Source organism: Atractosteus spatula, chromosome 11 (assembly GCF_055471065.1).
Source record: "Atractosteus spatula isolate fAtrSpa1 chromosome 11, fAtrSpa1.hap1, whole genome shotgun sequence".
Classification (NCBI taxonomy): domain Eukaryota; kingdom Metazoa; phylum Chordata; class Actinopteri; order Semionotiformes; family Lepisosteidae; genus Atractosteus; species Atractosteus spatula.
Genome location: NC_142716.1, coordinates 27684554 through 27756642, shown reverse-complemented (window position 1 = coordinate 27756642; position 72089 = coordinate 27684554). Strand labels below are relative to the sequence as shown.

The following is a 72089-nucleotide window of genomic DNA, read 5'->3' as shown; positions in this document are numbered from 1 at the left end:
AAATTAAATTGTTGAGATTAAGAAATAAATCTACATACTTCATGGCCAATTGTCAGTTCAAGAGAACTGAAAATAATTAATAGGATTAAGAATAGTCCTATTTTGGACTATGGTTTTCAATTCTCTTAATCTGACTTTTGATCTGAATTGATTAATTGACTTCGTCAGCTGGGAGCAGGCTTGATAATGGACTCTGTTCAAAAAGAGCAGACTTGTCCTTTAAAAACATTGAAACTGAAAAACCAGACGGATCAAAAACGATCAAATTTTGAGATTTGAATGTATCTTGTGTGACCTTTTTCAGGGATTGTGATGTTAGACAGACAGACAGGAGTGTGGCTGGTTCACAGCACCCCGGAGCTTCCAGATGTGAAAAATCATTCTACATCATTCTGGCCCTCCAGTGGGCATGAAAATGCACAGACCTTCTTCTGCGGGACTTACACATACAGCACCTTCAAGGACATAGGTAGGTGTTCACATGTACATACAGCTGTGTGAAGCTTTTCTTGAACAACTTTGATTGCTGAGCTTTAGTATGTCCATGGCATTGACATCGCAGCTGTCTATCACTTTCTGAAAGCCTTTGGTACAATTTTTCCAGATTTTAAGATTCAAGTATTGGTTATTTGCAGTTTTTGTTCTGGTTTGGTGCACCTTTTCTTTTCCTATTCTAAATTTACCTGTGGGGCAAAAACCAGTCTATTCTGTTATTTTCTGTTGGTGGTTCAATTACATATGAACGCTTAATATAACCCTGAGAATAGGTGGACACTAATAGACTTACACCTCATTGTGTATACAGATGAAAATAAATATCGAAATAGCCTTAGACTTTCTAATTGAATCTAAATGATGTGTATTGTGGCTGCTGAAAATGTATGTCAACATTTTAGAACTTGGAGGATAGTTTAACAAATGAAAATAAATAAAGGTAACTCTCCAAACTAATGGAAAAAGAAAGGGGGCATTTGACCTGGATGTATGAAAATGCCATACTTACTCTTGGTTATTTTTCATTCTTGTCTCTACAGCTGTGCAACTCCAGTATATCCATGTATACTCTTTTGACTATCACATCCCCCAAACCTTCCACAGAGACCTTCAGTGTGTGGCTCAGAGAACATGCTATCCCAGGAAAGAGCCTTGGTTTAAGCAGCTGCCCCTGACATCTTTAGCAGGGGAAACTTTCACCAGCTTTGCAAAATACTCTAGATTTAACGACGGTGAGCACCACTTCTTCCCTCTCGAATCTCAATTCCTTTTCATGAAGTTTCTGATAAATGCAAGTCGATCTGAAATTTCCCTTATGCAAATGGCACTACCACCCATACCAATGCCAGATATTGGTTTTAAGATTAAACAAAACGTATTTTTCTGTTCTACAACTTACTTCAGACATCCCCCTTCATTCGCATTTCTTTTCAAAAGCTGCTCAAACAATGTGTGAGATGGGGGGAAAACAACATTGCGAAGGCACAAAACCTGTCAGTGTTCAGAAAAAGAAAGCCAAGGCAGAGCTAGAGTCTGCAAAACAAAAAAATCAGTAAAGTCTATGGATCACGGTTTTTTCCCAACTGATCGCTTCTTTAGAAACTATTCTCCAATTCAAAATACAGAAACAGTAGTGAACAACACAGTTGCCATGATCCATATACAATCTCTGTGCTTCATTATTGCAGTTTGTTCCTGGAGAAGTGAAAATGTCACATCAGTTATTTTTCTCATTTTAGATATTTGGAATCAATAGTTTGCTGGTTAACTAATTTTTTGCATGCCTCTACATTTTAAAATCACAAATGAATTATCACAGTTCCAGACCAGTACCAGCTTGGAATAGATGACGAAATGTACTTATTCCTTCAAAATATGTGCTATAACAGCCCCACAGTGATGCTAAGTGTCGGAGTTGGCATAAGTTGTACCAATGATGTTTCTTTCACTGACAACACTACAAGGTCATAGAGGTTGCAGTTATTGGACGCGTTTGAGATCGCTTGGATATCCCAAAGTGCCCAATCTTGTTGTGTTGGTGTTGGTATTCAGTGAATTATGTATCACTGCTGAAACTCGGTCAACAGTGTCTGATTTACTCTGAACAAGCACTTATTGAGCCTCTCAGAATCTGAATTTATTTAATTTTTACAAAGTCTAACTCTATGGTATGTTGGCCGTTTCTAGCCAGCAAGACCCACTTTCTCACAAAGATTTTGTTGGAACAATATCCAGTTTATTTTTAGTCAAAGCCTTTCCCAATTGAAGATGTATTTATATAAAAAAGCAGACTTCGTTTTGGTGAAACTTTCTCAATCTGCCACCTGGCAACTGAACTTTCCTACATGGTTCTGCGGTTACACTTTAGATTTAAGGTTTCATAGCATCGCTTTCTTTCAACAGAGATTTTATGGGATGTTAGTAAAGCATTCATTTATATTCAGTAGTAATTTAGGTTTAGGATTTGTGTCTGAGGTAGTTTGTAGGTGCTTTATTAACATTCTGTAAAGCCCAATTCTTGAGCAAATTGATTAATAGAATATTTCAATCTTTTATTCATACAACAATCTAAAACAAATGTTTTTCTCTTGGTATGTTGATTTAAACACAAGAAAGGATAAAAATATAACTTGTGTAGCTTCTTTAGATACCATTTAATACCTAAGAACACGAGAGGTTACATTTGGCCCATTTAGCTAATTTCTTAGTAGTTGATTCAAGGATCTCATCCTGCTGTTTCTTGAAAGGAACCAGGACTTAAATAACATGTGCAGTTTGTTCCATTAATCTCAACTAGTTTTGAAAAGAAATTGATTAATTGATCCAAGGATCTCATTCTGCTGTTACTTTAAAGGTTATTGGAAACGGTTGTCATATTTTATTTAAATACATTTAAAAAAATGTTATGTAGAAAAGGAACAATCCAGTAAGTTTTAAACACCGCCCTTCAAAAGCAATATGTCACACTTCACACTTGATCTACTGTATATTGGTGGTGTTGATTTAAAAAAGAACGTTCTGGGTAGCAGCCAGTACAGTACAGCATTCAGAGAGGGGGGGGAGAAATACACATTCACTTGTTCTTGGGTAGAAAGTGTGCCTGGGACAGATTCTAACATGGAACCTGTGACTCTGTTCCGTTTCAGATCTCTACTCGGGTTTGCTGGTTAACTATTTAGGAGACGACTTCTTTGCCAAAAGTTGGGGGAAGCTTCATCGGCCTCTGCTGCCGAATTGCTCCGTGGTGCACAAGGTGTACAACGTGACGACGATGCAGCTGCCAGAGGCCAGGCCTTTCGGCATCATGGTGGACCACTCCAAGTGGTGTGTGACGAAGGGCGGGGGTCCGCACTGGACCTGCATCGCGGACACGAACCGAGAGATCAGTCAAACGAGAAGAGGAGGCGGGGCTGTGTGCACAAGCAGGCCTGGAGTGTGGAAGGCCTTCCTCACAGTAGTTGACACATTTGAGGACTGCCAGTAACACGTGGCTGGCAGAAATAGACGAACAAGAAAGGGCTGCTTTTCAAAAGATACTGCATAGTTTTTCCAAGTCAAAGCAAATGGTGGTAAGTAATATGTAAGAAAACTCTGCAGTAGCTCAAGTAGGTAGTGCGTCAACACGCGTAGGCTGCAAAAGAGAAGAAAAGAAACGGGAACTGACACCTGAAGAAGACTCTACAGCTGAAATATTGTTTCTTTTCTTCTCTTTTCAGCATGGAATAAACCTTTACATGTTCCTAAACTATTCAGTACTGACCTTAATAGCAAAAGTAAAATGTATTTAGAAAGGATATGTATCATGAGGAAGTCATGCATCTAAAAAAACATTTTTTGAATGAAGTACTGAATATATCGGGGGGGAATATACGTGTGTATTAGCTTTCAACACTACACTTTTCTCAAAATATTGCAAATGCAAGTGATCTCCAGTGTCTTTTAAACATAATCAATAAGTTTGTTTTCACAGCAGTATTGTAATACATTAATAGTGTAATGCTGACAACACTTTACACAGAAACCACACAATGGATGAGTAATATATATATTTTTACTAGCTAAATCAATAACACCACAGACTACGTATTGCAAAACACAAGACAACCTATGCTTTTCAGAACAGGTGGATAAGGTTAAATAAAAACAATCACCACATCTTCATATACAGTACAGTTACTACATTATTGATCAACTTGAAGCATTGGATTATATGACTGTTTACTCTGTGGAGCTGTCCACTTCGACTGGCTTTGTAATAGGCCTGTACAGTTTAAAAGAGAGAGTTTATGTTCACATTTTTATAAAGAATAAGGTTACAGTGCCGTGCTGGTGTTTCGATCTGGTAAGAATATCTTAAGTCTATTAAACCTTACAGCATTCTTTAATGATTTACTGATTTTTAAGTCAAAGGCCATACACCTACCTGAAGTTAAAAAATATCTGAGGAACTTAAACCATTATCAAGCTAGCACTTGCAAAAGCAGGCATGTCTCTAATGTTGGGTAGGATTGAGTCTCCCCTTGCAGTCTTGATTTTCTGACCTGCTCAATGCCTATGACCTCACAGTGATGTCACTCACAGTCGTGTTCTTCTCCAGTGGGTGATCTCTCTTTTATAAGCTCAAAGCATGTCAAGCGGGGAAAGACTCTCTCTCATGAGTATGTCAGAGGAGTGTGTGCACATTTCCTCATCCTGTTTCAATTGTGTTATTTTAATCCGATAGGTAAATATTAACCCACATATAAGCCGTGCCCGGGAATGTAGACAGTGGAAACCGAAAAATGAACTTCACATGGCACAATTTACCATTCTTACCACTTAAAAAGAAGCTCTTAGTTTTTAAATAAATAAAGTAAAATGTAAAGGTGCTTTTTTTTCTGCACAAAACTGTCTTTCATAATGTAATATTATGCTGTGGATTAAAAACAAAAGATTCTTTAAAAAATCCCAAGTATAAGTTGTTATAATTAGATGCCATTGTATGCTATATTCGTTTATAGTAGTGCAGGTGGGTAGCTGCGTCAGCATGCGTAGTCTGTAAAGGAACAATGGGTTTATTCCATGCTGAAAAGAGAAGAGAGAAAACACAACGTTTCGGCTGTGAAGCCTTCTTCAGATGTGTCTCCACACACCTTAAGAAGACTTCACAGCCAAAACGTCATATTAGTTTATAGCCGTATCTTTAATTTGTAAAAAGCAGTTTTTGAGCAAAAAAAGATGTATTTCTAATATCACACTTAAAGAGGGAGTAGACACTCCACTGAAACAGATGCCCACAGCCACAATTTAACGGCAGCTGATTGTCGGAGCCACCTGAGAAGTGACAGAGAAAAGCCTAATTTTGCAGGGAAATGGTTGTTCTCTTTGAAAGATTCAATTGAATATATGGAATTAATATTCTGTTTGAATGTATCTCATGAATGCTGTTAAATGATAGTACCTATACAGTACTAACTACATGCTTCAAGACTAACATTGAGCAAATTAAATTCTAGAGGCTAAATACTGTATGCAGTACAGTGGTAAATATTGAATTGTTTTGGGAAATAAAAGACAAATTATATTTACAGTGACTACTGTTCAGGGGATAAAGTGAGTTCCTGAAGTGATTATCCAGAAATAACTAATTTATATACCATAAATATACAGTGTTGCCAAAGCAGGACAGTTTAGTCCAAAAACCTACTGTTCCCCCTAGTGGAAATATAGTGTTTGTACCGCTTTCCTTGTGCTACAAGAATATTTGCCAGTATCAAATGATCATAATGTATCTCTTCCAGGCTAAAATAAGCAACAGTAAACACTGGTATTTAACTGGAATATAGTAGCATAAAAAAGTGGTGCAGTGGTGCTGTCTCAGAGCACTGGGGCCATGAGTTCATCCTCATACCTGGGGTTTGTATGTTCTACATGTGTTTGCTTGGGTTGTCTTCAGGTAATTGGCTTTTGTGAAAATTGTCCCTGGTGTGAGTGTGCGCTGTGATGGACAGGTGTCCAGTTCAGGGTAAATCATGCCTCTGGCTCCCCTGCAACCCTGTAGTGGATAATGCAGTTAGAAAATGGATGGATTAAAACCTTCATTACCTTTATAGAATTCTTTCCTTTTAACATTATTTTACTACTGGAAACCACTGTAATTTTAAATCATATCCATTCAGCTATCAACTATTTTACCACAATATTACAGTACATTTTACCTTTTGTATATCCTTCTGAAACAGTGCTGCTGTGCATTCCATTGCAAAAAACGCTACACACATTCTGCTACCAGAAAGTTTCATTAAAACACTAAAGAAAACATACTCATTAAGTGCAATTTGAGACTTTACATCTCATTTAATATGGAGACCGTAAACTGACACTGACTCAATACATACAGTGAAAGTGGTTCAAGCTTTTAGAGACAACCTGTAAAATCTCACTGTCAGCCTCTGAGTCTGCAGATTGATTAAGACGCAGTCTTTGGGGTGGGAATTCTTTCTTATTGGCTTATTTGCTGACAAGGGAGAGTTGACACATTCAAGAACACCATCCACAATTCAGAGGCAAGGTTATTAGATCTGCAGCAGGTGATTAAGAGACTCTTCTCCGGCTCCTCTTTTCATTGTACAGGGAGATGGCTGGGAGCAGCACTCTGATAATGGACACTGCCACCCACGCCACTATATTCTCCGCCATGTCATTCAGTTCTTCCGTTGTTATCTGTTTTAAAGCAACAGCATAAATGTAGGTTAACCACGGAGGACTAACATTGTCTTTTATTGCTATTAACAGAGTGTAAGCTGAGCATTAGACAGGATTCATCCATTCTCCCAGCAAACAGTGATAGGTTGATTTCTTTTTAAGGTCTTATTTTTGTTTTGACTTCACCTTGGAATATGTCATATTCTATTCTCATTTTTTCTACAGCCTATTCTGGACTTTTCTTTCGTTTGCTTTCCCTTCTTACCTCTCTCCCTCCTATTCCTTCTCTCTCCCAAAACCAAACCATTGTGCATTTTACTACACTGTATTACAATTAAAACACGAGATGAAAGGTTCTTATAAAATAGCTACAAATTATTTGTTTCTGGTACTAAATCTGGGTTTTGAAAATCATACTGCTTGGGGCACATTGCATTCTCTTCTTCTGACAAGATACCAAGGGTTTTGAGTCCCAGCTGGGTTTCTTCACAAGTCTTTTTCATAGGAACCCAATTCAAACAGATTACATACAGTAATTTCTAATTTTCTCGGGCAATGCAATAGATGCTGTTAATGGAATACAAGTACATTTTAAAAGACAACCTTAGATAATGTGACAATCAGTGCACTTCTTTTCAGTCCTTCAGATATCCCTTGTGGTGCCTCCGGGGGAAAGTTTATGTAAATGAGAGAAGTACTCACACCACACTTTTCTTTCCTGAGTTTCGTGGCGTTTCTTCCTCCAATTATCTTCCAAATCCAGTCCGTAATCCGCTCTCTTAATCCTGTTCCGATCCGAGTTACTAAAATCCGTAATAAAGCCAATCCGCGATGTATCCTTATCCACTATCCGCAATCCAAAAACCATAAACCTTTTCTCCTTTCAGTAGTCCGTTATTCATTAGTCCGATCTTTATCATAAACCTCTTTCCTCTCTCTTCCTCCAAACCGCATTCACCTGATCGGCTTCCGCCCTGTTCTTATATTCACTTATATTTCACTTCAATTTCGGTTCCTGATGCGGCTCAGCTGTGTCTCATTGTTTCTCAGGGTAGACCCTTTCCATATACCGGTCAGCTGATTCTTTTTGGCAGCCATTTTACTGAGGTCCATATCTAGTATTTTAAGTAGGTCATTCCGAAAATACCTGTTATGAATGACCCTTCCCCTGGTCATCTTACACCCTTTACTTGGCTGGCCTGTTGTGTGGGTGTTATATTCTATGATTTTCTCCTTGTTTTATTTATTACCTTGTCCAGTAGGTGGCAGAATTAGCACAGTAAGGAACTAGGCTTAAGGAGCAATATTTGTTTAATCAAGCTGACATCTTCCTCTAAAATATGTTTTTTTTTTTCGGTAGTGGTATGAAAAACACAACGTGAAAATATAGTAATGAAAATGAAAAGTCAAAGCTTGTGCAACCAGGTGATGAGCAGCTGGGCCCGGGAATCGGGAACAGCGCCTCGTGCAGGCTGGTAGACCCTCGCTACCAGCCTGCTGTACGCCTGACTTGTACGTATCTCTGGAAACTCTCCCATGGCTCTTTCTAATTTTTTAGGTAAGATCTGAAGTAATAAGGCTTTTTTAAAAGGTCTGTAAATTTATGTTTACTGATGTCATAGTTTCGGTTTAAGGTTTACGCGTTTATATTTGTTTTAAGAGTATCAAAAGTGTATTCGGGCTCTGCGGGTTATCAGAGACGAAATTGAACTTCGTTAGCTAACTGTGTGAAGTCGCTAGATGAAAACTGTCTGTGTGTTGTGAGTTAAGTTCTTAGTGAGTTGAGTTGTTATGTTGTGTCGCGTTTAAATGGTGTTATAGTAAACGTCTTAAACAGGGGAAAACAACATGTACGAGGGTAGGAGTCAGACTCTCGCTACCAGCCTGCTGTAAACCTGACTTGTACATATCTCTGGAAACCCTCCCATGTTTTTTTCTATTTTTGTAGAAAATAAACTTTAAAAAAGGAAACTGTGTGTGAGTTCCTCTTGCGCGCGCCGGTGAGTGCACACGATCAACGGTAAAGCTGCCAGAACTGAGAGGGCCCCGCTAGAGGTCACCACAGCCAGGCAGAATAGGGACTGTGACGTAAACTTGAGTATTGCATTATGGGAGTTGTAGTTCATAAAGCCAACGCTATGTCCGTGAGCAACTATAGCCAGTTCTAAAACCCGGCTCCCCTTAAGTGAGGATTACAATTGCATTCCAGGCTTTTCTATGGAAGCCTGTTTCCGCCAGGGAGTAAAAAAAACGCGCTATGGTATCTCAGAATTCCGACTTAGTAACTCAGAATTCCGACTTAGCAACTCAGAATTGCGACTTAGCAACTCAGAATTGCGACTTAGCAACTCAGAAAGTACCTCAGTTGGCAGGACCTGGGTTCGAGCCAATGCAGTGAGGCACAAACTAGGGTGGGAGCGGCGAGGGCACAAGCCCTAGAACCCGAATCCGTTACAATAACAAAAGGACAGACAATGAAATATGGGCTGTTTCGAAGTCGCAAATGTGAGATATAAAGTCAGAATTCTGAGTTACTTAGTCGGAGTTCTGAGTTACTAAGTCGGAATTCTGAGTTGCTAAGTCGCAATTCTGAGATACTAAGTCGGAATTCTGAGTTACTAAGTCGCAATTCTGAGATACTGTCGGAATTCTGAGATACTAAGTCGCAATTCTGAGTTGCTAAGTCACAATTCTGAAATACTAAGTCGGAATTCTGAGTTACTAAGTCGCAATTCTTAGATACTGTCGGAATTCTGAGATACTAAGTCGCAATTCTGATTTGCCAAGTCGCAATTCTGAGATACTGTCGGAATTCTGAGTTACTAAGTCGCAATTCTGAGATACTAAATCGGAATTCTGAGATACCATAGCGCGTTTTTTTGACTCCCTGGCGGAAACGGGCTTCCATACTTTTCAACCATCTTTTCCTTTTCCAACATTTCCTAAAATATTGATTTTTTTAGTGCGTTTGATTGAAACAGTTCTTACATAAAAATAACACCATTTTTAAAAATCATTTAGAATAATATTTTAATAAACACGAAGGTGCATTCATCATTTATCATAATGCAGAAAGTTATCTTTTTAGAAATAAAATTGGTGAACGTGTTTGGGGGTCATTGAATTTGATTCCAGACGTGTGCACCTTATGTAGGGGGTTTGCGTCTTCTCCCTGCTTTCACATAATCTTCCTTTGGGTGATTCCCTCCATCTTCCATCTTCAACACATGCTTGTTCGGTTCACTGGAATGTCTACATCGCCCTGTGTGTTTGTGTATGTACCCTACAAGGGGACAAGTATACTACTAATGCCGAGTTACACCTCTGGTATTCTGGGATAGACTCCTGGTCAGCAAACCCTTAAACAGGAATAAGCAGCCTTCTGATAAAGGGTGGATAAAAGACAATTAATCAAATAGATCTTAATTTCACGACCTGTTGTTCACCAGACTGCAGAATAAACACAAGCAGGACTAACAGTTCCCAACAGACAGTCAAGTAATGAGAGAGACTACTGGAAATGAATCAGATGCCAGTTCTTCAAAGACAAAATATTATAGAAACGGAGTTCTCGTATCCTGCAGGTGATCAGACCAGCAATGTGATTGTCAGCAAGACTAGGCTAAAAACAAGCATGTGCTTATTTCATACATTCAGGGTATTAAAATAATAATAATAATAATAATTGCTTACACTTATATAGCGCTTTTCTGGACACTCCATTCAAAGCGCTTTACAGGTAATGGGGACTCCCCTCCACCACCACCAATGTGCAGCATCCACCTGGATGATGCGACGGCAGCCAAAGTGCACCAGAACACTCACCACACATCAGCTATCAGTGGGGAGGAGAGCAGAGTAATGAAGCCAATTCATAGATGGGGATTACTAGGAGGTCATGACTGGTAAGGGCCAATGGGAGATCCTACACCCCTACTCTTTTCAAGAAACGCCCTGGGATTTTTAATGACCACAGAGAGTCAGGACCTCGGTTTTATGTCTCATCCGAAGGACGGCGCCTGTTTACAGTATAGTGTCCCCGTCACTATACTGGGGCATTAGGACCCACATAGACTGCAGGGTGAGCGCCCCCTGCTGGCCCCACTAACACCTCTTCCAGCAGCAACCTTAGTTTTTGCCAGGAGGTCTCACAACCAGGTACTGACCAGGCTCACACCTGCTGAGCTTCAGTGGGTTGCCAGTTGTGAGTTGCAGAGTGATATGGCTGCTGGATAAAATGGATTGTATTCTCTTTTTTTACTAGGGATTTGAATTTGAAGGACTGTATCCACATCTTATTGCACCCAGCCTGACCGTGTGGCTCTGCAGATCAATCAGTGAACACACATTTAGTTAGCAAATTTGATCCCTCTGTCATCCACTGAGTCTTTTTCAGACGTTCCAAGCTTTGGCATTTGTATTATGTAATCTTGGTCACAAATCCGAATGCAGATTCTGTCCAAAAGAAAGGATAATCCTCTTGCAACTAAACAGATAAGCAGTATAATTGTTGATGACTGTAATTTTCTTTGCTCTCACACTGCAACAGAAATGAAGAAACTGACCTCTGGTAATTGCAGAGCCCTTCTCCACAGCATTGAATTGGATCAAGTGATTAGACAATGGATGGATAATATTCCATGTGTCATGCTGCTGTGACTGAAAATATTGAGGACAAGACCTGTATAACTATAAATGGCTGCAATACCATAATTGACCATAATTAAAATTGCATTTCTACACTTCTTTTCCATCCCAAAGGATCCCAAAGTCCATCACGCATTGTCCACCACTATACCAGCAGTTCCTTGGAGCTACAGATGAAAAGTGGTTGAAAAGTGAGAAATGTCTTCACCAATTGTTTTAAGGAAAAACTTTAGGAAGGCCAGATTAAGAATTCCAGAGTGAAATCTAGCTAGAATACAGAGGGGTTAACACACCTATTCTTATAAACAGGGATCTTAAATAACCAAGTATGAAATTTAAAGCACGGCATTGCTACGGTACAAATACCTTCAGCCAAACCGAAAACAACCAGAACACATCTCGAGGCTGAGGAGTTAGGAACCTCGTGAAATGGCCGTTCCGTTGTGACGTCATCCTACCGTCGCGCCCAGATTTGTTTTTAAAAAGTTTCTGTCGGTGCGTTTTCAATCCCTTTCTGCAGCTACACAGCTACAGATACCAGTTTACCAATTTAACAGCTTCTTCCTGCAGATTAGGTGCCGTTTTAGACATATCTAGAACAGACACATCAACCGCCAAAAAGCAAGACTGGGCAGAGAGAGGATGTTTTCATCCTTATTTCACCAGTGAAGCCCAACTGAAAGGAACTAGGACACAGCAGAGTGCAAGATTAGCATTATAAAACGCTTAGAAAAAAAGTGTTTTATAAGACTATAAAACCTACTGTATTTACAATATACTGTAGCGTTTACAGGTTCTTTTCAGAACAAAGGACCAGTGGAGACGTGATTAACAAACCAAGCGATAGCTTTATTCATTAACAACCACAAAACCAAACACAGGATATACATGCACATGAGGAGACTGACGGAACACGTACACATCTTTAGGGTGGTAATTACTTAACAACACGCTATACACTTATAAGTGTGGAGCCTCCCCCACGGCTCCTCCTCCCGGGCCCGGTAGGGGGCCAGGCGGCCTCGGTGCAGGACCACCACTCTCCCACCACTCTTCGCAACCGGACACGGTAGCAGACCTCGCCCACCACCCCGAGTACCTCAGCGGGCCCCTCCCACGACAGCGCCAGCTTAGGGCTGAGTCCCTGGGCTGGAAGGCAGGCCCCCTGCAGCGCAGGTCGTAGTGCCGCTTCTGCCGGACCCCCATCTGAGTCAGGTGGGTCCGTGCAAAGCTGTGCACCCGCCGCATCCGCTGCCGCAGGTCCCACTCGTAGTCCGGTCCAGCCGGCGGTGCCGACCCGTCTCCGGGCGGCGGGCCAAAGACCAGGTCCACCGGGGTTCGCATTTCCCGGCCCAGCATGAGCGAGGCCGGGGTGCACCCGGTGTATTCCTGGACCGCGGTCCGATACGCCCAGACCGCAAGGGGGAGGTGGCGGTCCCAGTCCCGTTGGTGCTGGGACACCAGGGTGGCCAGCTGGGTGGCGAGCGTCCGATTAAACCGCTCCACCAAACCGTCGCTCTGGGGATGCAGCGGGGTGGTCCGCGTCTTAGTGATCCCCAGGCGCTGGCACACTCTGGCGAAGACCTGGGACTCGAACTTACACCCCTGGTCACTGTGTAACTCCTCCGGCACCCCCAGCCTGGCAAACATCCCCTCCAGTAGTGCATCGGCCACCGTGGGGGCACTCTGGTCCGGGAGGGCGTAGGCCTCCGGCCACTTCGTAAAATAGTCCATGGCCACCAAGACGAGTACACTAAAGAGTACACTAAAAGTAACCGCAGAGAATATTCTGTTAAACGTTTCCCACCCATAAATGTGCCTGGGATGGTGATTGATTCTTATACAGATGACACAGAAGTCATGAATCGGGACACTCCCTATAGAGCCCTGACTGATGCTTCATCAAAACTTAAGGATCAACCCACTCCTACAGCAGAACAAGAAAATGAATTGACATGTAAAAGCAATCGAGTTCCCCGGTCCTGGGTTTGGAAGAAACCCTCTACTTCAAATGACATGGGACTGGGTGAACAAGTTCATGGAACTTCCTTGCAAAAGCAATGTGATAGAAGATTCATTTACAGATCAAAACAGCTTAAATGCTGCAGAACAAAAGAGAGGCTCAGAGAAAACAACACTTGACAATGTTGAGGAAGGAGACCAGCCAAGCCCTCTCATTTCACCAAAGCTTGACTTCTCAGCAGAACACATAGCATGTGCAGAGTCTGCAGTGTCTGACACTGAAATTGTTGCCATGGGTATTGTTGACATTATTATGGGCGAACTTGATGTAATGGAGGCCTCAGATACAAAAAGCAAGTCTAGAGTAAGCCAAAAGAAATCAGAGTGTGCAGCTGGTCTCGTCACTGAGAATATAGCATTTCAAACCCACTCCAATAATGTTAACTTGAACATTGAAAAGCTTTCAGCTGAAGAGGTGTCCTGTGCATCTCAAGTACCAGGAGCCACAGCAAAGCACAATCTCCCCCCACTGCAGACAAGGGTTTCAGAATAGCCTAAGGACCAAGTCAGGACCTCCACAGAGAGTTCTACAATGAGTCCTATTGAAAGGAAAGTGGAACAACTTGTCTCGAATGGATCTCTGCGTGTATTTTCAGAAGAACTTGTCAAAAATGTTTTCCATTTAATTTTGAAATCGGGAATTGCAGTACAATTCGGCACAGCTCACAAATCTAATTCAGATCCAACTTTAAAGAGCCATCTAGTTGTTCAGGATTTATCCCATCCAAAGTCCTCAGAGCTTTCTATGCAGTTGTTGTATTCATTTACTGAGAAATCAGTGAAAAAGCTGTTGAAGCAGTGCCTCAGTTTTCCCGATTCTCCAACTTTTGACGAAAATGAGAAAGATGTTTCACTTTTTCAAGATTGTGATACAAATCCGGAATTTAAGTCTTCCCAAAGGATTTCAGAGAAAGTGTCTCTGACTGCCAAGGATCACAGACCACAGAAAAGTACTGAACCATCAGTGCCCAGTTCACAGATGTACCATGATGCAATTAATCAGCTTTCCAGCTTGCTTGTAAAGTCTGTCATGGATGTTTTGTCTGCTGTGTGTGATTTATCAATGAAGCCTGAAGACAGTGAAAATCAAGGTAAGAAGGAAATCAAATCAAATCATTTAATAGTGTATTAACCTTTTAGTTGCTATGAAGTACAAGTTAAAAAATGTAGTGACTGCACTTTAACTTGTTTCTTGAATATACTGCGTTTCTATACTGTAAATTGGAACAATTACAGAAATGGACACTTAAAAATTGTGTTTATACACATAAGATTATTAAAATATAGCTCCCAATATATGTGTTATTTCAAAGATATGTGTAATATTGAGCAATTTCTCATAGAAAGATGTGAAAACAGAACTGAAACTATGAACGATAGAAAAAAATACAAATGTATTGATTGCTACAGTATATTGTAAGATGTTAACACAATATAAGTTGGGGGTAATTCTTGTGTTGTATTGTAAATATACAGTACCTTGATTTTCTATCTCTTGTATCTTTTAAAAGTTTTTGATGTATTTAGACTAAGATAGTGTAGGCCATGACTATGAATGAGAGAATGAGTGAATATAGCCATATATTCAGTAGCCATATATACAGTATCTGTGAATATGGCTGCTTGTTTGTATGTAGTTACCTGAGCTCCAAGATGTAATAGTTTTACAGGAACATGAAGCTTTATACTCAAATATTTTGTGATGCCTGTCATTCGTTACTTCTCAATATAATTTAGTTTTTGTTTCAATTGTACATACTTTCTGATATTTTGTTTTACTATCATTAAATGAAAAGCTCTTTGTTACCATAGGTAATATACCAGCAGCCAGGGTGACATCAGAAATTGAGAAGAGTTCTTCTGAGGAACTGAAAAGAGACTCCCACCTTGAAAACAGTTCTGAAATCAAACCACTCAGTGTCCCTGTAGAACCGTTGAATATTGAACCGGTTTCCTCAGTTGGGCTCCAGGAAAGTTCTATGGCTAAATCAACAGAATCACTTAATATGACTTTAGTGTGTACTGAGACTGTGGAAAACATCATAACACAGCTGCTATTACAGATATACCCTACTTTGATAAAAGAGGAAACTTCTACAGAAATCCCAGGGAAGATGTCTGTGTCTTTGCTGAGTCAGATAGCTGTGGACCTCTTTGACAGTGTGTTGCAGGACTTGTCCGAAAACCAGGAGATAACAGTTGTGAAACAGGATAATGATGTGTTTCATGAACCACACAAGATTCAGCAGGTTGCCAGCTCTGTTCACAATGAATTGCTGTGTCAAACTGGATCCCAACAAGTTCTACAGAAAGCTGTAGCCTCCAGAAATGAGACAGTGGTCAAAACCATAATCAGCTCTATGGTGACCAACATTTCCAAGCTGACACATTCAGCTTCCCGATGTTCATCCCTTTCACCAGAAACCAGTATTAGCAGAGAAGCAAGTGAGATCGTTGATGAGGTGATGGGTGATATTAGAATCACTAGTGAGCACAACAAAGAGGCAACACCCAGTGCTCAGTCTTCTGAAGTTTCTCTTGTTTCTTCTGAAATAGTACATGGAGTCACAAATAATCTGCTAAAGGAAATTCAGCTAAACTGTTCCAGCCCTGAGTCCAGTACTCCTCAAGCTGCCATTGATATGGAAACCCGGAGCACTGAGCAGCTCATGTACACCAAAACGGACCAGTTAGAACCTTCACCTGTTATTGGTCGAACAGTCAGAAGTAAAAAACTGCAGTCTTCTATGACAAAGTCTCCAAAAGGCTTTTCTCCAACAGTCCCAAGTGGTTTTGAAAACAGTTTCCAGCCAGAAGACACTATGGATAAGCCCTGCTCATCACGTTCCCTAGGAGAAGCTGTTGGTGTGACACCTTGTTCTAATAAGAAAAAAGATTGCTTAGCTTCTGAGACCCCAGACAAGCCTGGAGATTATCTGGTTCAAAGAGTCCAGGATGTAGAAGGAGTACAGCAGTGTAAGGCATCAGGGAAGACAGTTAAGAAGACTAAGAAGAGCTCCTCGAGGCCAGACTGTATGAAAACACAACCTCTGGAGTCCTCTTCGCATGATGTGAAGGTTGATGAGGTGATGAGTGATATTAGAATCACTAGTGAGCACAACAAAGAGGCAACACCCAGTGCTCAGTCTTCTGAAATTTCTCTTGTTTCTTCTGAGATAGTACATGGAGTCACAGATAATCTGCTAAAGGAAATTCAGCTAAACTGTTCCAGCCCTGAGTCCAGTACTCCTCAAGCTGCCATTGATATGGAAACCCGGAGCACTGAGCAGCTCATGTGCGCCAAAACGAACCAGTTAGAACCTTCACCTGTTATTGGTCGAATAGATGTATTGAAAGATATCATTGCAAAACTGCTTTTGAAAATTCGCCCTGGATTCCCCAAACCAGAAGATTATTCTGGGGAATTGGAAGAGCTGTCTGAGTCTCAGGTCAGGGACCTGGCACTGAAACTCACCAAAGATGCGCTGAAGGAATTGTCAAAGGTTTCCACTCTAACCATCAGTGAACCAAAGGCTGAAGGACATTTTCCATCACAGCAAGCCATCAAGAAAACTGTTAGCTCTGTTTACAGCAAACTGATGGAATCCAATGGCAACAAGAAAGTGTTACAAGTAGGAATTGCCTCAGAGAATCCAGAAATGATCAAGGAAATGGCCTGTTGTGTGGCTAAAGAAACTATTGCAATTCATGGTTTACGAAGCGGGTGTTCAATTCCATCTTCACAATCTCTCATTTCTCAGAAAACCAGTGAGTCCACACAGGACAAAATTGTGGACACAAATGTAACTACAGTCAGAAGTAAAAAACTACAGTCTTCTATGAAAAAGTCTCCAAAGGGCTTTTCTCCAACAGTCCAAAGTGTTTTTGAAAACAGTTTCCAGCCAGAAGACACTATGGATAAGCCCTGCTCATCGCGTTCCCTAGGAGAAGCTGTTGGTGTGACACCTTGTTCTAATAAGAAAAAAGGTTGCTCTGCTTCTGAGACCCCAGAGAAGCCTGGAGATTATTTGGCTCAAAGAGTCCAGGATCAAGAAGTAGTACAGCAGTGTAAGGTTTCAGGGAACAAAGTTAAGAAGACTAGGAAGAGCTCCTCGAGGCCAGACAGTATGAAAACACGACTTCTGGAGTCCTCTTCGCATGATGTGGTTGATGAGGTATGACCAACAGTTCCAAACCTGTAAAAATTTCTCTTACCAAAGTAGGATGGACCTGTTCTGTACCTAATTAACAGACATTTGTGTAGAAAGTACTGGAAGATGGAACTCATTTTGTAAATATGATTATAGTTATGTTGTGCATTTTCCTTTACAATGCAATAAAACTACAAATCCAGATTTGTTTTCCCTAATATTGTATAACATCTCAGAAATATCCCTATTGTCAGTTCATAGCGTACGTACAGTACCAAACTCACCTGTCTGTGGATTTCAGCTTTATCACTTTCTTATTAAATTAGTACAAAAGCAATCAGGTGAGTTATTGCTGTTATAGAGAGACTTGCTCACAGTATTGTCTACATTTCCAAACTGATGTCTGATTATTTTAAACTGATTATTTTATATTTCATTGTTTGCCTTTATTCTAGTGTTAACGTCAGTGCTAAAATCATATACACACCCCATAATCCTTATCTTTTTTTCCGTAAGAGAAGTGTTACTTGTTTTGATTTACTTCTAAAACTGAAACAACAATCACTGAACTGTAACTTTTTGTTTTTTTGTGACAGGAGTTGCCTGGACACTCATCTTGGTATGTGTACAATCCCAGCCTTAATAAGGACAAAAATGTCAGTCCAGCCCAAAGCAAGAGTGGTCTGCGCATTGACATAGCAAAACATTACATGACCCCAATGCAACTGACCAAAACGTCTGAGAGCGAAGGGCTTCTCTCGCTCAGCAACATCCCCTTTGCAGTTAATACGCCGGATGAAGATGTGAATGTGAGCCAGAAAGTCAAGAAACATCCTTTGAAAAAGTTTGGCTCCATGATAAAGCATAAGATCATGGGTAATAGGTCAAAAGACTTCAGAATTCAGAATGAAACAAATCCATCTTTGGAAAACTTAAGAGCCCAGGGAACATCCAGTGGACGTGGGAGCTGTGAAAGCTTTGGACCTTTTAAAGTGCCTGATGAGTACAACAAGCCTCAAAAACACAAGGTATGGATTAGTTACCCAAACTTTAATTATTAATTAATTTGGGCATTATTGTATTTTTAATATTAGCACTACAGAAATTATTGGAATAGAATGACATTTCTATTAATTGCAATCAACAAGAATAGCAACTGCTATGGTGGCCAATGCTGAATATTCTGTATGAATAATGACTACAAATTTATCAAGATCAATACAGTACGTAACAGTTCAATTATAATACCTGTGGAAGAAATATTCCTTAATTGTTTTCTTTGTGTGCTCATAGTTCTTCAAAAAAGAAGTTTTTAGTTTGGACAGATTCAGTAGGAACAAGCCTCAGAACACTCCAGATGGTGAGTATTTAGTTTGTGACTGTGATTTTATTTTGTGTAGCACATTAGTGACCAGTGTGGTTCAGAATTAGACATTGGATGGAATTTATGTAGAATGGGGGAATTCATCCTAAATTTAGAATCCTTTAATAACAAACTGATTTTTACACAAATTGGCCTTAGTCTTCTGCAAATGTCACTTTTTATTGACACTGCTACCTCCATGGGAATGGTGAGGCAGAACTCTAAACTCCACTCTGATCTAGTGGTTAACTGTGCAGCTCTACTCTTACCTGATCTCTCTTCTTCTAAATAGTCCATTGTCCAGTGCATCAATCTTTGGCAGTCCTCTTCAACAGTACTCTGTTTTCTCCATTTTCAGTGCCCTACCTCATTCCCTTCTACAGTATCTCTCGGTATAGTAAATATGACTAAATGTGACTTATATGACAAGATATAAGCTAATACGTCTTACTTCTTTTACAAGTAAAGTTATGAAAACCACTTTAGAACTAAACAACAGGATCGCTCATATGAAGACCCTAGCAGTAGTCAATATGGTTTTAGAAAAGGTCATTCTTCCTTTACCAACTTGTTAAAATTCTTCAAACAAGTCACAGCAGTAAACACGCAGAACGTACAAAATGATATGATTAGATTTTAAAGATGCTTTTGATAGTGTTCTTCTTAAATTAAAGGCAATAGGCATTTAGGGAAATTCATGTATTGAACTGGTTAAGGGACAGGTAATAGTACAGATCAGGGGTGAATAGTCCAATAGAAGATAAGAGGAATTATAGTTATGAATGTGATTGAAATGACTGAAAAACAGTTGTCTAATAGCCAAATTACCACACACCTTTAATCAAATAGCTTCTTATTGAATAAACCTGACATTAAGATTCCGCTGGGAAGAACTGTATCCAAAGTCTATCTGACCTGCTGCCATGGAATAAAGAAACTCGAACAGTGACACGTCAAACCACTCTGTGTTTCCAGGGATCCCTGTAATTCCAAACTCCAGGAAGATGCCAAAAAAACCATCTTTGCTGTCGAAGATGTCGACCGCTTTATCCAGAGCCTTCCTGTAAGAATCAAAAAAGGAGTTCTATTGATGGGAACCTCATTTGCCTAGCTGATCTACTGTTTCTGAAATAAAAATAATTGCATTCATGTTTTTGTATAATGTTGTGTTATTCAAATAGGTGAGCACACTGCCACATCCATGACCAGACACTTTTCAACTAAATCACAAAATGGTTTGTTAGTTTTAATGTTGTCTGTAAATATCTTATTGGTGTACTACACCATTAAAAAAATAAAACAGTCTTAGCCTTCATAATTCTATTCATAGTTATAGCAAGTAACTATTCAAACTATTCAAAATCCTCAAAGCTACTGACCTACAGTAGTGCACTTCATAAGATTGAGTAGTGAAACACGAACTAGGGGAAACTATTTGAATTTTTTTTAAATATAAGAGGTTTAAATAATCTACCAAACAGGGAAATGCATATTTTTATTCAAAGGGTTTGGGGCCTGGAACAAACTACCCAACTATGATGTGGACGCCGATATCCTGATGTCCTTGAAGAAAGGGTTAGACGAGTTACGTGAATGACTTAGCCACTGAATTAGCTACTGAAAAACCAAGCAAGCCAGATGAACTATCAACGTTCTACTGTGCAACAACAAGTGCACCTAATGAACTTTTGTGTGATTGGCAAGTTGCAATGCCTCACTGCACGAGCTGTATTGCTGGTCAGAGGGCTTAAAACAAATTGACAACTTTTTGTGAAAGTACATAAGCTATAACTATAGTATTCTCATTCCAGAAAATGTTGCGTTTCTTTTTTCCATCTATACTGTATATATAGAACTAGGAACTTATGTACTCTGCGTCTTTGGTTTCCCTTCGGACCGCTTAGGGGAGCGAACGGTAAACGGACCGCGGTGAGCAACAAGTTTTTTTTTTTTGCTTTTCTTTTAAATTTTTTTAAATTTTTATTTATGCTTAACAAAAGAACAAACATTACAATACAAACAAGAGTACATATAACAATTCAAAACAAAAATAGCATCAGGGGTACATACTACTACATCAATTCAAGTTATGAAAAAAGATTAAACAAATTAAATAAAAATAATGTCCGCACCGCTTTCATATTTTTGCATTTCGAAATAGTCTGCAAATACCCCTTTACTTCCATTTTAAAATACTCAAACACAGGGTACCTCCCAGACCACTTCATTTTATGTATGTGATAACGTGCCAGTATAATAATTAAATTTATTACAAATGAAATTTTTCTATTGTTTTCACTGGGGCTGAAACTTAACATAATATCTTTTTCAACAAAACAAATATCAATATTAGTCTCTTTTTTAATATAATTCTGCAACTTAGTCCAGAACATTTTTACCCTGGGACATAACCAAAACAAATGCTGAATAGTTTCAGGGCTATTGTCACAAAAAACACATTTGTCATCTATATTAATTTTAAATCGTTGGGTAAGAAGAGTTTTAACTGGGTAAATTTGATGAATTATTTTGTATGAAACCTCCTTAATTTTACTGGTTATACAATATTTATTGGGCATCATCCAAATTTTTCTCCAATCAATGCGTTTTCCAAATGCAGAATTCCAATATATTGTAGTCGCAAGTAAATTATCATTTTTTAACAGGGATCTCAAAAATTGGTTATTACATCCACAATTCACAATATCCTTTCCTTGTAGTCTAACATGAGCTGTAAATTCTTCCAATGTTTCTAAAGGACTACTATTACAACTCCTTAAAAGAGTTCATATTTCCCCAGAAATCGCATTAATTACAGTAAAATACTGATCCAAAGTAATAGAAATATTGTATCTATTAACAAACTCGGTGTAACTATATATTTTACCATTAGCCTTGATTAATTGTTTAATCCAAATTATATCATTCTTGACCCAGTTTTCAAAAAATAAGGTTTTATTTCTAATTTTTATATATTTGTTGTTCCAGATAGTAAATCTATGTGGGGAAAAGTTATGTTTATACATAAGTGACCACGTCAGAAGTACTTGTTTATGAAAACTGGCAAGTTTCAAGGGGATTTTTCCAATGTCAAAGTTACACTTTAGTAAAAACTCTAGACCCCCTACTTCTTGAAATATCAGATTGGGGATTATATGCCATATACTTTGCTTATTTTCTAAATAGTTTTGTATCCATTTAATCTTAAAAATAGCATTAGATGTCCTAAAGTCTAAAGCATTTAAGCCCCCTTCTGCCTGTGGACGACAAATCATTTCTCTTTTAAGATAATGGGGTTTATTCCTCCAGATAAATTTGAAAAGTTTGGAGTCAATTTTCCTAATAGTTGCAGGTGGTACGTCCAGAACCAGTGAAGCATAAACTAATCTAGATAAACCCTCAGATTTAGACAAAAGTATTCGACCATTTAAAGAAAGGTCTCTTAACAACCATAAGTCAAGTTTTTTTTCAAATGAATGCATAATTGGAGAAAAGTTTAGATCATTTCTAATTTTTGGATTTTTGGAAATCTTCATACCTAGATATTTAACTACATCTTTTACAGGAATATTACATATAGATGAAACATCACAGTTCCCAAGAGCCATCAGTTCACATTTTTTTAAATTAAGAGAAAGACCAGAAACAGAGGAAAAAACATTTATACACTTAATTGCCTTCTCAATCTCTGCATGGTTTCTTAAAAATAGCGTTGTGTCATCAGCTAATTGGGAACACTTAATCTCTCTATCCTGTATTTGAATACCCTGAAACACATCTTGTTTTATATGAATAGCCATAACTTGTGTGACCAGCAGGAATAAGAATGGGCTTATGGGACATCCTTGTCGAATTCCCCTACCAATTCTAAATCTATGAGAAGTTCCATGAGCCAATTTAACAGAGCTGTTACCTTGATTGTACAAAGTTCTAATTACCTTTTGAAAATACTCACCAAAGCCAAAAAAATTGAGAGTTTCAAAAATAAAAGAATGTTCAATTGTGTCAAAAGCCTTATAAAAGTCCACAAATAGAACAAAGCTATCCTGACTAATAAGTTCACCATAGTCTACAAGGTCCAACACCAAACGAATATTATTACATATATGTCTTCCTTTCATGAAACCCGACTGTGACTCATCAATAATTGAGTCAAGGCCTGTTTTCAGTCTCTCTGCAAAAACAGAAGCAGGAATCTTTCCATCATTATTAATCAAAGTGATAGGCCGCCAATTATCTATCAACAAATGATCTTTATCTGGTTTTGGAGTTATGGTTATTAAGCCCTGAGTCATCGAGGTTGGTAAGACTCCCTTGTCAATTGACTCCTTAAACACCAGAAGAAGAAATTCAGCCAAATCATCTCGAAAGGTCTTATAAAATCCAGTGGTAAGGCCATCATTACCAGGAGATTTGTTAACCTTGAGCTTATTAATAACTTTCTTAATTTCAAAGATGGATATCTCTTTATCACAGATGGCTTTAAACCCTTCGTCTATAGTTTTAAAGTCTTCTTTTAATGAGTTCAGAAAATCACACATTTTTTCTGTAGAACATGCCTTACTAGTATATAACTTACCATACAAATCTGATACATATCTTGAAATTTCTACAGGATTTTGAGTTTCACAGCCATCTATGTTAAGTTTACTAAGAGATGTATAATCTCCATTCTTTTTTTCCAAATTATAGAAGTATTTTGAGTTTTTTTCGCCTTCCTCCAACCATCGTCTCCTGGATCTAACAAAAGCTCCTTTTGCTTTTTCTATGTATAGTTCATCCAGTTCAGCTTGCAGTCCAATTAATTTACAAACATCTGTTTGATCAGTATTGCTGTCATCAGTAAGATCACAAATTGCCTTAATAACTTCCTCTTCCTTTATTTTATTAGAGCGGACAGCTTCTTTACTTCTTTTTATAGCAATCAATCTTATCTTATACTTCATAAATTCCCAGTTTTGGCTATATGAATTTGTTAATTGAGCTCGCCTCCAATATGTTTGTATAATTTCCTTCATTTCCATTTTAAAGCTGTCATTTTCCAAAATCATATTATTGAGTTTCCAATAAGTCTTAGGGACTTTAGAATCCTCATTGTTACTCAAGTTAACAGAAAGATAAATTGCTTTATGGTCAGATAGTACTGATGGTTCAATAGAAACCTTGTTAATCTGTCCTTCTAATGCATTTGAACTTAACCAAAAATCTATTCTTGATTGTTTAGATCTGTCCTTGTTACACCACGTGAACTCCTTTAGTCCTGGATGTTTACATCTCCATATATCACTAATTCCTAAGCCTTGACATAACCTGTGCAACTCCATATCAGGAGGGGGAGATCTAGCAGGTACAGGGTATCTATCCAACTTAACATCAAAGACTGTGTTAAAATCACCCCCTAAAATAATTTCAATATCCTGGAACTTGTCCTTCACCTTATTCACTTCTTCTTCAACTTCAAGAAACAAGTCTCTGCTATATTGTTCATTATTAAAAGCATATATATTCCCCAGCAAAAACATTTTCCCATTAAGAGCCACTACAAGAATTATCCATCTGCCCAAATGATGAACTCTACCACTAATAATTTTACCTTTAAATTTACCCTTTAATATTGCAACCCCCGCAGAATGATTACTACCAAATGATAACCAGACATCACTCCCCCATTGACTCTTCCAAAAATTCAAATCCGAAGAACAAGCGTGCGTCTCTTGTAAAAAATAAAAATCTGCATTAAACCTCTTGCAGTACAAAAAAAATAGCCTTTCGTTTTGTCAAATCACGAAAACCCCTGACGCCCTGCCCCCTGGTACAATGACCATCTGCGATCCATGAAGGCAGCCTCTCGCAAACTTGAGCGTAGGTGGCGTCTTTCCGGCCTACATGTACATTATCAGGTTTGGAGAGGTTACTTATCTGAATATAAGGTTACTATAGAGTCTGCTAGATCCACCTACTTCTCTCACATCATTGAAAATCACCAAAACAATCCCAGACATCTTTTCTCCACCATCAACACACTGCTCAAGCCAAACTGCCCCACCACATTACCTGCCTCATCACAACTTTGCAACACATTCTTACATTTCTTTAGTTCTAAGATTGACAACAGTATGTGTGCATTTGTTTTAACCACTTCCTTCACTGCTTTCATATCTGATCTTAAGTCTCTCACCTCCTCCAACGCGAAGTCCACTGACTTTTGTAAGGCAGCAACTGTCATCGTGTTCTTTCGAATCAATGCCTCCAGATGATCTGTTCTCTCATTAATCTTCCTGGAGAGAAGCACCACGATGTTATTCTGCATTTCCAGCAGAGACGGCTCGTCTTTCATCCTCTTCATGAGGGGCTTTTCCGGAGTGTCGGGCTCAATGTCTCAGTCGGAGTCGAGCAGCTGTTCCAGCTGCGGCTCTCCGGAGCTCCTCTCGCTGTCAAGGGCGGACGAGTGCTCGGCCTCGGGGGCGCCCCGGCTCCGCCGCTCGCCCCTGCTGCAGGGTGCACCTGCCCTCCTGAAGGCCGCGGCATTTTCGAAACGTCCTTCTCTTTTCGCTTCTTTCCACCAGTGCTTTTTTCAGAGATCGAATCCATCCTAAAATAACGGGGTTTTTTTTTCCAGTAGTGCAATTCAGAGGAAAGAAAAAAAATCGTATCCAAGTTTTAACTTTTTTTGGGTTAGAAATAAAATTAAAACTCTCCAAAAATTGACATAAAGTTAGTCAAAAATCATAGACATCCAAATCAAAGCAAATTTTCTCCTTTCACCAACAGTTTAAGGGAAAAAGACTCCAAATTTTTCAGCGCTTAACAAAACACGTGCGAACCGGTCGCCATCTTGCCGACCTCCCCGCGGTGAGCAACAAGTCCTGAAACGATTAGCCAGCATCTTGGTACTGTCTGCATGAGAGAGTAATTTTAATATAATTTGTGTTCCTGGAGATCGATTTAGATTATTCGAGAAATACAAACTACGATCATAACATTTATATTTATAGCACATACTCCAAATATGGCGTCTCGCTCTCCATCGTCTTCCCCCGACTCTGCTACGGGTTCAGGTACCGACCCGGCTCGGCCAGACACAGGAGAGCCGCTCGGTGGTTCAGATTCGGACTCAGACGGGTCTCGGGGAGGAAGGTTGCGGTGCTGGTGACCTGGGGTATCGCCTGGAAGAGACAGAGCTCGAAGCCGAGTTTGAAACGGCAGCTGAGCGGCTCCGTGGACTGGTGCAGACAGCGAGCAGAGAACAGCTGCTTTACCTGTACGCCAGGTATAAACAGGTAAAGCAACCCCAAACCTTTGGCAACTCTTTAATAAACTGCAGCAAAGGCGTGTTTGATGTGTTTTCGGGCTCAGGATCAATTAGTTTGAAACCTTCCAAATGTGCACTCAGCATGTGCATAATCAGTTTCTGTCATGTAGTTGGTGACAATGGGGGATAACCTTCGTGTTTATAAAGTACTGAGTACGTTTGGATGTAGAAACCACTAGCAATATTTTCTAGTTTCCCAAGGGATCGTTTTAATTGACGAACGTTGAATAGAAGTGTACAAAACGACTTTTCTGAAGTCGCGATTTGTGCGCAACAACGGGTTGGCTTGTTGCTTTTCTTGAAGTCTGTGACGGGGGAAAGTTCCCACTTTACATCTTCAAGACAACAACTGGCAAGAAGCAATTTCCTCATGACATCTTGAAGTCGTCAGTCAAAGACTTATTAGGACCAAGATTTGATCGGCAGAAGACTCGGATGATACCTGTTTAAATTCGCAATTTTAATGTGAGGAATATGAAAGTACTTTAAAAATCGTTAACAAGCTCTCGCGTGACATCAGATATATAAAAGTGCAGAAATAAATACTTTACACAGCCATTTTAAAAGATATTTGGGTGGACACCAAAAATATAGTTTTCACTGGCATGATAAAAACATGCGACACAGGGATACGTACTATGATTGTAAGCTTCTAAATGTGTATGAATCAGATGGGAAAGCAGCTCTGGTCTGGAGAATTTGGAAGTAGCAGTAACAAGATGTGAATCCAGTCTGTGAATGCAAATTCATATTTGAACGTTAATCCTTATTTGAGCCAAATACGCCTATCTGAGACATGCTGACCTATTTAAATGGAATAAAATGAGCAACTATAAAGGCAATGACATCACACACTGTGTTTCCAAGGACACATTCTCATTTTGAGCATAATCTCAAAATGTTCTATTTCCGTGCTGCTGATGGCAGCAAGCTCTTGTGACGTACAGAATAGAAGTTCAGGACTTGCTCTGCTTCATGAGATCGACATCGCTTAATAAATTCTTTAACCAGTTTTGTCTTGAATAATTATTGTTATATTTTATCACTTCAGTGCTTATTTTTTGTTTCTCTTAATTCCTGAAATTTGTAGAAAGTGCTTAAAATAAGATTTTTTAAAAAAAGTTTTCACCTTCTTACTGCCATTTTTAAATTCAGTCCTGTATTTCCTGCAGAATGACCTCAAACATTGTTTTCATAATCTTGATACAGTACAATGTTTGCCGCTTGGACTAAAATTTGTTAAGCACTTTATGATGATGCTTTCTAGCAATAGAAACTGTAAATTAATTGTATGTGATAAAACTTTTTTTCAGATTTCAAATTCTGTCTGGTTTGACTTTTCAGGTCAAAGTTGGAACATGTAACACAGCAAAACCAGGCTTCTTTGACTTTGAAGGACAAAGGAAATGGTAAGTTTGAATGAACTACAGTTAAACTGGTTTAATTGGAAACTGTCTTCTTAGATAATTGTTTGTAGAACTACGTTGTGATTATAAGCATAATCCATCTACAGTACCTCCTTGTAGTACTACATTGCACCTGTGACATTATTTCTCCTGGTAGTCCCCAAACATTTTGTATTACTGACAAACCTACTGGCCACGTATACTGAGTTATATACATTATTTATATGCAAAATTTAGAAATAAGCAGTTGGCATAAATGAACAGGGTAATACAATATATATCTATATATATCATATCAAGCACATTTAAAAAATAAATTGAATCATTTTCCACACAGTGAGCATATGCCACTGTGAATTTAAAATAGGAATACAGTTAAATTCCAGTGTATTTGCTGTTTGAAACAGCCATTGTTATCCTCTGTTCACATGATGACTAGCTAATCATATTCTTAAAGTTTGCTTCTTCTCATTGATACCTTTTCAGTTGTTGAATATGTATTCCTTTTAGTAAGTGATAGCTAAAGTATTGTGCACAAACTCATTTTAAGTTACACGAGGCAAGAGACAAATCCGTGCGAGTCCACAAAACCCACACTAAATATAGGTTTCAGTGTTGTCCAGAAAAAAAAAAAGTAAATGTGCGAACTTTTACAGTGATTGTAAGAAACCCAACAGACCAGGGACTGTAAGTAGGATTTCAGTTGTTAAAGGCTAAGTAACATCCTAGACAAGTAACATCTGTCAGTCAATTTATGGGATAGACTGTGACTAGATTACGTACCCGAGAAGATGAGTTCTAGCATTGACAGTCTCCTTGCCGAACTGTATTAAAAATAGAAAACAAAACATTTGTCCTACTGAAAAGCTGTTAAGAGTGTGGTTTCTACCAGCTGGGCTCTGTAAGGCTGCTGATGGGTTACACATTGTGCTGTGATGTTGCAGGCAGGCCTGGAAGCAGCTCGGGGACATGAGCAAAGAACAGGCCATGCAGGAGTATGTAGCGTGTGTGCATTCTCTGGACCCAGAGGAGGCCAGAAGGTACTGTAGGAACTTCTGACTCAATATTGCTTAAACCTGCTATTTGTTTGGTGTCAGCTTTTGGGCGCCAGGATGACGTCATGCATTGAGAGGGTGAACTGTCTCTGGGACAAGCTATCAGATTTGTTCTAGAGATAAACCTGTTCCTGGGATTCCTACAGTACAAGAGACAGTTTCACATGATTCATCAGTAAACTACTAGCTACTAGCAACCTAATGAATACGGTCACTTGAGCAGCCCACTTGTGTCTGTAACCTCTCTTGTGTTTTTCTGTTCTTGGTAGTTTGTATACTGAAGTAATTCTGGCAGTAATTTGTAACATTAACCTCTCTCAACACAGCAACAACGATAGTGACAATCATCTTACCTAAAACAAACGTGAATATTAATGATCAGAAACTAAGGCCCACTTTAAAAATCACAAATATGCTCCTTAAAAAAAATCACAGAATCGGGTTCCAGATAGCAGCATGTTTTGCTTACTCAAAGAGCAAGAGGTCTGTTTTCTACCAAATGTTACCAAAAACATCCCTGCCCATTTGCAGCTGACAGGACTTGGCTGTTTCCCCATATATACTGTATGCCATATATATCCAGTGAGTATAATATGAAGAGGGGTGGATCAGGGATTTAGTGTTCACTGTTGTCCCTTTTGTGCTACATTTAAGAAAATAAAATAATTTTTCAGTATGCATTGTCTTACCTTTATGACTACTGAGAATAAGTACTCTGGAACACAATGAAAAGAAAATTAAAATCTATATAAAGGGCCAGCATGGCTGTGGAGTGGATAGCGCTTCTGCCATGTAGCACTGGGGCCCTGGGTTCAATTCCAGACCTGGGGTGCTGTCTGCGTGGAGTTTGTATGTTCTCCCCATGTTTGCGTGGGTTTCCCCCCACAGTCCAAAGACACGCTGGTAGTTTAATTGGTTTCTGGGACAGTTGGCCTTGGTGTGAGGTTGTGTGTGTCTATCTGTGTGTGTCCTGTGATAGACTGCTGTCCCCTCCAGCGTGTATACTGTACCACCTTGCGCTCACTGCATGCCAGGATAAGCTGCAGCTCCCTGCAACCCTGTATTGGAAAAAGCAGTTAGAAAATGGTGGGATTTATAGTTTAAACTGTGAAGAGTATGTAGATAGAACAGTTATATTTCAGAATAAACAAGTATTCCATGTCTATGTGGAACAATTATTTGTTTATATTTTGGGTATCAATTTTGAGGTGACTAAAGGATTTACAAAACAGTAGTGCCTGGATTTTAATGAAGAGGATATGGCATTAAGGAATTAGAATTGTTTGAATTCAGCATTAGCTCTTGTGTAGATTTAACAGCCCAGTTCATAGAGGCCACGCAGAGTGGCCTCGATGTGTCAGCGTCTCTCACGATCATTGGTGCTATTAGTTGCAGTTCATGCTTGGCAAATTTGACATCTTGCCCAGAGTGGTGAGTGTAGTATTGCAAGATTTTCTCTCTTCACAATTCTCATGACTATGCATTGAAGGACAATAATAATAGTATAATGTTAATTTATGAGTGTTTTTAAATAACCCTCAAAGCTCCTTACAGTAGTACACATAATACACAAAAAAATAATGGCACATATCAATATTATAGCATTAATTTTTCAGCCGTTGAGCTAATATCAGTCTTGTCACGGTTTGCTTTCAGAAATGTTTCTTTTGTATCTATATCTTAATTTCAGACAGACACCTGTAAAGTACAGAAACCAGAATAGTAGTAATCCAATTTGATTTTCAAATTAATCTGTCAGCAGGATAGCAGTGAAACCCAAGCCCATAATGGTAAAAACTTTGCCCAAGAGCCAGTGTATAAATATTAAATAGTTAAGTTTCCAGTACAAATCTCTATGTAATACCTCGGGTTAGTGCACTTTTAACTAGGATTGATGAATTTGTTTCTGGTTGTGGTATTGATAAATAAGAGCTAAACCAAGGAAGGGATGTGCCAGATATCCCAAGATAAGTTTCCATGTGATCCAGTGTGGGACTGTGATTGACACCAGCAGCATTTTAGTTGAATAAAAAGCACATTAAGTGATCCAGAAGCCACTGGAAAATCATTAACTGACTTAACAATGGTAGTTTCTGTACTGTGGATCCAAACTCCAACTGAAGAGGTTCAAAGAGCTCATTAGATACAAGATGCAATTAGAATTGAGTCGCATTGTCCATTTCAGAGTTTTTGTGAGAAAAGGCAACTTGAGCACATAGTGGTAGTTAAGTGCTTGAGGTCCTAGGTCAGTTTTTTTGCAACAGGTGTCTGTTTCAGTCTATGAATTGAAGACCCAAATGTCTTAATTTCACAGTAACATTCTAGAGCTTAAGGATAGAGACAAAAATGTACAGACAAACCTCGAGTTACATAATAGTTCAGTTCCAGAAACCCTTACGTAACTAGAAATTTACATAAGTCGAAATGCCCGTTAATCACACCCCACGGGCTATGCATACATGTGTACAGTACATCAATATGTCAGTGAACATATGATGTTATTTCGGTCAGTTTCTTTCATATGAAGCACACATAGAAAATTAAGTTCAATAATTATTAATGCAGTGTTCTATAAATAGAAAAAATATCTAAACAAAAAAATAAATTCCAGTACTGAATAGTACATCGTTATGTCAGTGAACATGTTGTAGAGGTTTTCTGTCATTTTTTTTCATATGATGCATACAGAAAGTTAAGCTCTATAATTTATAACGTAATGTGATATCAATAAAAAAATTGAAAAAACCTGTTTGCCCGGATCGTGGTCACTGGTGACCACGCCTGTCCCCCCAGATGACACTTTTTATTTTTAAGATAAACGCAAGATAAACAACATTTTTTTTAACTGCTCCACAAATTTTCTCACATGCACGTATTCTCCAATATCATCACAACAAAACCATAAAGTTTGTTTCCACAGATATGACACTGTTATGCAATAAACCAATAAATTAATGAACTAGCAGAATCCCAATAAAAACACCCGGCTAGCACAGCATGTCAATATCATACATTTTTACCAACAAAACCGCAAAAGCAAAAACCAGCGTATATATACAGTATATATATTCCATGTTTTTACCTTATTCTGAAGCATGATATATATCCAAAATAACCCAGACTAGTTTATCTCCAGTTTAACTCTTGAAGGTTATTGACTTCATAGTAAATGTTTGAAGAACGACCGCTAGAACTAAGGCGATCTGATTGGTAAAAACCACTGTCATTCATTGTATTTTCAGCCATTCAGAGCCCTTAGGGGGTAAGGCTTCCTCTAGAAGCCTCCAGCTGCATTCCGCCTGCCTTTTAGCTGTCAATCATTGACTCAGAAGGGGTAATCAATCAGTTTCTTATCAGTGCTCCTTTTTTTCACACCAGAAGGCAACTCTGAGTTTTTTTTCCATTGCATAACAGCAGATAAAGGCTCTCTAGCAGTGTCTAATGGTTTTTATAGCAATTGCAATGGTTATTATTCTTATTTTCAATATTTTTATGATTTTTTATTATAGGCGTGAAATTTCATTCCAGGTTCAGTCTTCACAAAACATGATGTAGAATTTTTTCTAATTGATCAATTTTTCCCAGATTTGTATCCAAGCTAGTAGTCACCTAGAACAAGGTTTTCAAATCATTCCCAGGCCCTTGACATGCATATAGTTGAAAAATCTGACCTCTGAAGACCAAAAAAACATTTTCGCCTGCTGTTTTTTGGGGGTTTTTTTCATATGTTTGTCTGCTGAGTGGACACATTAAGAAATATAAGAAATTTGACTGTTCACACTCAAAGCCAAGGGGGTTACCTTCAATTTAAGACCTGAACCAGGCTCCTGCTATGTTCTGCTGCAGAGATATAACAAATGTTTAAGGAGGAGGAAATTGGCTAAATGTGTCAATGTTAATAACAGGTTAATCAAAAATTGGAAGTGTCAAACATTTTTCTCCTACATTTTTATGTGAGAAAAACAAAACAAAGAGTTTGTTACCTGTCAAGGTAGGTGGGGTGTTCACTACCTCATTATTTTTAAAGCAACTTAAAACGTAAGTGTACAAATGCATAAATTAAGATTCAAACAATCAAAAGACAGTACAACAATCAAACAGGAAACTGGAACTATTTCTGATCAAATAATCTGTTCTCTGATAATAAAATTGTTGTGAAAAAGTAATGTTACATTGATAGTTCAGGTGGGTAGCTGCGTCAGCATGAGTAGGCTGCAAAGGAACAAGTAATAGGTTTATTCCATGCTGAAAAAAAGAAGAAAGAGAACACAACGTGGAGCCTTCTTCAGGTGTGACTCCAGTATTTAATTATTCACCAGTTAAATGAATCTTCAATTCCAACTCGGCTCTTACCTCCCAATAATCTAATTATTTGCTTAGCCACAACGGTTTAATGTCCTTCCCCAAATCTCTGGGTGCTTCAGAGATAAAAGCCATGTCCCAGTTCTCGACCTGCGCCCTAAGCCATTTCTACAAGTCCGCACTTCTGTGATGTAGCGCAAGTGTGGACTTCAAGTGCGCCAGTATTAAAGGGCGCACTAGTACAAAAAGGTAAAAAGCACCCTCGCGTGATGTCACTGTTTTGTCACACGGTTCAGGAGGGTCGAAATCCAAGTCGGCTGTTAATTTTTTCGTTGTCCGCTTGCAGTTTGATTAAATTGAATTTTATCTCGTCAATTCCTGTACAAATGTAGTGACACTGTGTTCATTTATGTTGAAAACTTAACCTCGATTCATAACAGGCGAAGTAAACTAAGGAATCACTGGCAATATCGCTGCTTATTCCAAGCTGTGTACCATTAAATACATTTCATATCGTCTGTCCCAGTACAAAAATGACAGTACGAGGAACATAACGCTTTCATTCAACTAAATAAGGTAAACTTGGCTATACCTCAAAGCTTGTACTATTAAATACGAAATAAATACTCTGTGTACAAAATACAAAGCAGGTAAATGAATAAATATACATCAGTCGAAATGGGGGTGATGAAATAAAAGCTTTATGTCAAAACTTTGTACGTAGAATACATACAGTTTGAATCTAAAGTAGCCTAATGAAGTTTGTTTTTTCAAAAAAATTGTAGCGCTCCGGTGTTCACGTGGGTATGCGCCCTCTCCTCTGCCGCCTCAGGTCGAACCCCCACCATCGGGGACTGGAACCCGGGCCTCCGGCGTCACTCAACAGGGACCCAGCCAGCTGAACTAAAGGGAAATCTCCCATCAGCCCGGCGGCTGCGGTCCCTGCTATTCACAGGGAAGGGCGGTGACGTCACCGCGCTGGTAAGCCGGCTCTCACAACCAATGGTGGCCGTATGCGTTACAATATTATGAGTTCTAAAACTTAAAAAAAGTTCCATTTTGCTAATACGTGAATATTGTATTCTCCATGGCAACTTCTCTCCGCCTTGATACGTTAGAATGTGGAACGTCACCATTCCGCGAGCAATTGGGGGTAATTCCCTTCAGCGGAGTCCACTCCAATGCGGACTTCAGAGAAGTCTGCATTGGCGGTGCTGGTGAGCACCCTTGTGACAAATTTAGAAATGAAACACCCTAAGCCCTTGCATATTGGGATACGGCCAAAGCAACCTGAGATCTGCTGGATCATGGCATCCAGAACTATAGCTGGACACACATGCTTTAAGCTGATTCTCTTTTTTCAGCTTTTATTTATTCTAAATTGTAATGTTTAATACACGCAATGAAAGAATGTGTCCATCTACTGTTTATTACAATTTACACCTCTTTGCTGTTGCATGTATACTGGGGAATTAGTAAAGGCAGAAAAACCACTCACCAGTCCACAGACTCCCCCTGCTCGTTCCTGCAGGACACGGCTGCACCAGCAGTGAGCCCACTGTGTACAAATATCATCAGCGGCCAGATCAGCAGCATCCAAACGGCATCCTAATGGAAACAAGGGCTCAAGAAATCTGGTTTGTCCTTCTCAATTGCCTACAATCAAACCATCGAATTTTACAGAAAAATGCAATAATAAATCAGTACCAAACTGTTTTCCTTCATTATAAAGTGCCCATCATTTTTTCAAACCTAGAAGCTTAACTTTCAAGACAAATTTGCATGTAGTAACAAATGTATTCATGTTGAGTCAAACCTTTCCAGCTTGTATTGTATCTCATGCTTAAGGCTGGCACACAAGACAAAGTAATATTTGGTGAAGAAAGACATTTCAGTTCACACTTCACTTCATTCACAGCATTTATGGTCTATTTAAGTCTATTTATGGTCTATAAGTTACAGTGCAGTTCTTTCTTGGATTAATGTGTAATTTATTGTAGTGCAATATGGATGTAGTGCTATGCGATCAGTCATTAAATGGACATTCAGCATTTTCTATTATGCTTTCATTCCCAACAAACAAAGGTAAAAGTGTATGTGAATTCTTGAGAGATTTCCAATAAAGCCATCCCATAGTCATTTTCTAATTTTTAAGTCCAGAACTACCGGTATATCCAGTATTAGATACGTGAAAGGACACTGTAAATCAGACTATGACCTAGAGCAGAATTTCTCAGTTAGGTACTTTGATTATTTTGACATCATTAAAGCAGTTTAAAATAATATCATCACAAAGTGCTATTGTTACATTTGTGAAACGCAATAACATATCAATGAGTGTTCATTTTATAACAGTCTTGATGTTCTTTCACCACAACAGGGTTTTAATTCAATAAAAATAAAAATTCTGTGTCCTAACTCCCGACATACGAGGACATATGAGCATGGACAGTGATTTTGCCCGATCAGTGCAACTCACATAGGCTTAAAAAGACCTGCTGAGCGATTGCTGTATCCAGTTGTTCTTTCTTTACATCTGTGCTACTATTCATTTCAGGAACCAAAGAATTTGAATAGGACAGTGAGAGCACATTTCACCTCTATTTAAGGAAGCTCTCAAATACAACAGTGTGGTGGGTCAGCAGTGTTGATGCACTAGTTTCAGCTGAGGGGGTTCAGGCCTCAATCATGTGTACATAGACCCACGTGGGGGTGAATTAGCAAATTAGTTAAGGGTGAGAGGCACATTCTCACATGGTGTCAATTAGCCTAGGTCTGGTACAGTTTATAAATAGTTCTATGGGAGGATTTTGTTGTTGTTGGTGGTGGTGGGGCAGCTTGTGACTTAACTTTTTTCTGCAGTATTTCCTTTCTGTTGTGGCTTGTCCATATGCTGGGGCCTAATGAGGTCTGAAGAGGCTGGCTTGTCTCAAACCGCTATTTCAGTCTTCCTTTATTAGCTTGTATTCATATTGTTTTTTAATACAGAGAACAATGACTTCATTGTATATTAGAAATGGGCATATTGGAAAGCTAAAGATAAAATGTAGGAGTCCTTATATTAAAAGAGCATTACAATAATTGACATTGGAAACAGTCTAAGGAAGAGAAACCAGAATAACTCCCACATTGAAAGGTACAGTATTGTGTTGTAAACTGAGAGGTTAAAACAACTTTATCACTTTTGGCTGGAGGATTGAAGATGTGGAGACTTGAGTATTCAAAATCCTGAAAAGAACTGAGAATGTGGACTCGTTGCTACAAAGAATCTTTTATCAATAGTTACTATCAACCAAACAGAAAAGATGGGCAGAATATCTTTCTCTCGCTTGTAACCTTTTAACATTCCTGGGCTAGAACTTTATCAAAATTGGAAGTTTAAAACCGCACATTGAGGAAGCAGCTGTGATCAAGGTATAAGTCCCTTCACCCAGTTTTGCATAAGGGGAGTTTTTTCTGGGTTTACACTTTGTCAGAGCAATATTTGAAATCTGATCCTACTTGCAATTTTGTTTATACAGACCCACAAAATTAAGCTCAGTAATTAATTGCTTACACTTATATTGCACTTTACAGGTAATGGGGACTCCCCTCCGCCACCACCAATGTGCAGCATCCACCTGGATGATCTTAGCAATCATCTCCAAACAGTGCAAAGCGGTTTTCACTTTCTTCAAATATCAGTGATGCATTAAAATTGGACTGAACACTATACTTCCAAGAACAGAAGTTAGTGTTTTGAGTGTTTTTCTTTGTGTGTAATAGTGATTCTATTTATCTAAGCAGGTATAGTGGGCTCAAGAATTATTGGCACCCTTGATAAAGTTGAACAAAACAAGCTGTATAAAATACACAGCACAGATAATGAGTCTATCTTATGCCCAGACAATGGGAATTATTTCAAAACAAATGTTGAAAATGAGTAATACATGTTTTTTCCAGAAACATTAATGTCAAAATTATTAGATCCCCCACTTTTCTTTAAGAAAACTGAACAAAATAAAATCTGAAATGAATTTATGGTTTTTTAAATATAACTCAGTCAAAAGGAACATTTTCTGGACTTGCTGTTTCACCAGGGTATAAAAAGAGGTAAACACTCATAATAAAAACTTTGGCCATCCACCACCATGGGGAAAGGCAAAGAAGTGACAAATTAAGAGACAAATTAGTATTGATCTTCACAAATGGTAAAGAATCCAAGGGTCACAGCTGGAGAACTGCAGAGTCTGGTTGCATCTTGGAGTCCTTGAGTCTCCAAATCAATAATTAGATGGTACATCCATGCCAAAAAGCTGTTTGGAAGGGTTGCCAGAAGGAATTGATAACAAGAAACAAACTGAAGTGTCTGGAGTTTGCTAAATGCCATTGGGACTTTGACTAGAACCCGGTGCTATGGTCAGGTGAGACCAAAATTGAAGTGTGTGGCCACTCACACCACCAGTATGTTTGGCGTTGGAGAGGGATGCATACTCACACGAAAAAAAGTATATTCACTGTGAAATATGGGGGTGGAACATTGATGTTGTGGGGTGGTTGTGATGCCACTGGGGCCCTTGTTAAGGACAAAGGTATCATGATCTCTACTAAATATCAGGATATTCTGGGCAAAAATCTGGCTGCCTATGCCAAAAAGCTACAGCATAATTTGGTCTCTGGTGGACCTCCCAGCATGACAATGATCCTAAACACACCATTTAAAAATCAACTAAGAAATGTTTGAGAGAAAATAAAATCAGTGTTTTTCACTAGTTTACCCAGTATCTGTGCTGTTTATTTTATATGGGGTTTTTTGTTCTTCATTAAGGGTGACAATAATTTGTGAGCGCACTGTAAGGTGGTAGAAGAAAACGGGAAGAAAAACAGTGCCAACAGGAAAAATAAGACATTTGAGGAACACAGCACAAGATGCTAGTAGAAACGTTTTTTTAGAAGAAATCATGTTGTGCACATTTTTTCCCAGGCAAATATGACCCAGCTCCACCAACAATGGAAGTCAGGAATATCTGCGTACCTCAGCAAATAATATGCTGTTATCTTAACTTATTGATTATAGATTAGATGCACACAACAAAAGAGTGCTGGTAGACCAGGAATTCCACTAATCTTAATATATTCAGAGCTGCGAGCACCATCATTTATTGGCTATAGATGGGATTCGCACAACAGAAGACAAAAGCACAAAATGAGGAAAGATTTCACAGAACTGCTGGTGGGAACCCAACCAAACCTATAAAGAAAAAACATTTGCGCAACTTAATTCTGATTGACATTTACAACCAGTGTCCTCTTATTTTAAATGAAGAGCTTTGCCACTACACTTCACAGGAAAAAAAGCTGCTTTCTGATAATAGATGAATGGATTGATAATTGCAGTCGTTGGGTGTTTCTTCTTTTGTGTTAGCCATCAACCCATGTTTAAACCTATACATTTTAGTTGTTCTGGAAAGAAGCACATTTGCATTTGAGCAACTTTTTTTCTTGCTTTTCAGCAAACATTAGCTTCAAAATATCAAGCGGCATTTGCTAAACCTGAGCACAATTAACACTGCTCTGCATCTGCAACAGATAGATACAGAAAGAGTCAGCGTAACTGAATTGCAACAACAGGGTCAAACATTCCCCCTCTTACAGTTTAAACATGTCTCTGCACCTAACAAACCAGGACACAGCCCCCCTGAAAGCGTGGTAGATAACAGGGTTTTGTGAGCAAATAAGTCCTCCACTTTTCCACTGCTGGCAGTCCTCTCTGTTTAGATCTCCAGTGCAGATCCACTGGTCTCCATACTCCTGGGATACACACCACTTGGCATGATCAAAGTGAGACCAGAACTCCACAGGTCCCGGCAGTTTAATTCTTTTGATATTTAAAACGTGTTCAGGAAGGGAGCAGTTCGAAGGCAGTTCATGCTCTTTTCGTTTGCCAGGTTTCCATCAACAGAGTAGTCTTTAAAACTTGAGCAGCCCAACCAGTGTAGATGTCTGTAAAAGACAACCCTCAAGTATGTCAACAAAGTAGAAATATAAGGCATTTAACAGCATCTACAATGGCTCTCCAGACAGGGCTCTTTCTTGGTTTAAAGAGAAAGGAAACACTCTGTGAAAAGTAAAAAAAAAGCTCTTACCGGTCTGGAATTTAATTTTACTGCCATTTTCACATTGTATAATGAAACATTTCCCCTTACTAAACGGTTTTCAGTGCTTTGTTTTCCAATTGAGTTCTTTCAGAACTTTTTATGTTTTGATAACAATCACAACAGAACAACATAAAAGAGCTACTGGTAGTGATTGGAAAGCCCTTGTAGCAAGACAGTTTTAGAAGCGCAACATGTGTTTCTGCCCTACAGATGTGAACTACAATGTGCAGTTTGTATGTTCTCCCCGTGTTTGCAGGGGTTTCCTCTGGGTGCTCCAGTTTTTGGTCCCACAGTCCAAAAACAACAGACTAGTTGGGTTAATTGGCTTTTGGGAAAATGGACTCTTGGGTAAGTGCTGTGTGTTTTTGTCTCTGTGTGCACTGTGATGTCCTGGCATCCTGTCCAGTGTATATCCTGCCTTTTCCCCTTTGCTTGCTGGGATAGGCTCTGGCTCCCCAGTGACTTTATAGTGGATAAAGTGGTTAGAAGACTGATGGATGATTCACTGTAGGTGGAGTGGATTTTTCATCTCAAAACTATGCGAACTCTGTTAAATGATTATTTTGGACCTAGGTCTTGTTTTCTTGGGATGTATTCTGCTTCTAGCAATATTACACACTTTGCAGTTTATTGCTGGTGATATACTATCGAATATGATGTTTTATGTTATTGCAAGATTATGAAAACAGACACATATACTGTATGGTTTAAATATTTTTCCATTCTGATCTTATTATTGCATCTAATCTGAAATTGATATTTAACTAAGCTTAGTTAAAAATGATCAAACTAAGATTGTTTTTTGCCAAATCTGAAAAGTTTGTTTCAGTTTATGTATTATATTGGTGGCTAATATACCATTATATAAACTCATTGTACCATGTAATGGATAGCTTTGAATAAAGTCAAGACCAAATTGTTTTCCCTTTTCGCTGTCTGCATTTTATTTTTAATGTTTGTCTGGGATGAAGAAATGTAATTTGTCTCGTTCTTCTTTTGTCATTTTCATGTTTGGCTCTTAACAATGTGCGGCCTTTTGCAAACCTGTACATGCAACCACTGGCCAAAATATAAGCAAAGCCCGTCATCATGCTGTAAAGAGTAAAAACTATGACCAGGAAGTTGCATGTACAGTATCTCACTGGTTCTGAAATATCTGTAGCATCTTGCAGTCGCATTGCTTTACAGGATTTGCAATCTTTACAATAACAATTGCAGCAGAGGTTGTGATGACAGTAAGGTGTGCAGGACTGAGCTATGTTTTTAATAGGAGCAAAATCTGGGCAATTTTCTGGCCTGTGAAAGGTGATGGAAGTCTCTGTCATGCTTCTCAAGACAGCCAAGCCACACTTTTAATGTGAGAGCACAGGAATTCAAAGGGAATTTAGCTAGCTTGTTTTTAGGACTTAAAAGTGCATTTACTTGGGTTGCCTCCACACTTCCATAAAGAAGAGAATACGTGCTAAAAATGAATATGCATTTGGCAGTGGCCTGGCAACAGACGACTGCAAGGACGGAAGACTGTAATACATCGCTAAGACAACACATTAAATCTGAGTAAGTTCAAAGGGGCCACTTGTCCACACTGGTGAATTGCAAATCACTGGAACGTAAGCATAACTACCATGGAGTATTTCAACATCTTTAAATGTGAATGTATTTCTGGACGTTTCGAGAGTCGGAGTCGACTGTTTTTATCCGACTCTTCTCCTCAGTGCAGAATGAAAATCAGTGCTGTCCAGGAAGGTTTCTGAACTTTAACCAGCTCCAGAATCAATGGGAAACCTACGTGACCAAACAAATGCTCAATTCCAGGAAAAAGATTCCAAATGCATATCCTGGTACAGAACCTTTGATAAGGACAGCTGATATGTCAGATTGTAGTTGGTGTTTCATCACAGATCTTTTTGTACAGTCTGCGTGGTTTTAAAAGAAAACCACTCTCACCATCCACAAAGAAGCGAGACTTGGCAAGGCTGAGGAAGGTTTCTCCCCGAGCTGACAGCAGTTTCCCCATCCTCCTTCCCTGCACCCAGGGCTTTACAGAGCCCTCGCAAATGCAGCTCATTCTGGGCAGTTCGTGGCGAAAGAGTTCAGGCAAGGAGCAGTTGTACACGCGGGGGTTATAATACAACAGCTGCTCGGCTGAGGAAAAAGAAAGGAAAACAACTTTATTGTTGGCTAAATCGCATCCTCTCACTTGCAATGCAAACACCTTATGTTGTTACAACAGTAACCATTATACCCGGGCCGGAACACCCACAGCCCACAGAGGTGCTGGAGGGCTTCGGTTTTATTTTTTCATACCTTCATGTCACTGAACTGTGAGGAAAAATAAACTGTTCATTTTTGTATGATTAAAATCAATAAATACAAAACTGAGGAAGGTAACACTACAAACCATCTTCTGTGGAATAAGGAGACAAAGAAGCTAGAAGGGGAAATTGTGTTCTCCATTGAGAAGAGAGACATTAAGTTTTCTGATGCAGAAGCAGTTAATTTGGATTTCCCCAGCTTCTTAACACTGCCTGCTATATCTGAAGACCCGCCACACTCAATAATTCCATTGTAGTGCTGGGCTACAGCACAAGTCTGCAGTCCTATGAAGCAAGGACTACACATTCAATTTACCCCACACATTCCATTCTATGGCTCGGCTCACGGTTAAAAAACAAAAACAAAAATCCGGCCCAACAAATATTGAATCTGGTAAATGGCCTCGCATTGTCGTCTCTTTCAATTTGAACTGAGCAATACAAATAAAAATAAAATGGTATTTTGCTATTAGCATAATGCTAGCTTCCCTATGTTGCGCACCTATCTGAGGGAATTGTGTAGATTTGTAAGTGATACAGAGCGTGGTCCGGCCGTTCAGTTTCCCCGAGGACGGCCAGCTGTACCCCCTTTCTGGGAATGGAGGGAAGTGGGGGACACTGTGACTGAGCCAGAAACCCTGAGTCTGGTCAAAGTGTAGGACTCCTGTGTGGACACACAAAGAGATATTACAACACACCGAGATAACAGATCACATTCTATTCATTCATACTTACAATGAACAGCAGTTATCGATTTATGAAGAGTCAGTAGATGATGGATTGCAAGTTATTACTGTTAACACAGTACTTTGAAAAGGTCAATAATAATAATAATAATAATTCCTTACACTTTTATAGTGCTTTTCTGGACACTCCACTCAAAGCTCTTTCCAGGTATTGGGGACTCTCGTCCACCACCACCACCAATGTGAAGCCAAAGTGTACACAGAACACTCACCCCACACCAGCTATTTAGTGGGGAGGAGAGTGGAATAATGAAGCCAATTCAAAGATGGGGATTCTTAGGAGGCCATGACTGGTAAGGGCCAATGGGAAATTTGCCCAGGATGCTGGGGTAACACCTATACTCTTTTCGAGAAACGCCCTGGGATTTTCAATGACCACAGAGAGTCAGGACCTCGGTTTTATGTCTCATCCGAAGGACAGTGCCTTTTTAAAGTATAGTGTCCCCGTCACTATACTGGGGCATTAGGACTCACATAGACTGCAGGGTGAGCACCCCCTGCTGGCCCCACTTACACCTCTTCCAGCAGCAACCTTAGTTTTCCCAGGAGGTCTCCCATCCAGATACTGACCAGGCTCACAGCTGCTGAGCTTTAGTGGGCTGCCAGTTGTGAGGTACATTGTGTTTAATTTAGTAGTGGCAATGATAAAGATGATACTGATGTTTGTATCCCTGGAAGCAATGGGCACAAGGAAGGTGACACCCTGGACAAGAAGCCACTTAATCGCAGGGCAGATACAGACACTGAAGCGCACACTAGAGTTAATCTTTTCTCAGAAGCCAATGAGCCAACCAGTATATTTTTGGACTGGGGGAGGAAACCGGAGCACCCAGAGGAAACCCTGGGAGAAAAGACTTCACAGATGGCATCCTGAGTCCAAAATCAAGCCCAGGGCCCCAGTGCTATAAGGTAGCAATGCTAACCACTGTACTACTGTGCTGCCTGGTAAGTAGTAGTAATAGTAATAATAATAATAATAATTTTATACCCACCCAAATTAGAATTGGCCATTTTATCTTTACATTTCTGCTCACGCCCATGACCTTTGACCCCAGGTTTGTCCAACCTCTCTTACACAGTCATACACCTATTGACCCTACACAGTGATGTACAGGACTTTTCCAGCCCATCAAAGAACGTGTATTCCCAGTGCTGAGCCACTTATACTCCACTACTTTCGAAATTCTAGTTGCCATAACACGGTCTTTTATAATTAATAATTATAAGTCTTTAGCAGACATTAAATCTAATAAACAATAAATCTGTGTTAATTTTATACTGATTTTATTATAGAATTTTTATTATAGTTTAATATAGAAAAATTGATTATGATTTGAAAGAATATTCGTAATATAGTGATACAAATGCATCACTTTCTATGCCATGCTGTGCTGTTCTCTGAAATGCTAAGATACACTTCCAAACAAAAATAACTAGTATCTAATTATCAGGGTCCTTACTAGTGTTATCTCGCTAACTTGCTAAAATATCCTGTAGAATTCTTTAAAACATCTTTCTCACAATGATTTCATTATCCTAAAAAAAACAACAATACCTCTTTATCAAAAGAGTAGCAAGAAGAAAGTGATCAGGCAACTTTTTTAAGTTATTTAAAAGTGAGATGATTTGATGAGTTTTACCAAGAATACTTTATAAAAAGTTCTTCTGATTGCTTTCTTACTACATAAATAGAAGCATATTACCAAGAATATATAGATACAGACTTGCAAACACTTACTGTATATGTGCAAGTAGTTCAGGTGGATAGCTGCGTCAGCATGTGTAGTCTTCAAAGGAACAAGTAATAGGTTTATTCCATGCTGAAAAGAGAAGAGAGAAACACGTTTCGGCTGTGAAGCCTTCTTCAGGTGTGCTAAAGAAGAAGGCACACCTGCACACCTGAAGAAGGCTTCACAGCTGAAACGTTGTGTTTTCTCTCTTCTCTTTTCGTCATGGAATAAACCTATTACTTGTCACTTATATAGATAGATAGATACTTTATTGATCCCGTGAGGGAAATTGCAGTGCAACAGCAGCTTAACACACACAACACAGCCACAGTGTAACGAATTATATAATAATAGTACAATACATACAATACAATACAAGAGTTACTCACAGTCCGGACGCACAAGAACAAACTAGAACAGAACAGTACACAGAAAATCGTATCACACTCATATCACACATATGAATATAAATATAGATGTAACTATAGATATAAATATAAATGTATTGCACAGGTCCCTGGCATATATTGCACAAAAAGTGGTTGTAAACGGGAAAAAGAAAGAGAACAGATGTAGCAGTAGATGTGTAGATGTGTTTAGTCCAGAAACAGGTCACTGTCGATCTTGCCTCTGCCAAGACGCAAGGTGGATGCGTTGTACAGTCTTATGGCAGACGGCAAGAATGACCTCCTGTAACGCTCCCTGTCGCACCGTGGATGAATCAGTCTATTGCTGAACGTGCTCTTCATTCCTGCAAGCCTGTCATAGAGGGGATGGGAGAAGTTGTCCATGATGGCCACTAGTTTGGACATCATTCTCCTCTCAGCCACTACCTCCAAGGAGTCCAGGTCAAACCCAATGGCAGAGCTTGCTCTCCTGATGAGCTTGTTCAGCCTTTTGGAATCTACTGCTCTAATCCCAGAGCCCCAGCACACCACTGCGTAGAAAATGGCACTCGCTACCACCGACTGATAGAACATGTGTAGCATCTTACTACACACATTGAAGGACCTGAGCCTCCTCAAGAAGTAAAGTCGGCTCTGTCCCTTCTTATAGATGGCCTCGATGTTCTTAGACCATTCCAGTCTATCGTCGATGTGCACTCCCAGGTACTTGTACGAGTCCACCATCTCCACGCCACTCCCATGGATGTAGACAGGAGTAGGTTTGACCTTTTTCCTCCTGAAATCTACTACCAGTTCCTTTGTCCTTTGAGTAGGCCCTTTGCAGCATGTAGATGATTGCATCCTCCACACCAACACTGGGCTGGTAGGCAAACTGTAGGGTGTCCAGTGATGAGCTGACCAGGGGTCTCAGGTGGGATAAGACCAGCCTCTCCAGTGTCTTCATGATGTGAGAAGTCAGTGCAACTGGTCTGTAGTCGTTGAGGACAGAGGGGCGCCCTTTCTTTGGTACCGGGACCAGGCATGATGTCTTCCAGATCACCGGGACTCTTTCCAAGCGCAGGCTCAGGTTGAACAGTCGCTGGAGCACTCCGCTCAGCTGATCAGCACAGGCCCTCAGAACTCTGGGGCAGATGTTATCTGGTCCTGTGGCCTTACCCTCGTGCAGCCTCTTCAGCTCCTTCTTCACCTGGTCAGCTGTGATGGTCAGCCTGGCCTGGGGGATGGTGCTCATAGTGCTTTCAGTGCTGCAGGTGTTAATGGTGGAGGTGTTGGAGAGTGGCAGCTGTGGGGGATGGGTGGGTGAGTAGCCGTCGGGGGTTGTGGCTGTAGGCGGCCATGTTTGTGGGGGGATGGAGGAGGTACTGGGCAGTCGCAGCTGTGAAGGGTTAGGGAGCGTGTGGCTGTGGGGGGATGGGTGTTGCGCCACAGAGGACTCAGAATTAAACCTGTTAAAGAACTGGTTCAACTCGTTGGCCATCTCCAGGTTCCCTTCTGTTGCACCCCCAGCCTGTTTGAAGCCAGTGATCTCTCTCATGCTGCTCCATACATCTCTCACCCTATTCCTTTGCAGCTTGTCCTCTATCTTCTTCCTGTATGCATCCTTGCTCTCTCTTAACTTCTGCTTTAGCTCCCTCTGTACACGCTTGACCTCTTCCTTATCTCCCCTCCTAAAGGCTCTCTTCTTGTCATTCAGAAGAGCCTTCAGGTCGCTGGTGATCATATGTGCATGTGTGTTTATTTGCTTGGACCTCATGATACTTCTGTAATGAAAGGACAGTGTTAACCTTAGAAACAAAGGCACACTCCTTATAAAAGAACTCTGAAAGCAATCAAATCCAGTTAAAAGATGTTATTGTTATTCTGCTATTATACAGTGTATTGTAATTATGTGTTTCAAGAAAATTAGTTTGAAGGCTTACCAAACCACACGACAAGGTTATGATCTAGTGTTGCTTACTGTAGTAAACTATGATAAGAACAGTAGATTAACTAGGGAAGCATCTGGGAACTTATTTTAACTTGATTTATCATGTTAAATGCAGGATTAGAGCACAAAATATTCTCATGGATTTGCCTTCACAAAAGTCAAACTATTCAATACCATTCAACATTCCTCATTCACACCCGATCATAACTATCATAACTTTCTGTAAGTAAGGATTCCATTGTACCAGTACATGTACAGTGGTGTGAAAAAGTGTTTGCCCCCTTCCTGATTTCTTTTTTTTTTGCATGTTTGTCACACTGAAATGTTTCAGATCATCAAACAAATTGAAATATTAGACAAAGATAACACAAGTAAACACAAAATGCAGTTTTTAAATGAAGGTTTTTATTATTAAGGGAAAAAAAAATCCAAACCTACATGGCCCTGTGTGAAAAAGTGATGGCCCCCCCTGTTAAAACATAAATCAACTGTGGTTTATCACATCTTTGGAAAGCTGAGTTCAATTTCTCTAGCCACACCCAGGCCTGATTACTGCCACACCTGTTCTCAATCAAGAAATTACTTAAATAGGACCTGCCTGACAAGGTGAAGTAGACCAAAAGATCCTCAAAAGCTAGACATCATGCTGCGATCCAAATAAATTCAGGAACAAATGAGAAACAGAGTAATTGAGATTTATCAGTCTGGAAAAGGTTATAAAGCCATTTCTAAAGCTTTGGGACTCCAGCGAACCACAGTGAGAGCCATTATCCAGAAATGGCGAAAACATGGAACAGTGGTTAACCTTCCCAGGAGTGGCCAGCCGACCAAAATTACCCCAAGAGCGCAGCAATGACTCATCCAAGAGGTCACAAAAAACTCCACAACAACATCCAAAGAACTGCAGGCTTCACTTGCCTCAGTTAAGGTCAGTGTTCATGACTCCACCATAAGAAAGAGACTGGGCAAAAACGGCCTGCATGGCAGAGTTCCAAGATGAAAACCACTGCTGAGAAAAAAGAGCATAAAGGCTCGTCTCAGTTTTGCCAGAAAACATCTTGATGATCCCCAAGACTTTTGGGAAAATACTCTGTGGACTGACGAGACAAAAGTTGAACTTTTTGGAAGGTGTGTGTCCCAATACATCTGGCGTAAAAGTAACACAGCATTTCAGAAAAGGAACATCATACCAACAGTAAAATATGGTGGTGGTAGTGTGATGGTCTGGGGCTGTTTTGCTGCTTCAGGACCTGGAAGACTTGCTGTGGTAAATGAAACCATGAATTCTGCTGTCTACCAAAAAATCCTGAAGGAGAATGTCCGGCCATCTGTTCGTGACATCTGTTCGAACCAAGCGCACTTGGGTTCTGCAGCAGGACAATGATCCAAAACACACCAGCAAGTCCACCTCTGAATGGCTTAAGAAAAACAAAATGAAGACTTTGGAGTGGCCTAGTCAAAGTCCTGACCTGAATCCGATTGAGATGTTGTGGCATGACCTTAAAAAAGCGGTTAAGGCTCGACAACCCTCCAATGTGGCTGAATTACAACAATTCTGCAAAGATGAGTGGGCCAAAATTCCTCCACAGCGCTGTAAAAGACTCATTGCCAGTTATCGCAAACGCTTGATTGCAGTTGTTGCTGCTAAGGGTGGCCCAACCAGTTATTAGGTTTAGGGGGCAATCACTTTTTCACACAGGGCCATGTAGGTTTGGATTTTTTTTTCCTTAATAATAAAAACCTTAATTTAAAAACTGCATTTTGTGTTTACTTGTGTTATCTTTGTCTAATATTTCAATTTGTTTGATGATCTGAAACATTTCAGTGTGACAATCATGCAAAAAAATAAGAAATCAGGAAGGGGGCAAACACTTTTTCACACCACTGTACATGCAGTAAGGTTCAAGTTCTATGTCAATATGCAAGAACAGATAAACTATTATCAAGGAAACAAGGCTTGATTAATACAGTGTAATACATTTAATACTGGTGTTAATTGAAGTCGCATACGTGCAGCTTTCAAGGGTGCCAGCCTGTAGAGGCAGCACCGGTATGGAGACTTTTCGGCAGCAGCGGGAGCAGTACGACGCATTACAGGGGAGGATTGGGAGGTTAGAGACACTCGTGAAGATGCAGAAGCCGGAGACAGTGTGTACCGGCAGTCAAACGCTTGAGCAGCTGTCTCCCGGTGAGTGCCTCCCCCCACTGCGCAGGTTGCAATGCCTGGCGGAAGCTCTGCCCCCCCCAGAGCACACACCGCCTCAGGACACTCCATCCCGGCTTCTCTGCTCACTACCGCCCAGGACCTGGCTGACGCTGTCCCCGCCGTCTGTCTCCCCTCAGGAAGCACCGTTTACACAGCGGAATTCACAGACGCCAGTGGAACGAACAATTCTCCCAGATATCCAACTGTTGCCCATCACTCAAGAGAAGGAGGGGGGGTTGTACTTGCAGTGCATCGGTATAGATGGGAAAGCCAGAGCCGACCGCTACGCCGCCCTCGTGTTTGGGGTGCTTATCATTCTCAGTGCATAACAAGGAAGATTAATAAACATAAACATAATCTCATGGTTAAATAGTCAAGTCTAGCCATGTGTGAGTCTAGTGTCACAGAGCTTCAACAGCAGATGACAACTTGTGAGTTCGATTAAGAATGAATAAAAGCATTTCATTAATAACGCGTTTGCGTTTGTCTGGGTGCTGACAAAGTAAAAAACAATTACTTTTTGACAATGAAGAACTGTGTCTGTGTCTCTCTCTCTGCTGGCGTTTGTAATCGTTTTTATTTTTAAATACATTTTAGCAAAGTAATGTACCATAAAAGTATTGTGAGACATATTTGGGTTAACATGTTCAGTGTTCAGTGTGTGGTAGTTTGTTTGGTGCGAGTGAAGTCTTATTTAATCTCTGACCCAGGGAAAAGTGTGGTGTGGACGGCTGAGGAGAGAATGCAGGCTCGCGCTGTGTCCGTTATTCTTTTTTTCTTTTTCTGGTTTGGTCGGATAGTTTTTGTTTTTGATTTATCAATAAAGTTTGATAATCGGCCAGTGAAAGCTCTGTTGTCCTTCACATGAATGCCTGAAACATTGTACCGAACCCAGGATTTTACAGTATTTTTTCTTTAAAATACCAATAACAGCAACATACAGTTTACATAATATATTGATGTTCCAAAATTAATATCGTTTATGACCTTTATGACCTTCGTTATGCTCTTCGTTAATGTCTAAGCCGGAACACATCATTATATCTCATTTTGTATGTCTTTTTTTAAAAAAATTGTTTGCCCAGCCTAACAGTATTGTTGTTATTGTTTTATCCTGTAAAGCGCTTTGAGGAGCCACCTTTAAAGGCGCCATATACAATAAAGTTCATTATTATTACTATTGTTAATTTGCTGGACAGAGAGGTGAACATTATTACACAGAAGACAAAGATAGCGATTTACTTTGCATTGTGCATTGTGCTGCTGTAATACAGTTTTAAATAATTAAAAGTCTAAACAGTATCAGCTTTATTTATGGGTTGTAATTTAAAAAATTTTAAAAAAGTCAAAAACCGCACTCAAAATGCAATTTATAGGTTTCTGGCAAGAGGAGACACCCAAATTTAATAATGTAACATGCCACTGTTTGTGCATGAATAAGGTTATACTGCTATTTCCTTAGATACTGTACGCGATTCCATGGGGTTTTTTTTTGAATCCCCGGCGGAACCGGGCATCCATAAGAATCAAGTAATAGGTTTCTTCCATGCTGAAAAAAAGAAGAAAGAAAACACATTCCATAAGAATCAGCGCTTTTATATAGCGCCTTTAAAGGTGGCTTCTCAAAACGCTTTACAGGATAAAAACAACAATAACAACAACAATATTGTATTTCATTGCACTTTGACAGATCGTCCTTAAATCAATTGTTGATTTAGTTTGACAGTAACCCTAACACTAACCCTATTTTATTTTTTCAAAGAAATGTTTGTTAAAAAAAGTCACGGCTCTGGCTGGATTCAAACACCCAACGAGTGATGTGTGAGTCAGGAACCTAACCCACAGCGCCACTGGCAAGGTCACATGAGGAGTGTTGAAAAAGCCCTACAGAAACATTATCAACAGACATCGTACAGCATGTACTATTCTTGTGTTGCGGTACATGAATATAATTATATCGTTATTAATTTCTTTAGATACGCGATTCCATATTATATTCCATTTTAATCAAATTCTAAAAGTATGCTTGTTGACTCCGGTATCACGTTGGTTAAAGACTTCGATGCTTAAAATGTTTAGGGAGAAATGGAATACTGGTGTGTATTTTTTCTTTAAAGTACCGAGACCAGCCATATACTGTATGTTTATGTTCCAAAATTAATATCGTTTATGGCCTTCACACGCGTTACAGTATGCTCCTATTCTTTTTTATGCTCAGCTACTAAGATTTCCCATACATTCCCGCTGAATGGAAAAGGGGCACTTTAATGTTCTGTATTAGCCAATACTAATATTCAATACTTTAATATCCTTTTCTGTATGTTTAACAATAGTGGGTACTGGCCTAATTCGTCCCTGCTCCCGTTGTTAGGTGTTAATGTGTTGTTAAGTGTGAATTTGTACCTGTTTCCCTGAGGTCTGGCTTTTTTTCTGGAAAACCATAACTCTGGTCTTGTCCAGATTGACTGTCGGCGCCCAGGTCTGACAGTGCTGCTCCAGCAGTGCCAGGTTCTGGCGCAGCCTCTGTTCTGTGGGCGACAGCGGGACCAGGTCGTCTGCACAGAGCAGGAACTCGATTTCCATAATTAATGCAGATCAGTAAATCAAGGGACAAAACAATTATTGCGCCCGGGTCCTCAATGGGCTTTGACGTGCTAATGCGTTGGTTTAACAGTCCGGGTGTGGCAAGCCTCTAATGTCTCCCGACTTCGGCAAAAGGCACCTAGCCTTCCTAGGATTGTTGACCGGGGCGGGGGACATTCGGGGATGTAAGTCTGAGAAAGACAGTCTCACGTTTGTGGACAGTCTGTCCACAAACAAAACATGTAAAAAAAACAATTACTTTTTGTCAATGGAATCCGGTGTGTGTGTCTCTCTCTGCTGGATGTCCCTCTCACTCTCTGCTGAATGAATAAAAGCATTTTATTAAAAACGCGTTTGCATTTGTCTGGTATTTACTTTGGTCCCTTTTAACTGTTTTTCGATCTACTGTATTGCTTTGAGATGCCACTTTTAAAGGTGATATGTAAAATAAAGTTTTTTATTATTGTTATAGAGAAACATGATCAGATTTTCCCTGGTTCAGAAAAAAAGATCTAAAGTGCTACACCTAACATTCTTAATTCGATGTATTTAAAGCAGTGAACTACTGTAGGTGTAACATAACATTCAGAAATACAATCGAGAATAGTTTTGTGGTGTTTGTTTAGATGAAACGTTCCTAAAACGTATAACGTAACAAAATTAAAGACGATTAAAATCTGTAATCTTTCCACTTGTACCGTATGTCATCGGAAAGTTTCTGCTTTGTGTAAGGATAGTATCAAAAAGTAATCTTAAGTGGTGAGAAAGCTGTGCTCAATGTATTTAAGGGACTTAAAAGTAAAAGGAGATGCTTCATATTGCTTGACTAATTTTAAAAACTAAGTTATAAATGCAGACGCTCCCTCGGTGCCGCGCCGGGTGTAAATATTAAAATATACATTCGTCCCGGGCACAGGCCGAAGAGCGCCCGGCTGGGGTGCGCGGGGAAGAGCAGGACACTAGTGAAAGGCGGGGTTTAGGAAGGCGTACAGTCTGGGCAGGTATAGATTACACTTTTCTAAAACGTATTTGAAAAATAAAAACGATTACAATCTAATCCTTCCACGTTTGATCCCAAAATCCCAAGAAATATAAATCTAAACGGGTAGAAAGCTATGCTGAAAGTTTATTAAGATACCTAGAAGACAGAGATACTGTATCAATTTATGTTGCATTAGCCTGATTATGATTAAAAAAACACATATAATTAAACACGCGTTTGCGATTTAAATGAAAACACGATTTAAATCAATATAAATGTTTATATTGTATCGCATACTGTCCAGCCTCCATTTCTCTATAAAAATTTACTCTATTACACACACACACACAATAGAAGCAGGAAGCAGAAGCAGGGACCATTGTCAGAAGGGAAGAAGGTGACTATTCATTGTTATCAAAAATGACTTAGAATCGATCATGTTGTGATATTTTGAAATATAAAAGTCAATTGATTGTCCATAATATCGCTATTCTATTTTTTCGAAGAAATGTTTGTTAAAAGAAAAGTCCAGCACCAGCTGGATTTGAACACACAACCCGTGAGTTGGTAATCAGGCACGTAGACCAGTAGGCTACAAGGGAAGTCTCATGAAGAGAGAGGCGAAACAGCCCTACACAGCCCTGTCGCAGTACACGAATATAATCATATCGTTATTAAATTCTTTAGATACGCGATTCCATATTATATTAGCAGAAAAGCTTAAAACTACCACTTTTTCACACGCTATTTCACATGCTAGTTAAATACTTTGATGCTTGAAATGTTTAGGGAGAAATGGAATACCGGTGTGTATTTTTCCTTTAAAGTACCGATTCCTGGAATCTGACTGGCTGACACCCTTCTGAAGTGGTTCCATAAAATCTGGCATACGGAAAAGAAAGCATTGATAAAAAAAGCCTGGATTCTCATGTATCTCATACAAGTATCTTTTAATACAGTCTTTGCTGTGCTCTTGAGGATCCTTGTGATATTTTGAGCTCTAGTTGAATGATAAGTGTCGCATTTTAAATCATTTTCGTAGTTAGAAATTATGAAACGCCCTGTTAAAAGCAAGGGAGTTTTTATGCCCGTTGAAGTAAAACAAAATGCCTGACAAAGTATGGCTTGGGCAGATTCCAAGCGCTTGTACAAATGTGCTAAAGAAATTATACTTTGAGTATACAGCTTGTCCAAAGTCATTCATTATTAATACTATTAGTAATATCTTCGGTAAAGGCTTTGATGCATAAATATTTCTGATAAAGGTAGGTTGTGTACTTTTGTCCAACTGAGCAATCTTGCTTTCATAAAATATACCAACATTTTAATGACTGATGATTAACATGCTGTAATACACAGTTCAAAATTAAAAGCTCAAATGCTGTACATGAGAGGTTAAGCTCCCCCTGGCGGTTTTACAAGGTGATGCCGGATAGTTTCCGGCATGACGTCAAATGACGTCGATTAACCGCGTGATACCGCGACACGCCCACCGGCGTATGCCACGAAATACCCCACCCATTTTGAATGGCTGCATCTGTACAAGACAGAAGGACACAGAAAATGGGGGGGAAAAAAACATCACAGACAGCACAACAAACAATATAATTGTATCTGTAATACTTGCTGGGTTTGCTTGCTTATTCCTATGATTAAAGCCAAGTGCAATGTTTGCTACATATGCAGGATGTGAATTGTTCATTTTATATATATCTAAAATAAAATATTTTAAAATTTACACTATTTCAGGGTAGAACATTTACATGTGTGATTCTGCAGATTTTGTCCAAATCATTGATTCAGTAGAAAACATTTATTTGATGATTTACTGTGTATGGTGAAGACATGATGGCACGTCCGAAGTATATACTGTGTCTGAAGAATACCAACACCAGCTTTCTGTGTTTTCTGGTTTTAAAACTTGAATCATAAAGCTTTAAAGTATATATTTCCATCTTGTTTTTGTTCATTATTTTTTTTCCCATTTACATTTCTTTGACTGAGGCATCACATAAGCTAAGAACAAATCTGTTGCCATCAGAGCTTTTTCTCCTGGTGAAAATCACTGAGTTTAAAAACACTTCTGTAAGTCAATATAATACTGATGTTTATAATAAAAGATTCATCTGCTGGGTAAAACAAAACTAAAGATGCTTGTTTTGGGCTCTAGGTTTCTATTGAATTGAATTTACAGTAGTCCATTTCTAAATGAATACAGTAAATTAAATTGTTGAGATTAAGAAATAAATCTACATACTTCATGGCCAATTGTCAGTTCAAGAGAACTGAAAATAATTAATAGGATTAAGAATAGTCCTATTTTGGACTATGGTTTTCAATTCTCTTAATCTGACTTTTGGCCATGAAGTATGTTCAGTTAAATTGGGTTGGACAAAAAAGCCAAAAGTCAGATTAAGAGAATTGAAAACTAGCCCAAAATAGAAGTTTTTTTGTTTAGGTTGATCAATTATACAGTTCTTGTTTGATTCATGAACTGAACTGATTAATTGACTTCGTCAGCTGGAAGCAGGCTTGATAATGGACTCTGTTCAAAAAGAGCAGACTTGTCCTTTAAAAACATTGAAACTGAAAAACCAGACGGATCAAAAACGATCAAATTTTGAGATTTGAATGTATCTTGTGTGACCTTTTTCAGGGATTGTGATGTTAGACAGACAGACAGGAGTGTGGCTGGTTCACAGCACCCCGGAGCTTCCAGATGTGAAAAATCATTCTACATCATTCTGGCCCTCCAGTGGGCATGAAAATGCACAGACCTTCTTCTGCAGGACTTACACATACAGCACCTTCAAGGACATAGGTAGGCATTCACATGTACATACAGCTGTGTGAAACTTTTCTTGAACAACTTTGATTGCTGAGCTTTAGTATGTCCATGGCATTGACATCGCAGCTGTCTATCACTTTCTGAAAGCCTTTGGTACAATTTTTCCAGATTTTAAGATTCAAGTATTGGTTATTTGCAGTTTTTGTTCTGGTTTGGTGCACCTTTTCTTTACCTATTCTAAATTTACCTGTGGGGCAAAAACCAGTCTATTCTGTTATTTTCTGTTGGTGGTTCAATTACATTTGCACGCTTAATATAACCCTGAGAATAGGTGGACACTAATAGACTTACACCTCATTGTGTATACAGATGAAAATAAATACCGAAATAGCCTTAGACTTTCTAATTGAATCTAAATGATGTGTATTTTGGCTGCTGAAAATGTATGTCAACATTTTAGAACTTGGAGGATAGTTTAACAAATGAAAATAAATAAAGGTAACTCTCCAAACTAATGGAAAAAGAAAGGGGGCATTTGACCTGGATGTATGAAAATGCCATGCTTACTCTTGGTTATTTTTCATTCTTGTCTCTACAGCTGTGCAACTCCAGTATATCCATGTATACTCTTTTGACTATCACATCCCCCAAACCTTCCACAGAGACCTTCAGTGTGTGGCTCAGAGAACATGCTATCCCAGGAAAGAGCCTTGGTTTAAGCAGCTTTAAAGTACAGAGACCAGCCATATACTGTATGTTTATGTTCCAAAATTAATATCGTTTATGGCCTTCACACGCGTTACAGTATGCTCCTATTCTTTTTATGCTCAGCTACTAAGATTTCCCTTCAGTGGTAAAATTCCATATAAATATTCAATACTTAAACGGGCACAGTAAAGACATTTAAATCTTTCTACGACCGACCAATGCACCACGAGTGCCCCTGTCGGTCAACCAATCACGTACCGCGGTATTTTGCGTCATCTCGCGTCACGATGCGCGATGACGTAGCCAATTACCCCCGGTACGTGCCTGTGCCGCGCACTTTGAATGGCTGCATCTGTAAATCCAGGGTACAGTGTCTATGATTTTTTTTTGTCATAAAGAAATTACTATTGGATTTTAAAGTGTTTTTTTCCTTTCAATAGTTCGTTTTGAAACGATTCACCAGAATGTATTCTTGAGGAGAGTAATGTTTGTGAGATGCTTGCCTTGCCTCGCTTCTTTTAGTCAACTGTTGACTCTTTGTCAACTGCTGCAGTTCAGTTCTACAGAGCTCTGCTGGTTTAAAATGCAGAAAATGAGCTCTAATCGCATAAGATTATTCCAGTTTTTCCACAATGCTCATGTCAAACATGGGCGACCCCTAAAAACAAGAGCTATTTTCACTTTGTAGGCCACTACATCACCTAGAAATGATCAAGGCTGCTTGACCCTTCTTCTCTTGCCACAGGTTCTGTTCATCTCCCAGAAGCACCAGTGCACCCACAGACTGGCAACAGACACTAGTATTGTTTAAGTGCCCTTTTTATTTTCTAGTGATCACAACAGTTAACACTGTCTGTCCAACACCCAGGACACATTGTACAGTGTCACAGTTCTAGAGCAGTATACAGTATGTAATACTCTTTTATGTGTTTTTGGAATCATACAGGTTTATTCTGTATAAGCTGCCAGACCACGATGAAGGAAGAGGTCTGCGATACCTCTACATGGATGACCATACCAATGGCTGGGTATATGGGAAGAAATTGGTGAATGACTCCAAGAGTGCAGTGGGGCAGACTTTGCAGCCTTTTTTGTCCTACATTCATAAAAAGGTAAGAAACCTTTATTTATAATCTGTGTCATCTCCCAGAAAGTGAGGTCAGGATATACATTGTCTTTTCGATGTGTTTATTTTCACAGGTTTCTCTTATAATTCAAAAGCCTTTTGTGCAATACAAATACAAACTTTGTATTGATATTTTTTATATTCCTTCCTAAAAGACTGTGGACTTTGGGTATCTTCTATACAACGATCAACCTCCCAAGTCATTTAAACCTGCTCCTTCATCTTTTGGACACAGCAAAGGTAAGTAACATTTTATAATGTACAAGACAGAAGGACACAGAAAATGGGGGGGGGGGGAAAAAACATCATAGACAGCACAACAAACAATATAATTGTATCTGTAATACTTGCTGGGTTTGCTTGCTTATTGCTATGATTAAAGCCAAGTGCAATGTTTGCTACATATGCAGGATGTGAATTGTTCATTTTATATATATCTAAAATAAAATATTTTAAAATTTACACTATTTCAGGGTAGAACATTTACATGTGTGATTCTGCAGATTTTGTCCAAATCATTGATTCAGTAGAAAACATTTATTTTATGATTTACTCAATATGGTCAAGACATGATGGCACGTCCGAAGTATATACTGTACTGTTTCTGAAGAATACCAACACCAGCTTTCTGTGTTTTCTGGTTTTAAAACTTGAATCATAAAGCTTTAAAGTATATATTTCCATCTTGTTTTTGTTCATTATTTTTTTTCCCATTTACATTTCTTTTTCTGAGGCATCACATAAGCTAAGAACAAATCTGTTGCCATCAGAGCTTTTTCTCCTGGTGAAAATCACTGAGTTTAAAAACACTTCTGTAAGTCAATATAATACTGATGTTTATAATAAAAGATTCATTTGCTGGGTAAAACAAAACTAAAGATGCTTGTTTTGGGCTCTAGGTTTCTATTGAATTGAATTTACAGTAGCCCATTTCTAAATGAATACAGTAAATTAAATTGTTGAGATTAAGAAATAAATCTACATACTTCATGGCCAATTGTCAGTTCAAGAGAACTGAAAATAATTAATAGGATTAAGAATAGTCCTATTTTGGACTATGGTTTTCAATTCTCTTAATCTGACTTTTGGCCATGAAGTATGTTCAGTTAAATTCGGTTGGACAAAAAAGCCAAAAGTCAGATTAAGAGAATTGAAATTAGCCCAAAATAGAAGTTTTTTTGTTTAGTTTGATCAATTATACAGTTCTTGTTTGATTCTTGAACTGAATTGATTAATTGAATTCGTCAGCTGGAAGCAGGCTTGATAATGGACTCTGTTCAAAAATAGCAGACTTGTCCTTTAAAAAGATTGAAACTGAAAAACCAGACGGATCAAAAACGATCAAATTTTGAGATTTGAATGTATCTTGTGTGACCTTTTTCAGGGATTGTGATGTTAGACAGACAGGAGTGTGGCTGGTTCACAGCACCCCAGAGCTTCCAGATGTGAAAAATCATTCTACATCATTCTGGCCCTCCAGTGGGCATGAAAATTCACAGACCTTCTTCTGCGGGACTTACACATACAGCACCTTCAAGGACATAGGTAGGCGTTCACATGAACATACAGCTTTAGTATGTACATGGCATTGACATCGCAGCTGTCTATCACTTTCTGAAAGCCTTTGGTACAATTTTTCCAGATTTTAAGATTCAAGTATTGGCAGTTTTTGTTCTGGTTTGGTGCACCTGTTCTTTTCCTATTTTAAATTTACCTGTGGGGCAAAAACCAGTCTATTCTGTTATTATCTGTTGGTGGTTCAATTTCATATGCACGCTTAATATAACCCTGAGAATAGGTGGACACTAATAGACTTACACCTCATTGTGTATACAGATGAAAATAAATACCGAAATAGCCTTAGACTTTCTAATTAAATCTAAATGATGTGTATGGTGGCTGCTGAAAATGTATGTCAACATTTCAGAACTTGGAGGATAGTTTAACAAATGAAAATAAATAAAGGAAACTCTCCAAACTAATGGAAAAAGAAAGGGGGCATTTGACCTGGATGTATGAAAATGCCATGCTTACTCTTGGTTATTTTTCATTCTTGTCTCTACAGCTGTGCAACTCCAGTATATCCATGTATACTCTTTTGACTATCACATCCCCCAAACCTTCCACAGAGACCTTCAGTGTGTGGCTCAGAGAACATGCTATCCCAGGAAAGAGCCTTGGTTTATGCAGCTGCCCCTGACATCTTTAGCAGGGGAAACTTTCACCAGCTTTGCAAAATACTCTAGATTTAACGACGGTGAGCACCACTTCTTCCCTCTCAATTCCTTTTCATGAAGTTTCTGATAAATGCAAGTCGATCTGAAATTTCCCTTATGCAAATGGCACTACCACCCATACCAATGCCAGATATTGGTTTTAAGATTAAACAAAACGTATTTTTCTGTTCTACAACTTACTTCAGACATCCCCCTTCATTCGCATTTCTTTTCAAAAGCTGCTCAAACAATGTGTGAGATGGGGGGAAAACAACATTGCGAAGGCACAAAACCTGTCAGTGTTCAGAAAAAGAAAGCCAAGGCAGAGCTAGAGTCTGCAAAACAAAAAAATCAGTAAAGTCTATGGATCACGGTTTTTTCCCAACTGATCGCTTCTTTAGAAACTATTCTCCAATTCAAAATACAGAAACAGTAGTGAACAACACAGTTGCCATGATCCATAAACAATCTCTGTGCTTCATTATTGCAGTTTGTTCCTGGAGAAGTGAAAATGTCACATCAGTTATTTTTCTCATTTTAGATATTTGGAATCAATAGTTTGCTGGTTAACTAATTTTTTGCATGCCTCTACATTTTAAAATCACAAATGAATTATCACAGTTCCAGACCAGTACCAGCTTGGAATAGATGACGAAATGTACTTATTCCTTCAAAATATGTGCTATAACAGCCCCACAGTGATGCTAAGTGTCGGAGTTGGCATAAGTTGTACCAATGATGTTTCTTTCACTGACAACACTACAAGAGCACTGGTGCCCAGCTGGTCATAGAGGTTGCAGTTATCGGACGCGTTTGAGATCGCTTGGATATCCCAAAGTGCCCAATCTTGTTGTGTTGGTGTTGGTATTCAGTGAATTATGTATCACTGCTGAAACTCGGTCAACAGTGTCTGATTTACTCTGAACAAGCACTTATTGAGCCTCTCAGAATCTGAATTTATTTATTTAAAGTCTAACTCTATTGTATGTTGGCCGTTTCTAGCCAGCAAGACCCACTTTCTCACAAAGATTTTGTTGGAACAATATCCAGTTTATTTTTAGTCAAAGCCTTTCCCAATTGAAGATGTATTTATATAAAAAAGCAGACTTCGTTTTGGTGAAACTTTCTCAATCTGCCACCTGGCAACTGAACTTTCCTACATGGTTCTGCGGTTACACTTTAGATTTAAGGTTTCATAGCATCGCTTTCTTTCAACAGAGATTTTATGGGATGTTAGTAAAGCATTCATTTATATTCAGTAGTAATTTAGGTTTAGGATTTGTGTCTGAGGTAGTTTGTAGGTGCTTTATTAACATTCTGTAAAGCCCAATTCTTGAGCAAATTGATTAATAGAATATTTCAATCTTTTATTTATACAACAATCTAAAACAAATGTTTTTCTCTTGGTATGTTGATTTAAACACAAGACAGGATAAAAATATAACTTGTGTAGCTTCTTTAGATACCATTTAATACCTAAGAACACGAGAGGTTACATTTGGCCCATTTAGCTAATTTCTTAGTAGTTGATTCAAGGATCTCATCCTGCTGTTTCTTGAAAGGAACCAGGACTTAAATAACATGTGCAGTTTGTTCCATTAATCTCAACTCGTTTTGAAAAGAAATTGATTAATTGATACAAGGATCTCATTCTGCTGTTACTTTAAAGGTTATTGGAAACGGTTGTCATATTTTATTTAAATACATTTAAAATAAAGGTTATGTAGAAAAGGAACAATCCAGTAAGTTTCAAACACCGCCCTTCAAAAGCAATATGTCACACTTCACACTTGATCTACTGTATATTGGTGGTGTTGATTTAAAAAAGAACGTTCTGGGTAGCAGCCAGTACAGTACAGCATTCAGAGAGGGGGGGAGAAATACACATTCACTTGTTCTCGGTTCCAGTTTGACGTTTTGGTAGCAAGTGCACTTCCTGTTTTTGGTTGGGTAGAAAGTGTGCCTGGAACAGATTCTAACATGGAACCTGTGACTCTGTTCCGTTTCAGATCTCTACTCGGGTTTGCTGGTTAACTATTTAGGAGACAACTTCTTTGCCAAAAGTTGGGGGAAGCTTCATCGGCCTCTGCCGTCGAATTGCTCCGTGGCGCACAAGGTGTACAACGTGACGACGATGCAGCTGCCAGAGGCCAGGCCTTTCGGCATCATGGTGGACCACTCCGTGGTGTGTGACGAAGGGCGGGGGTCCGCACTGGACCTGCATCGCGGACACGAACCGAGAGATCAGTCAAACGAGAAGAGGAGGCGGGGCTGTGTGCACGAGCAGGCCTGGAGTGTGGAAGGCCTTCCTCACAGTAGTTGACACATTTGAGGACTGCCAGTAACACGTGGCTGGCAGAAATAGACAAACAAGAAAGGGCTGCTTTTCAAAAGATACTGCATAGTTTTTCCAAGTCAAAGCAAATGGTGGTAAGTAATATGTAAGAAAACTCTGCAGTAGCTCAAGTAGGTAGTGTGTCAACACGCGTAGGCAGCAAAAGAGAAGAAAAGAAACGGGAACTGACACCTGAAGAAGACTCTACAGCTGAAATATTGTTTCTTTTCTTCTCTTTTCAGCATGGAATAAACCTTTACATGTTCCTAAACTATTCAGTACTGACCTTAATAGCAAAAGTAAAATGTATTTATAAAGGATATGTATCATGAGGAAGTCATGCATCTAAAAAAACATTTTTTGAATGAAGTACTGAATATATCGGGGGGGAATATACGTGTGTATTAGCTTTCAACACTACACTTTTCTCAAAATATTGCAAATGCAAGTGATCTCCAGTGTCTTTTAAACATAATCAATAAGTTTGTTTTCACAGCAGTATTGTAATATATTAATAGTGTAATGCTGACAACACTTTACACAGAAACCACACAATGGATGAGTAATATATATATTTTTACTAGCTAAATCAATAACACCACAGACTACGTATTGCAAAACACAAGACAACCTATGCTTTTCAGAACAGGTGGATAGGGTTAAATAAAAACAATCACCACATCTTCATATACAGTACAGTTACTACATTATTGATCAACTTGAAGCATTGGATTATATGACTGTTTACTCTGTGGAGCTGTCCACTTCGACTGGCTTTGTAATAGGCCTGTACAGTTTAAAAGAGAGAGTTTATGTTCACATTTTTATAAAGAATAAGGTTACAGTGCCGTGCTGGTGTTTCGATCTGGTAAGAATATCTTAAGTCTATTAAACCTTCCAGCATTCCTTAATGATTTACTGATTTTTAAGTCAAAGGCCATACGCCTAGCTGAAGTTAAAAAATATCTGAGGAACTTAAACCATTATCAAGCTGGCACTTGCAAAAGCAGGCATGTCTCTAATGTTGGGTAGGATTGAGTCTCCCCTTGCAGTCTTGATTGTCTGACCTGCTCAATGCCTATGACCTCACAGTGATGTCACTCACAGTCGTGTTTTCTCCAGTGGGTGATCTCTCTTTTATAAGCTCAAAGCATGTCAAGTGGGGAAAGACTCTCTCTCATGAGTATGTCAGAGGAGTGTGTGCACATTTCCTCATCCTGTTTCAGTTGTGTTATTTTAACCTTTGCTAATCCGATAGGTAAATATTAACCCACATATAAGCCGTGCCCGGGAATGTAGACAGTGGAAACTGAAAAATGAACTTCACATGGCACAATTTACCATTCTTACCACTTAAAAAAAAGCTCTTAGTTTTTAAATAAATAAAGTAAAATGTAAAGGTGCTTTTTTTTCTGCACAAAACTGTCTTTCATAATGTAATATTATGCTGTGGATTAAAAACAAAAGATTCTTTAAAAAATCCCAAGTATAAGTTGTTATAATTAGATGCCATTGTATGCTATATTCGTTTATAGTAGTGCAGGTGGGTAGCTGCGTCAGCATGCGTAGTCTGTAAAGGAACAATAGGTTTATTCCATGCTGAAAAGAGAAGAGAGAAAAGGTTTCGGCTGTGAAGCCTTCTTCAGGTGTGTCTCCACACACCTTAAGAAGGCTTCACAGCCAAAACGTCATATTAATTTATAGCCGTATCTTTAATTTGTAAAAAGCAGTTTTTGAGCAAAAAAAGATGTATTTCTAATATCACACTTAAAGAGGGAGTAGAAACTCCATTGAAACAGATGCCCACAGCCACAATTTAACGGCAGCTGATTGTCAGAGCCACCTGAGAAGTGACAGAGAAAAGCCTAATTTCACAGGGAAATGGTTGTTCTCTTTGAAAGGTTCAATTGAATATATGGAATTAATATTCTGTTTGAATGTATCTCATGAATGCTGTTAAATGATAGTACCTATACAGTACTAACTACATGCTTCAAGACTACCATTGAGTAAATTAAATTCTAGAGGCTAAATACTGTATGCAGTACAGTGGGAAATATTGAATTGTTTTGGGAAGTAAAAGACAAATTATATTTACAGTGACTACTGTTCAGGGGATAAAGTGAGTTCCTGAAGTGATTATCCAGAAATAACTCATTTATAAACCATAAATATAAAGTGTTGCCAAAGCAGGACAGTTTAGTCCAAAAACCTACTGTTCCCCCTAGTGGAAATATAGTGTTTGTACCGCTTTCCTTGTGCTACAAGAATATTTGCCAGTATCAAATGATCATAATGTATCTCTTCCAGGCTAAAATAAGCAACAGTAAACTCTGGTATTTAACTGGAATATAGTAGCATAAAAAAGTGGTGCAGTGGTGCTGTCTCAGAGCACTGTGGCCATGAGTTCATCCTCAGACCTGGGGTTTGTATGTTCTACATGTGTTTGCTTGGGTTGTCTTCAGGTAATTGGCTTTTGTGAAAATTGTCCCTGGTGTGAGTGTGCGCTGTGATGGACAGGTGTCCAGTTCAGGGTAAATCATGCCTCTGGCTCCCCTGCAACCCTGTATTGGATAATGCAGTTAGAAAATGGATGGATTAAAACCTTCATTACCTTTATAGAATTCTTTCATTTTAACATTATTTTAGTACTGGAAACCACTGTAATTTTAAATCATATCCATTCAGCTATCAACTATTTTACCACAATATTACAGTACATTTTACCTTTTGTATATCCTTCTGAAACAGTGCTGCTGTGCATTCCATTGCAAAAAACGCTACATACATTCTGCTACCAGAAAGTCTCATTAAAACACTAAAGATAACATACTCATTAAGTGCAATTTGAGACTTTACATCTCATTTAATATGGAGACCGTAGACTGACACTGACTCAATACATACAGTGAAAGTGGTTCAAGCTTTTAGAGACAACCTGTAAAATCTCACGGTCAGTCTCTGAGTTTGCAGATTGATTAAGACGCACAGTCTTTGGGGTGGGAATTCTTTCTTATTGGCTTATTTGCTGACAAGGGAGAGTTGACACATTCAAGAACACCATCCACAATTCAGAGGCAAGGTTATTAGATCTGCAGCAGGTGATTAAGAGACTCTTCTCCGGCTCCTCTTTTCATTGTACAGGGAGATGGCTGGGAGCAGCACTCTGATAATGGACACTGCCACCCACGCCACTATATTCTCCGCCATGTCATTCAGTTCTTCCGTTGTTATCTGTTTTAAAGCAACAGCATAAATGTAGGTTAACCACGGAGGACTAACATTGTCTTTTATTGCTTTTAACAGGGTGTCAGCTGAGCATTAGACAGGATTCATCCATTCTCCCAGCAAACAGTGATAGGCTGATTTCTTTTTAACGTCTTATTTTGTTTCGACTTCTCCTTGGAATATATCATATTCTATTCACATTTTTTCTACAGCCTACAGCCTATTCTGGACTTTTCTTTCATTTCCTTTCCCTTCTTACCTCTCTCCCTCCTATTCCTTCTCTCTCCCAAAACCAAACCATTGTGCATTTTACTACACTGTATTACAATTAAAACACAAGATGAAAGGTTCTTATAAAATAGCTACAAATTATTTGTTTCTGGTACTAAATCTGTTTTGAAAATCATACGGCTTGGGGCACATTGCATTCTCTTCTTCTGACAAGATACCAAGGGTTTTGAGTCCCAGCTGGGTTTCTTCACAAGTCTTTTTCATAGGAACCCAATTCGAACAGATTACATACAGTAATTTCTCATTTTCTCGGGCAGTGCAATAGATGCTGTTAATGGAATACAAGTACATTTTAAAAGACAACCTTAGATAATGTGACAATCAGTGCACTTCTTTTCAGTCCTTCAGATATCCCTTGTGGTGCCTCCGGGGGAAAGTTTATGTAAATGAGAGAAGTACTCACACCACACTTTTCTTTCCTGAGTTTCGTGGCGTTTCTTCCTCCAATTATCTTCCAAATCCAGTCCGTAATCCGCTCTATTAATCCTGTTCCGATCCGAGTTACAAAAATCCATAATAAAGCCAATCCGCGATGTATCCTTATCCACTATCCGCAATCCAAGAACCATAAACCTTTTCTCCTTTCAGTAGTCCGTTATTCCTTAGTCCGATCTTTAACATAAACCTCTTTCCTCTCTCTTCCTCCAAACCGCATTCACCTTATCGGCTTCCGCCTTGTCCACTGCCTCCGGGGCACTTATATTTCAGTTCCTGATGCGGCTCAGCTGTGTCTCATTGTTTCTCAGGGTAGACCCTTTCCATATACGGGTCAGCTGATTCTTTTTGGCAGCCATTTTGCTTAGGTCCATATCTAGTATTTTAAGTAGGTCATTCCGAAAATACCTGTTATGAATGACCCTTCCCCAGGTCATCTTACACCCTTTACTTGGCTGGCCTGTAATGTGGGTGTTATATTCTATGATTTTCTCCTTGTTTTATTTATTACCTTGTCCAGTAGGTGGCAGAATTAGCACAGTAAGGAACTAGGCTTAAGGAGCAATATTTGTTTAATCAAGCTGACATCTTCCTCTAAAATATGTTTTTTTTTCCGTAGTGGTATGAAAAACACAACCTGAAAATATAGTAATGAAAATGAAAAGTCAAAGCTTGTGCAACCAGGTGATGAGCAGCTGGGCCCGGGAATCGGGAACAGCGCCTCGTGCAGGCTGGTAGACCCTCGCTACCAGCCTGCTGTACGCCTGACTTGTACGTATCTCTGGAAACTCTCCCATGGTTCTTTCTAATCTTTTAGGTAAGATCTGAAGTAATAAGGCTTTTTTAAAAGGCCTGTAAGTTTATGTTTACTGATGTCATAGTTTCGGTTTAAGGTTTACACGTTTATATGTTTTAAGAGTATCAAAAGTGTATTCGGGCTCTGCGGATTATCAGAGACGAAATTGAACTTCGTTAGCTAACTGTGTGAAGTCGCTAGATGAAAACTGTCTGTGTGTTGTGAGTTAAGTTCTTAGTGAGTTGAGTTGTTATGTTGTCGCGTTTAAATGGTGTTATAGTAAACGTCTTAAACAGGGGAAAACAACATGTATGAGGGTAGGAGTCAGACTCTCGCTACCAGCCTGCTGTAAACCTGACTTGTACATATCTCTGGAAACCTTCCCATGTTTTTTTCTATTTTTGTAGAAAATAAACTTTAAAAAAGGAAACCGTGTGTGAGTTCCTATTGCGCGCATCGGTGAGTGCACACGATCAACGGTAAAGCTGCCAGAACTGAGAGGGCCCCGCTAGAGGTCACCACAGCCAGGCAGAATAGGGACTGTGACGTAAACTTGAGCAGTGCGTTATGGGAGTTGTAGTTCATAAAGCCAACGCTATGTCCGTGAGCAACTATAGCCAGTTCTAAAACCCGGCTCCCCTTAAGTGAGGATTACACTTCCATTCCAGGCTTTTCTATAGAAGCCCGTTTCCGCCAGGGAGTAAAAAAATCGCGCTATGGTATCTCAGAATTCCGACTTAGCAACTCAGAATTGCGACTTAGCAACTCAGAATTGCGACTTAGTATCTCAGAAAGTACCTCAGTTGGCAGGACCTGGGTTTGAGCCAATGCAGTGAGGCACAAACTAGGGTGGGAGCAGCGAGGGCACAAGCCCTAGAACCCGAATCCGTTACAATAACAAAAGGACAGACAATGAAATATGGGCTATTTCGAAGTCGCAAATGTGAGATATAAAGTCGGAATTCTGAGTTACTAAGTCGCAATTCTGAGTTACTAAGTCGCAATTCTGAGATACTAAGTCGGAATTCTGAGTTACTAAGTCGGAATTCTGAGATACTAAGTCGCAATTCTGAGATACTAAGTCGGAATTCTGAGTTACTAAGTCGGAATTCTGAGTTACTAAGTTGCAATTCTGAGATACTAAATCGGAATTCTGAGATACCATAGCGCGTTTTTTTTTTTCTCCCTGGCAGAAACGGGCTTCCATACTTTTCAACTATCTTTTCCTTTTCCAACATTTCCTAAAATATTGATTTTTTCTTGTACGTTTGATTGAAACAGTTCTTACATAAAAATAACACAATTTTTAAAAATCATTTAGAATAATATTTTAATAAACACGAAGGTGCATTCATCATTTAGCATAATGCAGAAAGTTATCTTTTTAGAAACAAAATTGGTGAACGTGTTTGGGGGTCATTTAATTTGATTCCAGACGTGTGCACCTTATGTAGGGGGTTTGCGTCTTCTCCCTGCTTTCACATAATCTTCCTTTGGGTTATTCGCTCCATCTTCCATCTTCAACACATGCTTGTTTGGTTCACTGGAATTTCTACATCGCCCTGTGTGTTTGTGTATGTACCCTACAAGGGGACAAATATACTACTAATGCCGAGTTACACCTCTGGGATTCTGGGATAGACTCCTGGTCAGCAAACCCTTAAACAGGAATAAGTAGCCTTCTGATAAATGGTGGATAAAAGACAATTAATCAAATAGATCTTAATTTCACGACCTGTTGTTCACCAGACTACAGAATAAACACAAGCAGGACTAACAGTTCCCAACAGACAGTCAAGTAATGAGAGAGACTACTGGAAATGAATCAGATGCCAGTTCTTCAAAGACAAAATATTATAGAAATGGAGTTCTCGTATCCTGCAGGTGATCAGACCAGCAATGTGATTGTCAGTAAGACTAGGCTAAAAACAAGCATGTGCTCATTTCATACATTCAGGGTATTAAAATAATAATAATAATAATAATTGCTTACACTTATATAGCGCTTTTCTGGACACTCCATTCAAAGCGCTTTACAGGTAATGGGGACTCCCCTCCACCACCACCAATGTGCAGCATCCACCTGGATGATGCGACGGCAGCCATAGTGCGCCAGAACACTCACCACACATCAGCTATTAGTGGGGAGGAGAGCAGAGTAATGAAGCCAATTCATAGATGGGGATTACTAGGAGGCCATGACTGGTAAAGGCCAATGGGAAATCCTATACCCCTACTCTTTTCAAGAAACGCCCTGGGATTTTTAATGACCACAGAGAGTCAGGACCTCGGTTTTATGTCTCATCCGAAGGACGGCGCCTGTTTACAGTATAGTGTCCCCGTCACTATACTGGGGCATTAGGGCCCACATGGACCGCAGGGTGAGCGCCCCCTGCTGGCCCCACTAACACCTCTTCCAGCAGCAACCTTAGTTTTTGCCAGGAGGTCTCACAACCAGGTACTGACCAGGCTCACACCTGCTGAGCTTCAGTGGGTTGCCAGTTGTGAGTTGCAGAGTGATATGGCTGCTGGATAAAATGGATTGTATTCTCTTTTTTTACTAGGGATTTAAATTTGAAGGACTGTTTCCACATCTTATTGCACCCAGCCTGACCGTGTGGCTCTGCAGATCAATCAGTGAACACACATTTTGTCAGGAAATTTGATCCCTCTGTCATCCACTGAGTCTTTTTCAGACGTTCCAAGCTTTGGTATTTGTATTATGTAATCTTGGTCACAAATCCAAATGCAGATTCTGTCCAAAAGAAAGGATAATTCTCTTCCAACTAAACAGATAAGCAGTATAATTGTTGATGACTGTAATTTTCTTTGCTCTCACACTGCAACAGAAATGAAGAAACTGACCTCTGGTAATTGCAGAGCCCTTCTCCACAGCATTGGATTGGATCAAGTGATTAGACAATGGATGGATAATATTCCATGTGTCATGCTGCTGTGACTGAGAATATTGAGGACAAGACCTGTATAACTATAAATGGCTGCAATACCATAACTGACCATAATTAAAATTGCATTTCTACACTTCTTTTCCATCCCAGATCTACAGAGCTACAGATGAAAAGTGGTTGAAAAGTGAGAAATTTCTTCACCAATTGTTTTAAGGAAAAACTTTAGGAAGGCCAGATTAAGAATTCCAGAGTGAAATCTAGCCAGAATACAGAGGGGTTAACACACCTATTCTTATAAACAGGGATCTTAAATAACCAAGTATGAAATTTAAAGCACGGCATTGCTACGGTACAAATACCTTCAACCAAACCGAAAACAACCAGAACACATCTCGAGGCTGAGGAATTAGGAACCTCGTGAAATGGCCGTTCCGTTGTGACGTCATCCTACCATCGCGCCCAGATTTGTTTTTAAAAAGTTTCTGTCGGTGCGTTTTCAATCCCTTTCTGCAGCTACCCAGCTACAGATACCAGTTTACCAATTTAACAGCTTCTTCCTACAGATTAGGTGCCGTTTTAGACATATCTAGAAAAGACACATACAGACACATCAACCGCCAAAAAGCAAGACTGGGCAGAGAGAGGATGTTTTCATCCTTATTTCACCAGTGAAGCCCAACTGAAAGGAACTAGGACACAGCAGAGTGCAAGATTAGCATTATAAAACGCTTCGAAAAAAATGTTTTATAAGACTATAAAACCTACTGTACTGTATATACAATATACTGTAGCGTTTACAGGTTCTTTTCAGAACAAAGGACCAGTGGAGACGCGATTAACAAACCAAGGGATAGCTTTATTCATTAACAACCACAAAACCAAACACAGGATATACATGCACATGAGGAGACTGATGGAACACGTACACATCTTTAGGGTGGTAATTACTTAACAACACGCTATACACTTATAAGTCTGGAGCCTCCCCACACGGCTCCTCCTCCCGGGCCCGGTAGGGGGCCAGGTGGCCTCGGTGCAGGACCACCACTCTCCCACCACTCTTCGCAACCAGACACGGTAGCAGACCTCGCCCACCACCCCGAGTACCTCAGTGGGTTCCTCCCACGATGGCGCCAGCTTAGGGCTGAGTCCCCGGGCTGGAAGGCAGGCCCCCTGCAGCGCAGGTGGTAGTGCCGCTTCTGCCGGACCCCCATCTGAGTCAGGTGGGTCCGTGCAAAGCTGTGCACCCGCCGCATCCGCTGCCGCAGGTCCCACTCGTAGTCCGGTCCAGCCGGCGGTGCCGACCCGTCTCCGGGCGGCGGGCCGAAGACCAGGTCCACCGGGGTTCGCATTTCCCGGCCCAGCATGAGCGAGGCCGGGGTGCACCCGGTGTATTCCTGGACCGCGGTCCGATACGCCCAGAGCGCAAGGGGGAGGTGGCGGTCCCAGTCCCGTTGGTTCCGGGACACCAGGGTGGCCAGCTGGGTGGCGAGCGTCCGATTAAACCGCTCCACCAACCCGTCGCTCTGGGGATGCAGCGGGGTGGTCCGCGTCTTAGTGATCCCCAGGCGCTGGCACACTCTTGCGAAGACCTGGGACTCGAACTTACACCCCTGGTCACTGTGTAACTCCTTCGGCACCCCCAGCCTGGCAAACATCCCCTCCAGAAGTGCATCGGCCACCGTGGGGGCACTCTGGTCCGGGAGGGCGTAGGCCTCCGGCCACTTCGTAAAATACTCCATGGCCACCAAGACGAGTACACTAAAGAGTACACTAAAAGTAACCGCAGAGAATATTCTGTTCAACGTTTCCCACCCATAAATGTGCCTGGGATGGTGATTGATTCTTATACAGATGACACAGAAGTCATGAATCGGGACACTCCCTATAGAGCCCTGACTGATGCTTCATCAAAACTTCAGGATCAACCTACTCCTACAGCAGAACAAGAAAATGAATTGACATGTAAAAGCAATCGAGTTCCCCGGTCCTGGGTTTGGAAGAAACCCTCTACTTCAAATGACATGGGACTGGGTGAACAAGAGTTCATGGAACTTCCTTGCAGAAGCAATGAGATAGAAGATTCATTTACAGATCAAAACAGCTTAAATGCTGCAGAACAAAAGAGAGGCTCAGAGAAAACAACACTTGACAATGTTGAGGAAGGAGACCAGCCAAGCCCTCTCATTTCACCAAAGCTTGACTTCTCAGCAGAACACATAGCATATCAGAGTCTGCAGTGTCTGACATTGAAATTGTTGCCATGGGTATTGTTGACATTATTATGGGCGAACTTGATGTAACGGAGGCCTCAGATACAAAAAGCAAGTCTAGAGTAAGCCAAAAGAAATCAGAGTGTGCTGCTGGTCTCGTCACTGAGAATAAAGCATTTCAAACCCACTCCAATAACGTTAACTTGAACATTGAAAAGCTTTCAGCTGAAGAGGTGTCCTGTGCATCTCAAGTACCAGGAGCCACAGCAAAGCACAATCTCCCCCCACTGCAGACAAGGGTTTCAGAAGAGCCTAAGGACCAAGTCAGGACCTCCACAGAGAGTTCTACAATGAGTCCTATTGAAAGGAAAGTGGAACAACTTGTCTCGAGTGGTTCTCTGCGTGTATTTTCAGAAGAACTTGTCAAAAATGTTTTCCATTTAATTTTGAAATCGGGAATTGCAGTACAATTGGGCACAGCTCACAAATCTGATTCAGATCCAACTTTAAAGAGCCCTCTAGTAGTTCAGGATTTATCCCATCCAAAGTCCTCAGAGCTCTCTATGCAGTTGTTGTATTCATGTACTGAGAAATCAGTGAAAAAGCTGTTGAAGCAGTGCCTCAGTTTTCCTGATTCTCCAATTTTTGCCACAAATGAGAAAGATGTTTCACTTTTTCAAGATTGTGATACAAATACGGAATTTAAGTCTTCCCAAAGGATTTCAGAGAAAGTGTCTGTGACTGCCAAGGATCACAGACCACAGAAAAGTACTGAACCATCAGTGCCCAGTTCACAGATCTACCATGATGCAATTAATCAGCTTTCCAGCTTGCTTGTAAAGTCTGTCATGGATGTTTTGTCTTCTGCGTGTGATTTATCAATGGAGCCTGAAGACAGTGAAAATCAAGGTAAGAAGGAAATCAAATCAAATCATTTAATAGTGTATTAACATTTTAGTTGTTATGAAGTACAATTTAAAAAATGTAGTGACTGTATATAAATATACAGTACCTTGATTTTCTATCTGTTGTATCTTTTAAATGTTTTTGATGTATTTAGACAAGATAGTGTAGG

At 39.6% G+C, this 72089-nt stretch overlaps 3 protein-coding genes, 1 long non-coding RNA gene and 1 pseudogene across 4 annotated transcripts in view; 3 read left to right on the top strand and 2 right to left on the bottom strand.

Annotated features, from left to right (window-relative positions):
* LOC148823783 (deoxyribonuclease-2-alpha-like) overlaps window positions 1-3478 on the top strand; it is an 18878-nt gene extending 15400 nt beyond the window's left edge. The window contains exons 4-6 of the mRNA XM_088928142.1: window positions 305-469; window positions 1035-1226; window positions 3141-3478. Coding sequence (XP_088784268.1) covers window positions 305-469; window positions 1035-1226; window positions 3141-3478 — 695 coding nt within the window. The remainder of the gene's footprint in view (window positions 1-304; window positions 470-1034; window positions 1227-3140) is intronic.
* A 12691-nt stretch (window positions 3479-16169) lies between these two features.
* LOC148823782 (uncharacterized) lies at window positions 16170-19928 on the top strand. Its single transcript, XM_088928141.1, has 4 exons — window positions 16170-16433; window positions 18095-18526; window positions 18792-18858; window positions 19837-19928. The coding sequence occupies exons 1-4, from the start codon at window positions 16170-16172 to the stop codon at window positions 19926-19928; spliced, it is 855 nt and encodes a 284-aa protein (XP_088784267.1).
* An 18636-nt stretch (window positions 19929-38564) lies between these two features.
* Window positions 38565-43145, bottom strand: LOC148823781 (deoxyribonuclease-2-beta-like; annotated as a pseudogene).
* Window positions 43146-55759: 12614 nt separating this feature from the next.
* On the top strand, window positions 55760-61130 carry LOC148823780 (deoxyribonuclease-2-alpha-like). The gene is made up of 5 exons (XM_088928140.1): window positions 55760-55764; window positions 56412-56577; window positions 56827-56831; window positions 57976-58136; window positions 60817-61130. The coding sequence occupies exons 1-5, from the start codon at window positions 55760-55762 to the stop codon at window positions 61128-61130; spliced, it is 651 nt and encodes a 216-aa protein (XP_088784266.1).
* A 2851-nt stretch (window positions 61131-63981) lies between these two features.
* Window positions 63982-65344, bottom strand: LOC148823779 (uncharacterized). Its single transcript, XR_016093741.1, has 2 exons — window positions 65065-65344; window positions 63982-64376 (listed from the first exon to the last, which is right to left on the bottom strand). It is a non-coding gene; the product is annotated as an uncharacterized LOC148823779 (long non-coding RNA).
* Between the last annotated feature and the right edge of the window lie 6745 nt (window positions 65345-72089).

What these genes read in the sequence shown, in the direction of transcription:
- LOC148823782 (XM_088928141.1), top strand. Translation starts at nt 16,170, where the DNA reads ATGGATAAGCCCTGCTCATCACGTTCCCTAGGAGAAGCTGTTGGTGTG. An exon ending in ATGATGTGAAGGTTGATGAG is followed by an intron (nt 16,434 to 18,094) that starts GTGATGAGTGAT and finishes TTTTTGTGACAG; the next exon opens with GAGTTGCCTGGACACTCATC. An exon ending in ACAAGCCTCAAAAACACAAG is followed by an intron (nt 18,527 to 18,791) that starts GTATGGATTAGT and finishes GTGTGCTCATAG; the next exon opens with TTCTTCAAAAAAGAAGTTTT.
- LOC148823780 (XM_088928140.1), top strand. An exon ending in CAGCACCTTCAAGGACATAG is followed by an intron (nt 58,137 to 60,816) that starts GTAGGCGTTCAC and finishes GTTCCGTTTCAG; the next exon opens with ATCTCTACTCGGGTTTGCTG.